Source organism: Tenrec ecaudatus, chromosome 16 (assembly GCF_050624435.1).
Source record: "Tenrec ecaudatus isolate mTenEca1 chromosome 16, mTenEca1.hap1, whole genome shotgun sequence".
Taxonomy (NCBI): domain Eukaryota; kingdom Metazoa; phylum Chordata; class Mammalia; order Afrosoricida; family Tenrecidae; genus Tenrec; species Tenrec ecaudatus.
The window spans coordinates 112,799,022-112,871,110 of record NC_134545.1 but is presented as its reverse complement, the minus strand read 5'-3'; the positions used below and the strand labels follow the sequence as shown (position 1 = coordinate 112,871,110).

Here is a 72,089-nt window from a genome sequence, read left to right as displayed (position 1 = left end):
TGTTGGTGTGGAAGACGCAGTCATGGCAGCACTTTGCTGTTAGTGGCGGGGAGGAAGCCGGTAATGTGTTGGACTTCCGAGCAGGAGGATCACGGAAGCAGAAGCCTTGTTCTCAGGGAGAGCTCGGCCAGAACAAGATAACAGGCCCGTGGCACCCTGGGAGAACACATCTACTGGAGTTCCTGCTTTCCATAGGAACACGTCAGACCACACAGTTTCTGTGCACACTGTGGGCGGTCACCACGGTGCTGGCTGGGGGGAGGGGGTGGGCTCTGCTTCTGTGGTGTAGGTTAGTGCTGACAGGAACATCTTCAACACAAGCCCCACGGGCTGGTGAAATGGAAAAGTGTGTGGTTTTCAGAAGAAAGATAGGAGGACCACCTCCAGCACTCTGGACCAGGTGGTGAGCCTGGTGCCCAAGCGTTGCTGCTGGATCCTGATACTGTGTGGGGACGTGGGAGCAGAAGACCCGCTGGACGTTCTGAGCTGGTGGCTTCTTGGCATGACTCATTGCCAAGCTCAGCAGGAGAGAGATCAAGCTCACGCTGCTCCTGTGAGCTTTTCCGTGACTGTGATGGGAGGGATGAGTGGGCTGAGGGGTTTGCTGGCTGGTGCTGATACGGAGGAGAAATGCAAGGAAGTCTAGGGGGGGCCCACCAGCCAGGAGAGACCGTCCCTCTGCTCCAGTCTCTTCTCTTCTTCCATCTGTTGTTCTCCATGGTTGGACATTGCTGAGGTATGTTAGAGTCTAGCACAGGTTTGCACTAAAACCAGGATGCCCCCAAACCCACTGCCATCAAGTTGATTCTGACTCATAGGGATCCTGTGTAAGGTTCCTGAAACTTTAAGCCTTTGGGGGAGCAGACAGCCTCATGATGCGCCCACAGAGTGGCTGGTGTATTTGAACCAATGGCCTGTGGTTAGCAGCTCAATGCCTAGTGAGTACATGTGGAAATGTGGGTGGAGCTAAGGCAGGAAGGAGGGCAGATACAGAGGGAGGGAACATAGGGGCACTGCAGCAGCAGGGTCACCCGCAGATAAGTGCCATCGCTTGCTGTGATTTTAGCTACAGGGACTTGGCTCACAGAAGCAAATGTTGGTGTGGTCTGACCCAGGGCTGCGCGGATGCTCAGTCCTCTGGGCCTCCTTATGGTCCTTTCTCTCCCCTATAAATCTGTTCAGGTTGGGGGCTGTGACTAAGACTGAGTGGTGGGAGTGGGGTATGTCTTTTGAGATCTTGGCATGTGTATGTGAGCGAGTGTGTGTGTTTCAGTCTGTGGGCTGTGGAGCCAAGGCTTGGTGAACAAGATCCTCCTAACTTTTAAGGAAAAGGAGACAGGAGAGTTTGGGGTCCACAAGTCGAGGAGCCCACGGTGTCTATTGCTTTCCACTCTACCTTCAGTCAACAGCTTTTCAGTCAGACTGCTGAGAGTGCAGGCTGGTCCTGGTTCTGTTGGAGAGACACATGAAGTACTGCTTTCCTGTTTTTATACAGTTATTCGTAATCATGTCCAGTCTCTGTGCGACTACCTGAAAACCGTCTGATGATTGCTTCTATGCTAAACCTCTGTCAGGGGAAGCCAGCCCCTAACACATCATTACAGGTCCGTTAGGCGCAATTGTACAGCGATAATAAGTAAAGATCATAGTAAAGTTATAGAAAGCATGAGAGATAGAAGTGAAGTATTGAAATAAATGGGAGTCAGTCACGTTTCATGGTACCATGCTCACCTAAACACCACTTGATGGTCCACGTGGAGAGAGAGAGAGAGAGATTTCATGCTAGCCCATGCTTTTTATCTTCTCTGAGGACATGGAAGCCCCCTAATTACAGGTGAGTACATATGTCACAGGAAGGGGCTGTCCTATAGGTAATACAGTAATGAGAGGGGGCTGGTCTAGGGACATACACGCAATAGGAAGGGGAGGGATTGGGATTATACATGTGACCAGATGGGCGGACACTCGATTCAAGATGGCGTCCTAACCTTGGTCATCCTTGGGCGGGTTTGACCTCTGGGGTCTCCTACAAGGAAACAGACAACTACTATCCTTATCAGAAGGGAGTGGGCCCTATTTGTTGTGGGATAAACAGTGGTGACTACTTGCTCTAGATGGTTGATAGCTCTCATAGAGAATAACCCCTGACCTACTTCTGATGACCTCAAAGTATAGTCATTCCCAAGCAGCTGTCTGGCATATATTTGGGGGAGACAGCATGGGAGAAATCCTTCTGTATCCCACAAACCTCCAACCTATGGGCCATGACACGGACTGGTAATGTAATATCTCTTCTCCCTGAGAGGCATTGGATTGTAGTCCAGGAGCATGTAGAGCCTCAAGTCCTCAGCCTTTGAAGGGCTGTTTCCATCCAACCTATTCACCTTCTAGTCACCCACCCACCATCCACCTGCTTTCCCATGCAGCCTCCTGTTCTATCAGTCAGTCACCTTTCGCCAATGCACCCACTCGTGCATGCATTCTTCCATTTTCCTCTCTCATCTTACCACTTACTCTGTTTCACCCACTCCCACTCCTGGATATCCCCTCATGACCATAGTTCACCCCACCCCTACCCTGCTCTTCTTCAATGTGGAGTTTCTGAATTCTGCCCCAGAAAACTTTTCTGGGACACAGTGCACAACAGAGGAGGCCAACTGGAAATCACCGGGAGAAGGACGATGTGGGTGATATCTGCAGACAAATCCTACAGGCAAATAAGCCCTTGCATGGAGAAAGCAGCCTCCTCGCTTCTTCTGTCAAGAGACACTTAGAATGACATCCACATGCCAGAGACGAAGCAGAACACTGCTCCCCCAAGCTGCTCGTGGGCCAGTGAAGTGAAGATGATGAGGACATGACAATTACCACCCAGAATGCAGTGGTAGCACATGTGTACAGCACACTCACAACCCATTCACACACTCAAGCTGCACACATCTGCAAATGCACACCCTAGCTCACATGTGCTCACACATGCAGTGCATTCATTTACTCAAATACTCGGACACACACAATACTCATACCTACATTTACACACACATATGTACTCAGACACACACACACATTCTCAGAGGCACATACACTTGTATTCATTTACATACACATTCAGAAGCACAAGCTCAGCCACAGATACCTACAGTAACACACCTCCTCATATGAAAAACACACACATGCACACATACACACACACACTTGCCCTGAAGCAAAGGCCAAGCTGGGTTTCTGGTACTTCTCTCAGGACACCCCCCCCACCTGTCAGTCATTACTAACTTTTAGCCCACTAACAAGCTTGTCTTGCCCACCTATCCCCTTACATGTCCAGCCAGCCCATAAAAATGGTGGTACCAGAACATGTAGAAGGCAAGCATCTTCTTGGAGCCACTTCTTCGAGTCTGGCTCTCCTGGAGCACCATGTAGTCTTGAATGGACTTTCAAGACGGTGTCCCTTGATCCAGGTTGCTCAACCTCAGAAACGCTCTTTAATTTGGAATGCTACATTTTCCACAAAGTCATCAGTTGTGGAGGTTATCCACATGATGAAATGTGAATTTAAAGAGTTTACTGAACTAAAGAAGACTCGAATATACAACACACACATGCATTATAGTCATTTCTACAGTGGAGATGGCATTCATTTTCTTTTCTTTTTTTTCTGTAAGGAATTGATAACCGTCTCTCAGATTCTCTTTCCAAGGGCTGTCTACCCTCTCTTGATAGCCCCAGCCCACTCTCCTAATGTGCCACTCAACCTCTCCTCACAGTGTTTCGCACAGAGCTGGTGCTGACCACAGTTTGCTCTTCCTGGCGCCAACCAGCTATTGCTGTGACATGTTGACAAAGGCACATTTGGCCTCCCTCTGTGGCTGCAGGACCACACATTAGCTCCTCCAAATGGCAGGCTCCAGGTCAAAGGAGCTTCACTCCGGAAAGGGCTCCACACGTGCAGGGTCAGAAACTCTGTGAGTCCTTGCATCACCCTCCCAGCAAGCAACGTGCTGCCACTTTTACATTCACAGCCTGCAGCAGCACCTTAGCAGCACTGATGCTGCCTAAGACTGGCTAATATGTAGGATATCACTTCCTTAATGTCTCCAATCATTTCCCTGATCCCCACACTCTGTCAGCAGGCCCTTTCTTTTTCCGAGTGCCTGGCCAACACAATCCACCTGCACTAAGCTCTGGAACTGGACATGACCCTGATGTAGTTCCTGTAGACTCAGTCTATGTCTCCAAGGAATCGCAGCTGTTCCAGAGCATTGAAGAAGGGGTTAGTTATAAAACAAAGCACACATGATGGGGCTTTGAGAGCAGCCATTGAACCTTAGGGCCCATCACTGGGCTCATTACGGAATAGTTGAGGCTGGTGATGGTCCAATGGTTAGATCGTTTATGTACCACCTTCTTCATTTTCACTTTACATGATCACCAAGTGTGTGTATTGCCAGTAGGTATTTATGCTCTACATTTATTAAATGCCAAAGTGGTTTCTAGGTGCCCTCTTAGCATTTTTCTAAATTCTTAATCCAATAGACAACCTTGTGATAAATTAAGACAAAATCGAAGTTGTCCAAAACTGCATTCCACTTGTATCAAGCATCAGTATCCATGGAAGCAGCTGTCAGAAAATCAAACAACGTACTTCATTGGACAAATTTGCTGCAAACAACCTCTTTGAAGTTTCAAAAAGTAACACATCGCTTTAATGACAACTGAGGTGCATCTGATCTGAACCATAGTCTCTTCCGTTGTTTTGCATTCATATGAAAGTTGGATCATCAGAGACAAAGACAGAGAAATTGAGGTGTTCAAACTGGAGCTTCATTATGAATATTGAATATGTTTGCACTATAAATGGACAGAGAATGAGCAGGTCATCTTAGGAGACTTATAGCCAGAGGGCTCCCTGAAAGTAAGAATGGGCAGGACTTTTAATAGCTTACTTTGGACACGCCATCAACCAGACACTAGAAAGGAACCAAAAAAAGCAAGGGACTCCCTCCAAGGATGGACTGATACAGCAGCCTCAGCGGCAGATGGGACACACCAATCTGAACCACGAAGATGGAGCAGGACAGGCTCCGCTCAGGCTGTTGCTCATAAAGTTGTCGTGTGCTAGAGGGCAACTAAACAGCAAGTCACAACACCGGACTCCTGATGATTTTAAATGGGAGACATCGTGTCTTCATTTATGTAGATTCTGCTTTCCAATATATATGGCACCAAATGAGTACATTTTGTGTTACAGTAACTTGGTCTTGTCAGCTTCTCTGAACCAGCTTCTCTTACCCTTAAATTATGCAATTACAGTTTCTCTGCTAAGAATGTGAAGACTTTCTTGAGAGCTGCCTTGACATCCTTGTTCCTGAGTGTGTAGATGAGAGGGTTCAGGGTGGGGCTCACTGTGGAGTAGAGCACGGCCATAATCTTGCCGGTCCCTGGGGAGTAGCTGGAGCCTGGGCTCAGGTAGGTGTAGATGACAGTGGAGTAGTACATGGTGACCACAGTGAGGTGAGAAGAGCAGGTAGAGAAGGCACGGCGCTTCCCCTCGGCTGTCCGAATCTTCAGGATGGTGGAGATGATGAAGCCATAGGACACCATGGTGAGCAGGAAGTTGAACACAGCAAAGAAGATGTCTGCCACGATGGTCATGATGTCGTTGACATACGTGGAAGAGCAGGACAGCAGCAGGAGGGGGGGTATCTCACAGAAGAAGTGGTGTATCACGTTGGGTCCACAGAAGGTGAGACTCAACATCAGGCAGGTGTTGACACCAGCACCAAGCACACTGATGCTCCACACAGCTCCAGCCAGCATCGCACACACCCGAGGGCTCATCAGGGTGCTGTAGTGCAGGGGCTGGCAGATGGCCACGTAGCGGTCATAGGCCATGGCAGTGAAGAGCAGCACCTCTGCGGCCACGGACCATGACAGGAAGAACATCTGGGTCATGCAGCCTTTGTAGGAGATGGTTCTCTTCCCTGCCACCAGGGTCTCCAGCAGCTTGGGCACCACAGTGCATGCACAGGCCACATCCAACACAGCCAAGTTGACCAGGAAGAAGTACATAGGGGTGTGGAGCCCAGAGCTGAAGATGATGGTGGTCACAAAGAGGGAGTTGCTACAGAGGGCCACTGAGTAGAGGGTGAGAAAGAGGCCAAAGAGAGAGGCCTGGAGCTGTGGAGTCTCTGAGAATCCCTGCAGAATGAATTCTGTCACCAGTGTCTGGTTACTCATGGCCTTCAGTTCGTCTGTTGAGACTCTTCCTTGCCCTCCAGCTGAGCTAAACAAGAGCGCATTCTGTCAATGGCCACTATGGGGAGGTCAAGATACTCGGTAGGTCAGATTCCCCCAAACTGAAAATACGTTCCTGTTCCATTAAACTCAACCGTCGCCATCAAAGAAGGTCCTCCAAAGAAACATGCAAGTGGACAGTAGGAGCACTCGTCCCTCCCTCCACCCCACTGCCAGGACTCCTCCCCGCCCCCACCCCAACCCGCACTGCCTTCCCCCTTGTCACTCTCATCACCACCCAGCAGGAGGCCTCCTGAGATCATACCATGTCTCACTCAAGTCTCTGGCGATGAAACATCTTTGCTTGAAACCCTGACCACTCACGTTCATCTCCAGCTCCTGACCACTCCTGTCCGACTCCACATCTGCGGGCTCTCCCTTGCTCAGAAGATGAGGCCCAGAGCCATGAGCAGCATGTGGTCCCACCTGCGTCAGTGCCCAGCCTGCTGCTTTCGCCGCTCCTTCACACTATATCTCAAAATGCCATCCTGTTCCCTGTGCCAGGAACAGGACTCTTCCCTGTTGGCCAGTCCCCTGGATGGCTGCCCTGGAGGGGTGTTCCTGCATATCAGCTAGCAGCAAGGTCATTGTACACAGCCAGCGGCTTGGGGCAGGGAGTGCTGGAGCGGAAGCAGGAAGGCAAAGTCGGGAGTAAGAGGGTATCAGGAGGCAGACCACAGAGGGTGGACAGCTGTGCGATGCAGTTGGTAAGGAAGCAGAGCAGAAAGGTAGGATGCCTCACCCCAGACTCTCACCCAAAGGGCCAGAGGCAACTGTGTTCTGGCAGCAGAAACAAGCTGAGGGTCAAGGGAAGTGGACAGAGGAAGGAGTAGAGCAGTGGGGACAGGGGTTTTCAAGAGCTCATGTGCTACTCATACTCCAGTGAATGGGCTGTCCTGGCGCGATGCTCCCAGCCAGGGCAGGTGTCAGGGCCCCAGGGCAGATGCTGGAGCATCTGAAGCTGCTCTCCTTCCTTTATGCCCATGCACAGGCATTCTTGCTGCCTTCAGAAGGGAGTGGGAGTCCCTGTGGCCTTTTTCGTGGTCTCTGAAAAATCTACCCCTTCAAATCCAGCTGTCCCCAAATAGAAGGGGGTTTCCACGTGCTCCTGCACAGCCTCTTGAGAGGGGCCCCCAATATAGGTTTGGAGTATCATCCAGGACCCTAATCGCAAAGTATTATATCAAGAATGAGCCCTGTACCCAACAAGTGATAAATCCCAACCTGCTCAGAAGGTCATTGAGCCACAGGCATCTCATGAGCACACAGCCACACACAGCAGTGGGCAGAGCTCCACGATGTCCTGTGAGGGGCATGGCATGGGACCTGCATGCAGCCACAGGACTGGCTCACACTCGTGCAGACACCGGGACATCTTACACAGTTGATAAACGGTTTCAGAGATGTCATTGCAACCTCATCAAACTATATCGCTGTGTTATCTCTACTGAGTGAACGAACCCATTTCTTAATGTTCCAAATTCAGATCATGTTGAACATTCAGCTCAAAGAGAGACTCATACGAATCAGCTGGTGCTATCTGTGGATTTGTGGGCGAGGCAGAAAGCAGAGCCCCCTGTGGGGGTTCCTGGTGTGTGTGTCCTCGTTGCTGCAGCCATAATGGACAGCCTCCCAGCAAATGTGCGCCCCTCATGAGGCCGCAGCAGGAGCAGTGAGAGCGCAGGAGAGCCCCCTGCATGAGCTCAGGACAGTGGCCCCAGCCCTTCAGTTCTTGACAACAACTAGGAGACCAACTTGTGGATGCTTTCCAGCAAGTGCGGAAGGAGTTGACATTCCTGACACAGTCAGCTACTTAGTCCTGTGTCATAGGAGCTCTGGGAAGTGCTGCTGACCATACTCTCTAGGCCATGAGACACAAGCTTTGCCTCCCTCAGCCTTATACTTTGTCATGGTCCAGCTTGGGCAGACAAGAAGAGCGAGATGTCCCCATCATACTCCTCAGTATGGACAGTGTTATGAAGAGCAGGCTGGTGGGCAGACGGGTCCACCCAGGACTTCAGGGCGGGGGGAGGGGGGTACACAACCCCAGCTCTGTACTCCTTCCTGACCCCAAGGTCTGGGCTGACCCTGAATGGTCACTGGGATGGTCAGCAGATTTGAAAAGATAGTGATCATTGAGGCCAATGCACTCTTTCAGATGTGTTCAAACATGGATCACCCCAGGTGTCCAGGACAGAACACACATCATGCCAGTGTCACAGCTATGGAGCAAGGACTCTGTGAATCTAAAGCCGCCTGGTACTGGGAGGTGTATGGTCATGACAGATACAGATAACAGGCCCTAACATGGTGACCACACCAAAGCCAAGGCCTTGAAGCCCATCCTGTCTCACTCCCCCAATATCAGAGGGGCATCAGATGTCACCTACCTCTGAGGACAGTGGTGCTGCTCTTGGCATTCCTGACCAGTATCCTGAAGTATGCCAGAGAACCTGCAAAGTAGAAAGGGTCAGGGCCACACAGCTCTGTATTTCCCACCTACTGCCCTCTACTCCGGGTGGGTGGGCTGCAGCCCAGGAGGCATGATCCAGGATCCAGCAAGGCCTCTATCCCCCTCTCCGTCTGGGCACCAGGTTTTCTGTGAACAGTGGGAACCATGAAAACTTACCCTCCAATCAGAACGTCTCAGTGAAATGTATAATATATGAGTGAGTGGTGTGTGTGTGTGTGTGTGTGTGTGTGTGTGTGTGTGTTTGAGAGAAAGAGAACTGCATTGGTAAGATTTCTATGAGATTTTTGCTTTCATTGAAGTATCATTCCTTTTGTATTTTAAGAAATAACTGTTTCCCTTAATAATATATATATGATTAAAAAAATCCCTCATGAACCCTTAATAATTTATATATGATTTAAAAAAAGAAATAACTGTTTTCTAGAATAAAAATAAATGTTTGTATGCATATCCCACCAAATAAAAATGATTTCACCAGCTAAGTCTTTAATTACCTCAGTTCATACTTCTTAAAACTGAGTCTTAGTTTGGGCTACACGAATTTTGTAAAATGACTCAGTCTCTTTAACATTATTGTGAGACAAAATTGGATCATTTTCAGTGATACCCAGCATCGTTTAACAACCCCCCAACCAGAAAAAAAAACCTACTGTCATCAATCAAAAAGTGGTGACCAAATGAAAACTTTCTTTGAAGTTTGAGTTTCCTTGTAGTTTCTGAATATGTTGCAGATGTGCCTCACACCTGTGACCATGAGCCACCTCTGGGGTGCCCAGGACACAAGCAGACATCCAGGATCCTAACAGGTGCTGGTCGGGGCTCTGTGTGGCTTCCAGAGCTGAGAGCTGCCTGGCTTTAAACTGAGATGATCTGCAGGGTGATGTAACCAAGTGACGGTGCCGACCCACTGGGATTCTGGTTCCTCATCCCACTACTTAGAAGACTCCAGAGGCTCCAGGGATGAGGAACTTGTCTGTGACCATTAGGATCCCCAGGGCCACCGAGGGAGAATGTTCCCCCGACATGGGTGAGGAGAAATAGCCTGTGGTCTCCACAGGCTTCCTCTTTGTGTGGCATTATATCCAGGAGTTGGAGGGCACAGGCAAGAAATGGTCTGCCTTCTCCTCGAAGTTCAGCACCTACTCTCCCTTGGTGCTTTTCAGACATCTATGTGCAACAATGACACTCTTCGGGGAAACTGAGCTGGAGCTTCTTGGAAATGACATACCTAGACCCCTCATTACATATGCAAAACCTGAGGCCATGAGAGAGAAGGAGACTCAAGTCACAGACCTTCCTATTTCACAGTGTGGTTGCAGCCAGCAGTCTGGTTTCCCAGCTCCTGGGGGGGGGGGGGGCAGATAGGGGAAGGCTGGTGAGTCCGAGGCAGGACAGGCATTGACTGGGGTGAAATGATAGAGGGGCAGCTGAGAGCAGATGAGAGAGAAAGGAAGCTGGGTACAGGGGGTCTTCAAAGCAATCCAACGAACCAATGCCAGTGCAGATAGTGGGCTGCTGATCCAGCCTGGGCATACAGAGTGCACCAAGGATTATTCCAAGCACTGTTTGTGTATCAGCACACTTCACTCTTGACCATACATCCCTGAAGTTGATGTGAAATGCAGATGCATTACAGAGAAAGGAGTCCCCTAAATGCTACAGAGAGTCACTTTAGAGGGAGGACAGGCTCCAGGGCACCCTCGATCCCTCCGCTCCCTTAGGTGATAATAGGACCCATGCTGTCAGCCATTCCCAGTGCCTCTCTACTGACTCCAGGGTCACATTCTCTCATCTCCACTGACCAGGCTCCTGTGTAGACATTCCCTCCTCCTGCAGCATCAAACACCTGCTTCCCATGTTGCTTGGTCCAGATCTGTTCTTCCCACCATGACCTGTGGCCTCGTGCACTCTATAACCCCCCCCCCTCTCTCTCTCTCACACACACACACACACACGCCATATGTTCCTTACTCCAGCCCAGATTTGGCTTTCCAATCCAGACCCCACCCTTCTCCTGCCTCCTGCGTGGTAATAACCAGCTCTGTACAACTGGGAATGACCTCAGGTCTGTCTTGGACTAAGCCCAGGGTTTAACTCTGGGCTCAACGTCAGCAGCTGTGAAACTGAAGCAAGAGGATAGTCAGATAGCACATGAAGGGCAAATCCAAGAATACTTGCAGAGAGGCTTAGCCAAGCCTAAGTGCATGGGAGAGGGGAGCAGAGTGAGCATTGGAGGTAGGGAAGGAAATGACACTCTCAACTTTGAGACAGAACATCATGTCATCCCTGAAGAGAAGTGACCCTCAAAGACTAAGAAGTGCTGGAACCATACACACCATCCCAAAGGTCCAAATGGCATCCAAATGTACAAATGGTGAACATTGAGGAGTATGGCACTGACCTGAGATGTTCTAAGTCCCTGTGGAGAGAACGTGTGATACCTTTGCCCTGGTCCCTCCCTCCTGAGCTGGGCAGCCCTGCCCTGGAGCTGCAGATACTGAGATGAAGCAGAGTCTCAAGGGCAGAATACTGAGATGGGGGAAATTACAGTGACTTCCCAGTGGGGACGATGGAAGACCCAGGCAGGGCCAAAGGCCAACGAGGTAATGAAGAGCCATGTGTGTCATTTGAGAAATTGCAACACGAGTTCAAAAGCCAGGGTGGGAGTGAAGGCTCCTCGGCTGGACAAAAGCTCCGCTTTGAAGAAAGCTTGGCTCAAGGACAGTAGATTGGAGGTAGCTCAGATAGTTGGTCCACTTCCTGAGGCTTTGTAGGAATCTTTAGATGAAGGCATGCCAGTGCTGACTTCTGTAAAATGAACACAGAGTGTTTGCACATTCTTCACCCTCTGGCTCGTGACTAGGAATACCCTGTAGAAGCAAGATTCCACAGAGGCGATGATGAGCAACCTCCAACATCCAGGAGAGTGACACTGTGCCCTTAACAAACGTGAGTGAACTCTGGGAGCAATGTCTGTTGATGCAGACATTATTTGAGGGGAAAAAATGTGGCTAATGATGGTTCCTTAAAGGGCTGTTATAAAGATTAAAATAAATAACGTGTGGAAACCTGCTATAGAAGTGATAGTCAAGAAGTCATGTACATTGGATTGGACAAATATGCTGCATAAGATCCCTTTAAAGTGTTAAAGGATGCCACTTTGAGGACTAGGATGCACCTGCCCCAAACTTGAGTATTTTCATTTACCACATATGCATGTGCAAATTGGACACGGACTAAGAAAGACCAAAGAATATTGAAATACCATGGGCTGCCAAAAAGACAAAAGAGATGTGTCTTGGAAAAAGTACAGTCAGAATGCTCCTTAGAAACAAGGATAGTAAGACTTTGTCTCATGTACTTTGGATATGTTATCAGGAAAGATTAGTTCCTGGAAAAGGACATGAAGCTTGATAAGAAAGGGGGAAAGAATACAATCTTGAAGCACAATGATGTTTGTGATAGGATTATATCTATTAAGGATATCCAATCAAATGTATACACCAACCACAAAAGCTCATGCTGAAGAAATGGAAGAATCTACCAAAATTTTCAGTGAGAAATTGATCAGACATGAAATAAAGGTGCCTTAATAATTATTGTGGATTATAATGCAAAAGTTAGAAACAAAGAGGAAGGAACAAAGGAAAGGAGGGAAGAGGATAGGAGTAGAGCCTCATAATCTTCATTTGCTGATGGGGCATGACTCGAGGTAGGGAGAAACAGCTGAGAAATAAAACAGACCCTTGATGAGATGGGATGGATTGCCACAGTGGCTGAAACAATGGGTTCAAAGAACATTTGTGAGGATGGTGCAAGGCAGGGAAGCATCTCATTCAGTTGTACATAGGGTCACTGAGTTTAAATGGACTCGATGTCACCTAACAACAATAAAAATTAGGCAAGGAACTAGTAACCAAACGTCAGAACCCCGGCAAGGTGTCGAGTCAGTTCCACTCATAGCACCCCCATGTATAACAGCACAAAATGCCAGCAGGTCCTGTGCCAGCCTCACAATTGCTATTTTTGGCCCATTGTTGCAGCCACTATATCAAAAATATCTTTCAAATACTGTGATGGCTTGTGAGTTGCTGTGGTGCTGAAAGCTATGTCACTGGTATTTCAAATGCCAGCAGGGTCACCCAAAGTGAGCAAGTTTCAGTGGTGCTTCCAGACAAAGAGCAGACCATGAAGTAGGGATTGGTTGCCCACTTAAGAAGAAGCAGCCACTGAAAGCCTTATGCATAGTGTTGAGTCATTGTCAGATAATTAAAGCCTAATGCATGTAAGCAGAACATTGTCAGCGGTAGTAACATAGAATGGGCCCTTTGGGTCAGAAGCACTTGAAATGATTCTTGGAAAGCAGTCTACTATGGTGATGTGACTAGAGTAAAGCCTATGGGAGTAGAGCTTTCAGGATCTTCATTTGCTGATGGGACATGACTCAGGTAGCGAGGAACAGCTGCAAAAAATCTAATAATCAGTTCTTATAATGTACAAAGTATAAACCTAGGAAAACTGGACATCATTAAAAATGAAATGCAATGAGACACTATGAGACATGATGCCCCTCAGGGACTAAGGGCGATACAGGGGACAGCACCGGAGACACAGTGTGGGAATTACACCTGACCTGATCCCACCACACTGAGGCAAAGCACTGGGGGAGTGCAGCAGAACAGCAAGGGAATGGAGTGGCAAGGTCCCCAGGGAATCCTGAAAGTGGACTTTGAGGCCAGGGCGTGATGCCCAAACAGACAGGACTGGAAAACACTCCTAAGGGCCAACAAACGATCCTTGAACTAAAAAGAAAAAAAAAAAGGAAAAGGAATGACTGCCAGGAAGATGGCGCCAAAGTAAAATACCCTACCTAGACCTCTATTCATGTGAATCAGAGAACAACTAATAAGGAGACCAAGTCTCAACACTGTGGAATTCGGCTCGAACTCCCCATTCCCATCCCCGCCCACGGAGAACACAGAGGAACTGCACTGAGGCCTCCCTTTCCCAGCGTCATTGTGGCTCCCTCCTCAGATCTGGCAAGAACTCCTCTCACCTATTGAAGCAGGCAAACTCGGGGAACTTAGAAGCCGGACTCAGATGCAGGGCACCGAGGGAGCGGTTAAGACTCCACACCCAGATTCTCATCCACAGAGAAGGCAGTGGAACAACACTGAGGTCCCGCTTTCCCCACACCATTGAAATTCCCTCTTGGGCTCTGGCTGACACTCCACCCACCTACGTAAGCAGGAAAACTCAGGGAACATAGAAGTGGGACATGGACCCAGGGCACTGAGGGAGAGATTTAGGCTTCCCATACAGATCCTCACCCAAGGGGAAATCAGTGCACCTGTGTTGAGATCCCCATTCCCCCAGCCTGCCCACTGCCTCTCTCACTGCTCACGACCAGACTGGAGTTGCTGATCTTGACCTGGGCCAGCAACTGGTCTATCTCCCTTAGTAGCCCCCTCTCCCTTTTCCTACTGCCACTTGGCCCATGAGCACTGTGTGAGATCAGCCTGTTCTGCACCATCCTCATCTGTTATCGTGCTTCCAGTACTGCCTGTGAGACACACATACTGCCCTCCAAATAGATAACTGTGGCTCTCTAGGGAGAGAATCCACCCCAGTGAGATAGAGAAGCAGCTTGAATACGCAGCATGGCTGGCTCCAAGTAATTCTTAGAATCATTCCTACTACCCTGTGAGAAAAATCACAGAGCTCATGGACTCTCAGAAAAATGGTGCTGAGCTCCACCAAAACACCACATAGACAACAACCCAAATCAGCAACCACTACAAGAAAGCAATAGAAACAAAATGCAAAGTCTGGGGAGGACCTGAACCTAGTGACATACATAGAAGAAGCAGACTTTGAACCGTCACAGAAAGAAATCTTCAGTATGCTGTTTAGAGTCGTATAGGTTATAAGAGAATCAATACAGAAAAAAGATGAAAAATAGAAGATAGAGTCAGTTACAGAAGGAAAACACAGGAGTTAAGGGGAAATGCAGCAGAAGTAAAGCAAACAGTAAAAGACATCACCCCCCAGGCTGGAAGAAGTAGAGAATCATATCAGTGACCTCAAAGGTAGCCAAGTAGAACTAAAAAAACATGAAAGATAATCAAAGAAGCTAAAGAAAATCTGAGGACAATGAATGATGTTATGATGAGAAACAATATTAGAATAATTGGATTACCAGAGCAAGACATAATGAAAAAAATCAACAGTCAAGATAGTGAGGATAGTGATTCCTGGAAGAAAACTTACCCAATTTAATGAAGGAGAATCATGTCTAACCATCCAGGAAGCAGAGAAGACACCAATTAGACTAAACCCCAAGAAGAACACACGAAGGCATCTATTAGTCTAATTATCAAACTTTGAGCAAAAAGGGGAAATCAGAAGAGTAACTAGAGAAAAAAACGCAGTTAACTATAAGAGTTATCAGATAAGAATATGCTCAGACTTATCAGCAGAAGCCATGAAAAAGAGGAAAGAATGGAATAGCATCTTCCAAAAGTTAAAGAACTAACTATGCTAACCCAAGAATCCTCTCTCCTGCCAAACTCTCCATCAAAATAGACAGAATTAAGGGTTTTCCCAGATCAGGAAAAATTTAGAGAATGTGTCAAAACCAAAAACCCCAGCACTACAAAAATTACTTTCCAACTCACTTTAATCATAAAACCAACTCCCACAGAGCACAAATATGTGACCACCTCATAGTGTACCTCAATCCAGAAGTCAAAGCACTGAAAACAATGCCCAAGGTGTCTGAACCAATGGTGAAAAGAAGGCAAGAATGGATCTCCACAGACATACATGATACACTGCTAAGGAGGGAGGGAGGAAAAGGTCTACCACAAAAGGTACAAGATGATAGTAAAGAATCCACAGATGGATGTAACAACGCTGAATGTCAATGGACTGAATCCCTCATCAAAAGACAAAGGCTAGCAGACTGGATTAGGAAACAGAATCCAGCCATCTGTTATCTGAAAGAGACACATTTCAAGCTCATGGACAAAATCAGGTTGAGGGTCAAAGGTTGGCGAAAGGTATATCAAGCTAACGACAATCTAAAATAAAGGAGGAGTCGCAATTCTGAACTCTGATAAAATTGACTTCAAGGTGCAGGACATAACAAGAGATAAGAATGAGCATTATATAATGCTTGAGAGATCAGTAGACCAAGAGTCAGTGAGTATAACAAACTTATATGCACCCACGAGACCTGTGAAATGTCGATCAAATCCTTCCAAAGATAAAAAGAAATCACAAGATAGACAATCATAGTAGAGGACTTCAATACACCACTCTCTGAGAAGGCTTGATCAGCAGGAAAGGAGCTCAACAAGTAGCTTACTCAACTAAACTCTACAATTAGACAACCCAACCTGATAGACATATTCAGAGCTCTCCACCCAACTGTAAAAAAAAAATCACATTCTTTTCAAATTCACATGGCACATATTCAAAGATAGACCACATGCTGAGACATAAGTCAAGTTTGAGCAAATTCAAATAGATAGTGGTCACTCAAACCTTCTCTGACCACTATGTCATAAAGCTGGAAATCAACAAAAGAAAGATTTTTTTTTAATAAGGGCAAATACTTGGAGGATGAATAACTTAATTCTTCAAAAGGAAAGGATATTGGTCCAAATTAAAAATTAAGTCAGAAAGTTTCTAGAAACCAATAAGAAGGAGACTACAACATACCAAAATCTATGGGATACAGCAAAGGCAGTTATCAGAGGATGCTTGATACTGAAAAATGTGCCTATAAAGAAGGAAGAGAGAATTGTGGTCAATACCCTCTCATAACAGAGTCAACAGAATAAGCCATCTAATAGCAAAAGAAAAGAAATTAGAAAAGTCAGGGCGGAAATAAATGAGTGGGAGAAAACAACTATAGAGAAAAATTAGCTCAGTAAAAGTTGGTTCTTTGAAAGGATTAACAGAATCAACAAACTGTTGGCAAATCTATCAAAAGATAGGAAGGAGCAGACATCAATATCCAGGTTGAGGGATGGAACAGAGGAAATTACAATGAATCCCAGCGAAATTTAAAAACTACTTAAAAAGTACTACAAAGGACTATACTCCAAGGAATATAACAGCTTGAAAGAAATGGACAAATAACTGGAAAAACAAGACCTCTCCAGATGATTTCATATAAACAGCAAGAACTTGAACAGACCCAGAGCAAAAGAAAAAATAGATGAAGTTATCAAGGAACTACGAACTAAACAAAGCCCTGTCCCAGATGGCTTCTCAGGAGGATTCTGCCAAGCATTCAGAGAAGAGCTGACATCAATGCTACACAAGCTCTTCCAGAACATAGAAAAGGATGGTAAACTCCCAAGCATATTTTATGAAGCTAGTATAACACTAATACCAAAGCTAGGCAAGGATCTGAAAAGAATGCAAAAATTACAGGCAGATAACTCTAATGAACACAAATGCAAAAATTCTTAACAAATCGTGGCCAATAGAATACAAAAATATATAAAAAGAATAACTCATCATGACCAAGTGGGATCCATACAAGTGATTCAGGGATGGTTGAACATTCAAATATCTATCAATATTATCCACCACACTGAGAAGAAAAGGGACAAGGACTACATGATGATATCAATAGATGCCAAAAAAGCATTCAACAACATTCAACACCCATTCCTAATTAAGACATTAAGGAAGATAGGACTGGAAGGAAATTACCTAGATATAATTAAAGCTATATATGAAAATCCAACAGCCAGAGTTGCACTGAATAGAGAAAAAGCTGAAAATATTCCAAATGAAAAAGGAAACCAGACAAGGAAGCCCCCACCTTTATTCAACCTCATCCTGGAGGTCCTAGCTAATAATATAAGGCAACAGAAGGATATCAAAGTTGTATGTCTGTGGAAAGAAGAAGTGAAATAATCGCTATTTGCAGATGAGATGATTTTATATATTGAACTCCAAAAGTGGCGCAGAAGGAGTGCTGGAATCAACAGAGGAACATGGTAGAGTGGCAGAATACAAGATCAACAAGCAGAAGTCAATTGGATTGCTATATACAATGGATCAGATTGCAGAAAAGGAGATCAAGAAGGTAGTATCTCTCACAATAGCCAAGCATAAGTGGAAATATCTAGGGATATACTTAACAAAAAAATCTGTACAAGGGAAACCACAGGACATTATTACAAGAAACTAAAAGGGACCTACACAAATGGAAAAATATCCCATGCTTATAGATCAGTACACTCAAAATTGTAAAGATGCCAATCCTACCAAAGGCACTATACAGGTTTAATGCAATCTGATACAAACAAAATACCAGCATTGTTTTTCAAATCAATGGGAAAACTGACTACCAGCTTCATATGGAAAGGGAAGAAACCCAGAATTGTCAAATAACTCCTCAAGAAGAATAAAGTGTGTGGTGTGTGTGTGTGTGTGTGTGTGTGTGTGTTTGAATTACCTGACTTTAAAACTTATTGTATAGCCACATTTGTCAAAAGAGCATAGGGCTGGTATAATGATAGATACACCAATGGATAAGAACAGAAAATCCAGAAATAAAAACAGCAGAATACATACAACTTATCTTTAATAAGGGCCCCCGAAAGATCAAATGAGAAACAGATGCCCTTTTTAACAAATGGTGTTGGAAAAACCAGAAATCAACCTGCAGAAGAATGAACCAAGACCCTTACCTCACCCCATACACAAGAACAGATTCAAGGTGAATCACAGACATCGAGGTAAAACCCCAAACTATAAAGATCAGCAGTGAAATAATTGGGACAAAGATAAGAACCTTAGTATAGGGAATACATGGGCTATCCACAACAATGAAGGATACACACCCAGAGGATGAGAAAATATTCATGTGGTACATACTAAAGATAAAACACTTGTGTGTACCAAAAGATCTCATCAAGAGAGTAGTAAGAGAGCCCACAGACTAGGAAAAGATATTTAGCAGTGACATATCAGACAAAGGTCTTATTACTAAAATCTACAGAACCCTGAAACCTTACGATAAGAAAAATTAAATTTCCCACTGAGGAGGTGGACAAAAACTTAAATAGAAGTTCGCAAAGTGGAAACCAGAATGACCAATATACATGAGAAACTATTCCTGCCCATTAGCCATCCAAAAAATGAAAATCAAAACAACCATGAAATACCACCTAACACCCACAAAGTAGCACAAATTAAAAAAAACAGAAAGCAGCAAATGTTGGAGGGTGTGGAGAGATAGGAACTCTCATTCACTGCTGGTGGTCTTGTAGACGCGTACAGTCACTGTGGAAAGTGATTTGGTGATACCTAAATAGATGGAAATCAACTTAGCTTCCAACCTAACAAATTCACTACTAGGTATATGTGTTAGTCTGGGTAGACTAGCCATGGACACACATATGTATAAGAAAGAGTTTTATATACAAGAGGAATTGAACATTGAGAAAGCATCCCAACCCAGTCCAGTCCAAGTCCATAAGTCCAATACTAGCCCATACGTCTGATATCAATCTATAACGTCCTCTTCAGATTCACGAAACACATGCAATGATGCCAAATGCAGGACAATCACAGGCCAGTGGGTAGAAAGTCTGGATGCAGTGGCGCTGTAAGCATCTCAGCACTGGCAGGGGTCTCTACGTGGCTTCTCCAGCTTCAGAGGTCTGGTTGCATCGGGGTAGGTCCATGTAGCTTCTCCTCAGGGATGTCTTGCTGGAAGTGAGCCTTGCCAGCTGAAGCAGGAAACTGGCTAAGGCAGCTGCACCCTGGTCCCACCATCAGAAAGCAAGAGAATTAGAAAGGCGAGGCTCACTGAGCCATTTATCTCTCCACCCTTCAATTAATCCCACATGTGTTTATCGGCCAGGTTGGCACAATAAACCTTAACTATCTCAGGAGGGTATTGGTTTATGTCTCCACCAGGGAGGCAGAGAGAGAGTAGACCTTATTCCAGTGCACATAACCTTGAGGGTGATGTTCCTGCTCAGAGCAGCTTGTTTACAGAATGGACTACAGGGCCCCTCAGCTCAAGGCTTGACATCCCCTCCATAGATGACAGTGCTAGAGGACAGCACTGAAGATACAGTTAGTATGGTTTATGACTCAATGTAAAAATGACCAAAATCCTCACAACTGGGCCAATAGGTAACATTATGATAAATGGAGAAAAGTTTAAAATTATCAATCAAGGGTTTCATCTTACTTAGATCCACAATCAATGCTCACAGAAGTAGCCATCAAAAAATCAAAGGACATGTTACATTGGGTAAATCTACTACACAAGATCTCTTTTAGAGTATTGAAGGAAAGGATGTTACTTTGAGGACTAAGATAAGCCTGCCCTAAGCCATGATATTTTCAGTTGCCTCATATGCATTGAAAGTTGCCCATTGAATGGGGAAAACCAATGAAAATGTAATGCATTTGAATTGTGGTGCTGGAGAAGAATATTGAAAGTATCATGGACTGCTAAAAAGCTATCCCCAGTCCACATCCCCAAGATGCCACTTAAACCTGCCTTTTGGCAGAACCACCAGGCTCCTCCCCCAACTCCCAGGCTTCTTTGCTTAGCCCTTTAGGATCTTCTCAAAACCTCAAACTTCTCCCCCAAGTCTTAGGCTCCTCCTTCCCTGTCCCCAAGCTTACCCTCCAAGGTCCCCAGACTCGGCCTTCCCAGCTCTGAGGACCCTCACCTTAACCCTAGGCAGCCCTGACCCCTTAGCTATGGGCAGTGGATCCAATCCCCCCACTGGCCTGAGAAATAGAAGCCCACACTCTGCAGCAGAGTTAGTGAAAATATGATTGTTTGAACCCTAGGAATGTAAGTAAGGCCACCCTTTGTGCCCCAGCAGGTCTCTAGTCCACCCTTGGAGACACCAGAGGTCATGATCTGACCCTGTGAGGTTGAGTCAGCTCTGCTTCTCATGTCTTGTGTGTTATTTTTCTGCATCCTGATTCCTAGATCACTTGGCCTCAGTTCCTCAGACCTCTTGGGCCAGCCTAGCCTTTGCTCTGCTCAGGCAAGAGTTAAGAAGCTCTTCAGCAATACTGACATGTGTCTGGAGGCACCCCTTTCTCCCAGGGAGGTTCCTGCCAGAAGGCATCTACCTCTTTTTCCCACTTTCCAGGTTGGCTCCCATGCCATCTCACATCTGCCTCCTGCTTCTTCCCCCCACATTTTCTCTGTGGCTGCTTCTTACCATTTGCGCTGTCTTCTGTGTTGCTGTTCTCCTCACTTGCTTCTGAGCCCTCATCAAAATTGTCCTTGATGTTCATGATTCCATCAACAGTCTCTTCAGGCCATTCTAGGCTTTTGTTGTTAGATGGCACTGGGTGACTCAGTGACCCTGTGTACTGTGGAACAAAGCACTGCCAGTTTCTGCACCACCCTCACAGCTGCTGCTACACTGGAGCCCATGGTTTCGGTCACTGTGCCAGCTCATGTCACTGAGGACCTCCTCACTGCTGCTGACCCTACACTTCAGCTGTCTGTAGGGTCTGGTCCTTTCTGACAACATGCACAACATACGGGAAAAGTCGCACATTCCAAAGATCATTCTTTTCTTGTCCTCTGGTAGTTGTGGTACTTTCAATAATCTTCGCCAACACCATGATTCAAATGCATCAGTTCTTCCCCAATCTTCTTTACTGACTGTCCAGCTTTGCATGCCTATGAGGCGATCAAAATGACCATGGTTTAGATCAGGTACCCCTTAGTCCTCAGAGTGACATCTTTGCTCTTAACGCTTTAAAGAAATACTATGCAGCAGATTTTTCTAATGCAATGCATCATTTAATTTTTGAATGCTTCATTGATTATGATTTCAAGTAAAATGAAATCCTTGACAACTTCACTTTTTTTCTCCATTTATTATGATGTTATTTGTTGGTCCTGTTGTGAGGGTTTTGTTTTCTTTATATTGAAGTGTGTGATGATTAAGGATTATGACAAACAAATACTCTAGCCAAGGATGGGGGTGGATCCCAACCTATCAATCAGTTCACAGCCTTAGGTGTGTGGCCTTTTGTAAAAGACAATACTGAGCACAGCCAATTTCTCTGGCTCTTCACCTTCTGCGAGAGCTAGATCCTGTGTGTGGTTCATTGATTTCCTGTTGTATCATCTGCCAATTCCAGGATCCTTCAGTGGGCTACTGAGATTGGATTCCTTTGGCTGACCTTGGATTAGTTTACCTCTGCATCTACCAGCCTGTGTCCCTCATTCCTGCTTTGTCATCCTGCTTCCTGTTCTTCAGCTACCACAACAGCATGAGTAAGGAGAAGCCTGACTTGCACTAGCCTGTACTTACGTACTTCTTGAACTGTGTGAGCCATTTCTCGATATCAATCTCCTGTTGACAAACATAAGCATCACCGGCTTTGCTTCTCTAAAGAACCCAGCCTAATGCAAGGTGAGATCCATACTGAAGGCTGAGATCAGTGATCTTTATGAGTAAGTACTCTAAGTTCTATTTGTTTCCGGCCAGCAAGGTTGTATCTTCTGCATTCTCAGAGGTTGCTGATAATCCTTCCTCCAATACTGCTGCCACATTCTTCTTCATATAATCTAATTTCTCAGATTATTTGTTCAGCATACAGATTGAGTAAGTACGGTGAAAGGATACAACCCTGACATGCACCTTTCCTGGTTTTAAACCATGCAGTATCCCCTTGTTCTGCTCAAAGTACTACCTCTTGGTCTATGTCCAAGTTGTGCGTGAGCACAATGATGTGTTCTGGAATGCCCATTCTTCATAAAATTATCCACAGTTTGTTATGCCTTTGCATAGTCAATAAAACACATGCATTTCTGCTATTCTCTGTTTTTAACCAAGATTCAACTGATATCAGCCATGATATTTCTCATTCCATGTCCTCTTCTGAATCCAGTTTTAATTTCTGATAGTTCTTTCTCAATATATTACTGAAACTGTCTTTGCATTATTTTCAGCCAAGTTTTCATTGCATGTGATAATCATGGCATTGTTTGACAATATCTGCACTCTATTGGTCACCTTCCTTTGGCATGGACACAAATCTCTTCCAGCTGGTTGGCCATACACTAGTGAGTGTTTCTAGTGATGCATCAGTGGTGTTTTGTTTTTCCCGATTGGCATTCCACCTGTTCTTCAGCACCAAACTCACTGCCATCAGGTTGAGTCTGACTCGTAGCAACCCTGCAGGGCAGGGTAGAACTGTCCCTGTGGGTTTCCCAGACTGTAACTCTTTACGGGAGTAGAAAGCCTTTTCTTTCACCCATGGGATGCTGGTGGTTTTGAACTGCTGACCTTGTGGCTAGCATCAAAACATGTAATCACTACGCCACCCAGACTCCCTCCACCCATTCCTAGAGCCTCATTTTTCACCAATGCCTTCAGTGCTGTTTGAACTTCATCCTTCTTGCTCATTTGCTGCCTCCTGAAATGGTTGGATATTGACCAAGTTTTTTGGTACCGTGACTGTGCATTTCTTCCTGTTTCTTCCATCCTGTTTTGATGATTCCTGATTTACTTAATATTTTGTCTGAGGAATTCTTCAGTATTGCACCTTGAAGCTTGAATTTTTCTCTTCAGTTCTTTCAACTTGAGAATTGTCCAAGTATTCTAACTCCACACCTTTGCATATTTCATTATAATGCTTTGTCTGCTTGAAAGACCCTTTGAAATTTTCTTGTCTATCTTCTATATCATCATTTTTCCAGTAATTTAACTGCTCTAGAGAGCCCTGGTGCTGTAGTGGTTACACATTGGACTGCTACTGCAAGGTCATCAGTTCAAAACCACCAGCCAGCTCCAAGGGAGAAAGATAGGGCTTTCTACTTCTGTAAACTGTCGCAGAGACTCACAGAGGCAGGTCTACCCTATCCTATGGGTCAGCATTGACTTGATGTCGGTGAGTCTGAGCTGCCCTAGATGCAAGAACAGGATTAAGAGTCTCTTCTAAAATCTACTTTGTTCTTTTCTTTCTTTCCTGTCCTTTTAGTGGTATTTTGCTTTCTTTGTGTAGGATGCTTCTCAATGTCATCCCACAACTCTCTGGGCTTCCATCATCAGTCTTCCATGTATCAAATCTACATTTGAGATGGTCTCTAAATTCAGGTGAGATATGCCCAAGAATATAGTTTGACTTTTGTGTGCTTGTTTTAATTTTCTTCAGCTTCAACTTGAACTTACCTATGAGTAACTGATGATTTGTATGGAAGTCCAGTGGTGTGATGGTTATACGTTGGGTTGCTGACCACAAGGTCAGTAGTTTGAAACCACCAGCAGCTCCATGGGAGAAAGATGAGGCTTTCTACTTCTGTAAAAAGTTATAATCTCAGAACCCACAGGGGAAGTTCTACCCTGTCCTACAGGGTCACTATGAATCGTAATCAACTCAATGGCAGTGAGTTTGGTGTGTGTCTTTTTGGGGTGTTGGAGGGGGGGGCATTGTTTGGTTGTTTTTTGGATTGGTGCTGAAGTCAGCCCTGGTCTTGTTCCAACTGATGCTATAGATCTTTCCTATGATCTCTTCTCACAGATGTAGTCAACTGGATTCCTGTGTGTTCTAGTCAGTAATGTTTATCTGTGTAGACATTATTTATGTTGTTGGAAAAATAATATTTGCAATGAATAAACTTGGTCCTGCAAATTTTTCTGATTATTCTTTGTCAATATACTGCAGAAACTGTTTTGTTTTAATTATCTTCAGCAAAGTTTTAATTGCATGTGATAGTCATGGTATTGTTTTGATTATGTATTCTATTGGGTTGCCTTTCTTTGGAATGAACACAAACGAAACTCTTTCAGCATCACACAACATGCAAGCTACCACAATTCAGTAAATTGGCAGACATGAGATGGACAAATGCCTAAAGTAGTTTTATTCTTATCTTAAAACAAGCAGACATCTAAATGAGATGCCAACTAAACACATAGAGAAGAAGCACACCACTCTGTATGATTTAAGGATTATAAATAATAAAATCCAACGTCAGAGGAGGTGATTGTATTAGAGCTTAAATTTGAGCACCCGGTTTGCAGAAGGCTTTGGATGACAGTGAAAGCCCAAACTCCATCTGTATAATCCCACAGGGATTAAGACGCTATTGAATTCCTTCAGACTATTGATCAAGCTATGTCCTCTGACAGAGTGCATCAGAAAGTGAATTAATGCAGATGTTTTTGGTTATATTTAACATCTGATCATTTGTTTACCCTTTTGGCCCTTTTAAATTTGTTCTGGTTTTTATTTTCTGCTTTCTTTTGGGAGGATTTTCTGTGTTTTCTTTTGTTATTATTGCTGGGGGTGATTATGAGGTATAATTTTCTTCACATGAAATCTAGAAGAGATGAATGGATAATGACAGGAACTACCACAGTAGTTTCCAAAAGGAAAGCTAATAACAGTACAAACCGTGAAAGAAAGAAAAAACATTCTAAAATTGATTGTGGTGATGACTGCACCACTCTCCTTAATATTCAAACCATTGAATTACATGGCATGTGAATTACATCAATATAACTTTTTAAAGGTAAAGTCGCTGTTACACCTGGACTTGGTAGTTCAGTGTTTAATCGCAAGTCTCCTCGGAGCTATTGTGTGGAGATGCCAAGATGCAAAAGAAAAGTCCAAAGCATCAGGGAAAGTGTTTGCTGGAAATTCTTATTTAAATCTGATATCTTAGTAAGAGGTCACAGTCTGTCCCTTAAGCTAAAGGAGGTCTGTTTGTTGGACAAACCTAACTAAGAAGCAACTGACCAAGAGGTCTGCTTATCTGTTGTGAAATATTGGTGATGCAGAACTCCAGAAAAAGGACCTTGCAGTGTTTTGTCAAGAAAAAGATGTCTTTTTTGGAGCAACGTCAAATTTTGTGGCTAGGGCAGCAGCCAACACTGGCTCTAGATTAAGTTTCTAGCTATCTTATGTAATCATGTCACAATATCTCAGATAGTCAAGAGCTGTATTAGCTGGTAGGTTATCAGAATTTTTTCTTAAATTATACTTTATTTTTAATGACTGATCTGTGATCACTTTGGAATTAAAATGTAAATTGTGATTAAGGATGATTGAACATTGAGAGGTCTACAAAGTACCTTTATGGAAGGATTCAATAAATTAGACATTCTCCTAAAAAATACATAAGGTAAAATCAACAAAAAGAGAAAAAAGCAACAAAGAAAGAAAGCAGCTTTCCTTGCAATGTCCAAAAGTTTAAACCAATGCCATCAATGTCCATCAACAGATAAAACTTGTGGTATAGCCTTAAATGGAACATTAATCAGAAATAAAAAGAAACAGACTATGGATACATGCAACATGAGCAAATCTCAAAAATACTGTGCAAAGTGAAAGTAGATGTGCCAGGCATGGGAGAATACATGCTTATATGACTTTGGTCATGTGAGGTTTTATCACGTGCAGAACTGATGTTGGGTAGAGACAACCAGAAGACTGCCATCCTTAGGAGGTGGGGGGTGGGGTTAACTAGGAAGAGGCAGGAGGGAACCTTATAAGATAATTGTCATGTTCTGTATCATTCTAGAGGCTTGAGTTACAGCTGAAAGTATTCAGCAAAACCTAGCAAATGTACAACCTTATTTATGTATTTCCTGGTTTGAAAATTTTACCTCAAGAGGAAAAAAAACACTGTTAACAAATGATGAGTCTTAGTCAACAATCTGCATGCTATTTGTGAAGTGTGCTGATCTTTGAACCTTGCTTTGAAAAGTTTAAAGTACCTGAAGATGACTAGATGAATGGATAGGTGATGGAGTAATAGGAAGACTGTAGCATTACCTACGTTAGTGGGAGCACAGTGGGAATGGGTGCACGGGCGTTCGCTGTAATCCTTCAGCTTTGTACTGACAGTGTAATATTGCGCTTTTTTAAACCTTGAATAATGGATGTAAAAATTACAGTTCTGGACACAGGGTAAAACCAATTTTGGTGGTCAAGAGTAAGAGAGGAATACGATGGCATCTTGGATAGGGGTTAAAGATGGAAGACACATTGGACACGGAGATGATCTGGTTTAATACCAAGGTCTGAAGATGATTTGGACACAGAGGCTTGGAAAGCATATCGGGGATTTTCCAGTAAGTGCAAGTCATATTTTCAGGCCCGCTAAGGAAATCCCTGGGAGGTCTCTAAGGCTCCCTAGCTGCGAGCTGTACCCCAGGGCCCAGGGCTCAGAAGGGAGGTTTGGACTCATTGTACATTTGGATATCATGGGCAAATATTAATGGTGAATGCAGCCAGGCACAGATGGAGTTACTGTGAGGTCAGAAGAGAAATGGGCTGAGGCCATTAACAACGCCAGGACAAGGAATGCTTGAATGTGGTGACGGGACACGGCTCCTGTGTTTCCTGGCTACACACCACAGGTGCTCAGTCGGAGACCCAGGTCTGGGTGAAGTCTACACAGCAGGACACAGAGAGGCCCACATGTTGGAGCGCACCAAGCAATGATTTTCAGGGTCCTGCTGCCCAAACCTAGATGCCCCCTGAAAGAAGTGGCATTGGCACCACCACCCCTACATACAACTTGCTGTTGGGTGTTGCTCACCCTCATTCCTGGCAGCCTGGGATGCAGTCTCGGGCCCAAGATTTGGTAGTTCCAGGTAGAACGGTGGACAGCCCCCAAGGAGGAGGCTCCTCATCTATCAAACTATCCCACTGGTCACCATTTTGCTCCTTGCTCACATCTGACCCTCAAAGTCACATTTTGAAATGAACCGAATCCACAGTGAGACAGCTCTCACTTGGAGGAGGGGGCCACCTTCCAGAGGGCGGCTTTCACATCCTTGTTGCGCAGCGTGTAGATGAGGGGATTCAGAGCAGGGCTGATGGCAGTATACAGCACGGCCACCACCTTGCCGTTCTCCATGGATGTGCCAGAGCCCGGGAGGACGTAAGTGTAGATGACGGTGGAGTAGTACAGGATGACCACCAGCAGGTGCGAGGAGCAGGTGGAGAAGGCACGGCGCTTGCCCACAGCTGAGCGGATGCGCAGCACGCTGGCCACAATGCAGCCATAGGAGGCCAGGGTGAGCAGGAAGTTGACCACACCAAAGTAGACATCTGCGATGACGATCATGACACTGTTAAGGGCCGTGGGGCTGCAGGACAGCAGCAGCAGCGTGGGGATCTCACACAAGAAGTGCTGGATGCGGTTGGGGCCACAGAAGGTCAGTCGGGCCATGAGGCCTGTGTGCACGGAAGTGCTGATGGCACTGACCATCCACACTGTCGTGGCCAGCAATGCGCACAAAGGCCAGCTCATCATGGTGCCATAGTGCAGTGGCCGACAGATGGCCACATAGCGGTCAAAAGCCATGGCTGTGAGCAGGAGAAGCTCAGCCCCCAGGAACCAGGTCAGGAAGAACAGCTGGGCCAGGCAGCCGCGATAGGAGATGGTGTTGGCACGAGCCACCAGGCCCTGCAGCAGCTTGGGGAGCACAGTGGAGGTGCAGGCGATGTCCAGAATGGCCAGATTGACCAGGAAAAAGTACATGGGAGTGTGCAGGACTGAACTCAGGCTGACAGCTGCCACGATGAGGCTGTTTCCCACCAGGGCGACCAGGTAGAGGAGGAGGAAAAGGCTGGAGAGGAGGCCCTGGAGCCGAGGGTCTTCTGAGAAGCCTTCCAGGCTGAACTCCAGCACCGCCGTCTGGTTGCCTGCTGCCATTTGGATAAGTGGCTCAGGGTCCCTGGGAAGAGGGGGACACAACACAGTGGTGACAGGGTCCTGGGAGGTGGCCCTGCTCACACCCACCAGGGCTTGTTGGCAGCTTGGCTAAGAAAGCATGCAGCTTGGTTACCAGTGTGTTCCTGTGTCCTCACCCCGGACCCTCCCAGGTGACCCTACCTAGCCTTGCCTACCCACTTGTGGTCAGCAGATCTATTCCCGCCAGCACACACAGGCTGCAGGATCCACCAGCACCAACTTACCCCTGCAGTCATTGCAGGATCTCCCCCTTGGAGCTTGGGGCTTACAGGGCAGGTTGTAGTGCCAAGGGGCACAGTGTCCACCGGGTGCGAATGTGGTGAGTAAAGACGTGCCTCCGACACAGAGCAGTTCAGAAGAGAGGACAAACTCTGGCCTTGCTGGTGCATAATCCCCTGGCCCTTCTCTGGGCCGTCATGACCCCCAGGGCAGCAGAAGAGAGCCTTGGAACAGGAGAGATCTGCATCTGAAGGACCCACTGGACCCCAGCCAGGAGCCCCAAAGACCTTCTGAGTGCCGCGGCACCTCCTCTAGATCCCTGAGACCAAGGTCTACCCACCTGGGAGCCCTGCTGCCTGGCACTGCCAGCCTCCTGCACCAGATTCGCAGAGACCAGGTGCAGGTCCCTGCTGAGTCAGCAGCCTCCCACCCCCAGTAGAGACTCCGACCTGCTTTGGCGCTTGCCCGCCTCCTGCCGCCCTCTTACCAGGGAGTCATCTGCATAGCCAGGTCAGGGTGCTCAGCAGGCATGTGGAGAATGCCAGCTCATCAGCTGCAAGCTGAAATAGCAAACTCCAGGAGCAAGGCACTTTCAGGGGCATTCTTTACACACAAAATTAGGTCACAAAAGCAAACCAGTCTTCTCAGAAATACCAAAAGCAAACTTAGGGCAGCTAGACCAAAAAGGCAGCCAGGAGTGTCATCCCAGCACCGTCAGTCTGAACATGATGCCACCCTTCATGGAGGGTCCAGACTCCTCCCTCAGTGGGAACGGGGCAGGTACCCTAGGTCTGCCACCTGTGACTTGCTGCTGGTGGCTCTTTGTTAGCTCTGGACTCTCCACTGTTGGCCATCCCTGGCTCTTCCAGGAGCCACCTGGGCACCCTTGAGAGCAATTACCCCACCTGGAGGTAGGGGCCCCAAGGGGTCCAGTCCCGAGCTGACTATGCTCAGTAGGTCAGGGCACGATGTTCATGGTTGGGGATGGGACTCCCTGGCCTGCCACTGTCCCCTGGGGTGAGAAGAAACTGTGTGCCCCTAGGGGCAGGCCTAGCAGCTAAGCTGACAGATCCTTGGGGAGCAGGTCTTTTCGCGGAGTCAGGCGAGATCCTGTGTACAGCCAGCCCCACGGGAAAGGTGGCTCTCTGTTTGAAGTGGCTGTAGTGTTTAGAACCCTGGTGGTGAGGGGACTAAGAGGTGGGCTGCTCCTCTGAGAACCCCCTGAACAAGGACCAGGGCTCTGAAAGCTTCGCCCACATGCAGAGCGCACTGGACAGTGGAGTATAGCAAAGGTTGCACCCGGTCAGGTGACACCCTTTTCCACCCATTTAAAAATTGTTCTAGCTTTAAACACTGGCTGTTTTCTCTTCCATTGAGGGTTTTCCCTGTTTTATTTTGTTATTGTTGTTAGCTTTTCTGTTTCTTTGTTGTTGTTTTGTATGTTTCCAGTATATGAAGTACAGATAGGTGAATCTAAAGAGACAGTAACTGAATTAATGATTTATTGGGGGTGTGGCAAGGGAGGTTGGGGAAAATGGGGAGCCAATAACAAGGATTACAAGAAAGAAGAAAATAATCTAAAATTGATTGTAGCAATGATTGTACAACAACTCTTCTTGACATGATTGAACTATTGAATTGTAAGATATGTGGCTCATGCCCCAATAACCCTGATTCATAAAAGCAACTAGTCAGCAAGCATCTCTGTCACACAATTCCATGGCCCACGACAGTAACTGCCATGTACCCCGAATGGCCTCCACTGCCCTACAAGCTAGCTAATGACACTGTGGCTGAGCACCTGGCACATGTCCAGAGTTGTCCAAGGGCTGTGAGGGTGCTCAGACAGCGAGCCAGTCTCTTCCCTTCAAGGTTCAGAGTCACAAGGCATGTGGAGTCTGTAGGGCAGCTCAGCACAAGCTTGATTTAGCTCAATGGAATTAAGGTCTATCTGGGCTGACTCTGGTCTCACCTGCAGGAACTGGAAGTGCAATTGAACTGTGGTCCAGGAAGCACATCTCTTACAGTGATAGTAAAAGTCAGGGAGGCAACTTAGGGAAGGATTGTGAACCAGGGGTTGCAAGAAACATGGAGGTTTGGGCAGCTCCAGGTACCCTCAAGCAGTGACCTTGGAGAGTCTCTTGGTGCGGCTATGTTTGGGGGCATGGAGGGGTCAGGAGAGTGGGGAGGATGCACAGGGGCTGGTGTGGTGACTGCACTCACATGGGAGCCAGAGCAGGAGGCAATGGGGACTGTTCTCCCACTATAGTCGGGTGGTGTCCTCAGAAGTGTCCCTCTGACTGAGCCCTCAGAGGCAGCGCCGGTGCCAATCCAGCTCACCACGAATCTGACTCTGCTTCTCTGGCCCCGCACTTTACTAGACATGATGTCCTTCTCGAGGGACTGACTTCTCCTGGCAATGTATTCAAAGTATGTAAGACTACGTCTTGCCTCCTTGCCTCCAAGGAGCACTCTGGCTGTACTTCTTCCAAGACAGATTGGTTTGTCTTTTTAGCAGTCCCAGGTAATTTCCGTATTCTTCTCCAGCACCACAATTCAAAGGCATCTATCCTTCTCCGGTCTTCCTGATTCAATATCCAACGTTCACATTCATAGGAGGCAAATAAAAATATCATGGGTCAGTCTGGTGCTGGAAGCTAACAGAGACACCTCATCAAAGAAAATTTGCAAACTGTACATGAGCATGTGAGAAGATACTTAGCATGATAGGACAGTAGGGAATTACAAATTAAAACAATGAGATACCAGTGCACACTGACCTGTCCTCCTCATCATCATCATGTCAAGTCAGATGCCTGGGCACCTTGTGTGTGCAGAGGAGGATGCTCTGTGGGGTTTGCAAAGCCTCTTGGAAGCAGAGGCACCCCTTGGCGGGTTCCAGTCACCACTTCTCTGCTAGCCGTCCAGTACAGAGCCATTGGCACCTCCCAGAGACACCACTCAACAATCTGAGTGGCTAAAATCCAAAGCATGGATCCCACCAAATGCTGAGCAGGGGCCCGGAGCACAGGCACCCTCGCTCCATGCGGAAATGCACAGCGGTAGTGCCCCTCCAGATGGCAGTTTTCTAGTGTTTTCATAATGTAAACATGTAAGGCTTACCAGCTCTTCTAGTTATCATGCTTCTAGGTGTTTACTCAAAGCATTGGAACACTCATGGCCATACAAAAGCAACAAAGGTTGGTCCAGCTTTATTTCTATTGCCCACAGTGGAAGCAAACAGGGAGCCCTTCAGGAGGTAAACCGACTGCAGGACAAACATGCAATGGAATATTATTCAGCAATGAAACAGGAAGACCAGCTCACTAGGAAAAGGAATGAAAGCACCTTACATTCATAGTTTAAGTCCAGCAGTTACATGGCCTTCAGTTACATGGACAGCCTTCAGTTACATGGACAGCCTTCAGTTACATGGACAGCCTTCAGTTACATGGACAGCCTTCAGTTACATGGACTTCAGTTACATGGCCTTCAGTTACATGGACTTCAGTTACATGGACTTCAGTTACATGGACTTCAGTTACATGGACTTCAGTTACATGGAAAGCCTTCAGTTACATGGAAAGCCTTCAGTTACATGGACTTCAGTTACATGGAAAGCCTTCAGTTACATGGACTTCAGTTACATGGAAAGCCTTCAGTTACATGGAAAGCCTTCAGTTACATGGACTCTGACTACACCACAGTCCGGATAAACAAAACCAAAAAAGGGAGCCTCCGATCAGGGATGTGTTGGGTAGAGAACCTCAGGGTATTGTTAGGGCAGTGGAACTGCTCTGCGTGCCACTGCCATGCTAGACTCATGACATGTGCACTTGTCAAAACCCAGAGGACTTGAGCCCAAGTGTCAATTGTGAACTTCAGATAACAGCAATTTATCCATATCTTGTTAATAGCAAAATCAATTGACAAAAATGTGCTACATGAATGCAGGGAAACGTGTGTGTGTGTGTGTGTGTGTGTGTGTGTGTGTTAGACACAACCTCTTCTTCCTGCTCAATTTCTCTGAGGATCCCATAATCCATTTGCAGGGTCCCCACTTGGATGAAAGCTCTGGTACATCCCGTATGATCATCGTCCAGGGAGGTGCACAGCCTTGCTACCTCCCATGCAGAGCATGGTCAAGGGAACGGTGACTGGTTCAAATGTAACTCCTTAGCATTTGATCTCCCTTTTGATCGATTTTTAATTAGTTGCAATGTTTCCTTTTTATGCTTCCTTTTCTATTGAGATTGTGCTTTATTTGATCTGCTTTTGTTTTGTACATTTCCTGCATATGGAATGCAGGACAGGCAGATCTGTAGAGAGAGTCACTGGGTCGGTCAGTGCCAAGGGGCCTGGCAGAGGGGCTTGGGGTAAATGCCGAGAGAACAACAAAGAGCACAAGAAGAACATTTTCTGAAGCAGATTGTGATGATTGCACAACTCTTCTAAATGTGACTGAACTACGAATTGTATGATGTGCGAATGATCTGCCAGTAAAACTATTAAGAATAAAAGCCACCCTGATGGTGCCCGGCTATCAAAAGAGATAGTGACTGGGGTCTTAAAGGCTTGAAGATAAACAAGCGGCCATCTAGCTCAGAAGCAACAAAGTCCACATGGAAGAACACACCAGCCTGAGTGAGCGAGTGGTCCCAAAGGGATCAGTTACCAGACATCAAAGAACAAAAAATCATATCATTGACTGCACACCTCCATGATAGGATCGCTGAAGACAAATGGGTGCATAAGCAAATGTGGTGAAGAAAGCTGATGGTGCCCGGCTATCAAAAGAGATAGTGTCTGGGGTCTTAAAGGCTTGAAGGTGAACAAGCGGCCATCTAGCTCAGAAGCAAATAAGCCCACATGGAAGAAGCACACCGGCCAGTGCGATCACGAGGTGCCCAAGGGACCAGGTATAAGGCATCATGCAAAAAAATAAAAAGATATAAGTGTGTGTAAAAAAAAAAAGCCACCCTGGTGGCTCCAACAGTTAAGCACTGAGCTTCTCCCTGTTTGCATCTAGGCAGCTGCTTCCAGGAGAAAGACTTGTCACTCCCTGAGAGGTGGCTCTGCTCCGACTGGGGTTTGCTGCCACTGAGTTGGCTCTGCCCACCTCTCCCCCCCCCACCCCACCCCCCTTTCCCCCCAAGCTCCTGGGACAGGTCTTCACTGTCTTCACGGGGCCAGGCCACCAGGCCTTCCTCCATAGGACTGCTGGTAACACAACCAACACCAAGGACCCTCCTGTGGGATGGGTCCACTATGCCAAGTGGGGTCTTTACCAGGGCACCTACCCACCAAGGCTAATTAAATTTTGAAAAATAAATTAAAAATTCTCTTCCTGAGAACAAAAATTTTTAATGAGACAAAAACACTACCGCCTCCTGGGAGCTTCCTGCCAGCACTGAGCTCATGGTCGGAGGGGGGGGGGCGGGAAGGGGAGGCAGGGGGAGGCTGCTGCATCCTGTACTTCATCCCAGCCTGAGCTGCAGCGCAGAGGAAGCTGGGCCCCCACCTGCAATTTAACAGAGACCACAGTGAGTCCTCCAAGAGCCCTGGGAACCACCGTGGCCACATCCTCTGGTTGTCCCTGCAAGAGAAGAGTGCTCCCAAGCAGCAGGTGCAGCCGCTGCCCATGCAGTCCCTCAGCCCTGCTCCGGGGCATCTCTGCAGCTCCCTGGGGACAGACCGGGCCTTCAGGGACATGAGGACCCCTGCTCACAGCTGCAGAAAGGGCCCAAAGAGAACCCCTGGAGCCAGCCTGAGCTGCAGGTGCCTCCAAGCAGGGAGAGGGCTCCGAGAAGCCGGGCTGTGGGAGCGGCGGGAGGAGCGGGAGGACACACCAGGGAGACACTCAGGGCCTCAGATGTAGGTGCTGCCAGGCCCAGGGGCCTCCGTGTAGGCAGAGTAGAGCAGAAAGAGCACTAGCGTGGCCAGGGCGGAGAGGTGCACACCCGTGAGGCTCACGGGCTCCTCCTCCGCACTGCTGCCCGCCACCTCCTCAGCGTTGTTGTACTCTTCCTCCTCCTCCTCTTCCTCCTCTGCGTCCTCGTACTCCTCCTCCAGCACCCACTCCCCAAAGCTCCTGGGCTCCGAGTCTTGATCCTCCAGGGAGATGGCACTGAGGTCTTCATAGAAGCCCTCTGAGGGGAGCGCCCCAGTCATTCTGGAACCTGCGGAGTCACACCACACCCTTCTAGAAAACACTTCCTTCCTGGTCCTGGCTCACCCACTCCCCTGATACCCGGTGGGTCCATGGCGGTTATGGAGCAGGGACCCTGGGTGAAACACCTTCTGGGTTCAGGGCAGTGACACCCAGGCCCTTTTCACTGGTGTTACCAGACACATGCGGCCCCATCCCCACCCCCTGCCTCCTCATGGCAGGCTCTGTGTGAGTGGCTCCAGCCCACCTACCCCTGCAGGCTGCTCGACTTCGGCACCACTGACTCCCCAGGACCAGGGAGACAATGACCAGGAGGGTGCCCAGGGTGACGCAGAGAGACCAGGGCTCCACCTGGGGGGCAGCTGGAGGGACTGAGAGAGGACCTGTGGGGGACAGGGAGGGGCTGGGCATTGTGACCTGGCCTAGATGACCCCAACCTCTCTCAGAAAGATGCTGCTCATCTAAGGTCACCATCCTGAGGACACCAGAGTGGAGGCCTCAGGTGGGCAGCCAGGTGAGAGAACGCTGGTGTGATCGCCCAGAGGGACAGCTCAGGGTGAGTCAGGAGTGGGGAACCTTGGGGGGACGGGACTCAGGGGGAGCACCAGGTTGGCCAGGAAGTTGAGCGCAGCTGGTGGAGCCAGGTGAGCAGGCCCAGGTGGGAGGACCCCCATGGGAGGATACAATTGGACAGGTCCAAGTAGGACAGTCCAGATAGAAAGCCCAGTTTGAAGCCCAGGTAGATGGCCCTCATTGTCACTACCAAGCTTGGCTGTTCTCTGGAGACAGCCCACAGTGCCCAAGAGGACCCAGTGTCTGAGGCCAGTGAGCCATCACCAGGGAAAGGCCCTGGGAGCAGTGGTGGTCAAATCTGATGTCCCCTGGTCCCTGATTCTGAACCCAGTTGAGGGGTTTAGTCAGAGAAGTGCGCGTGGCCATCATTCACATCCCGGCACAATGTACTCGTCCTGCCTGTCTGCAAAGAGGTCAGGGTGTAGCTCGGCCTCTGGAAGCCCCTATGTACCCGGATGCAGCTGGGGCAGGGAACCCTGAGCTGGGGTCAGCGAATGAGAGCCCCTACCTGAGCGGAGTGCCAGCACTGTGGTTTGGGTCTCACCAGCAGGGAGAAATGAGGGGAGCAGGTGAGAGGGAGCCGGACAGAGCACCGGGACTCTTCCTCACCCCTCTCCCCTGCTGTGCCTCTCAGACTGGGCTCATGAGCCACCCCAAGAACAAGACCCAGACAAGGCCCCGACAGCCAAGTCCCGAGCCCTGCCCTGGTCCAACCACCCCAGCTCCGGTGCGGAAAGCAGTTCCCAGCCCGCTCAGTCCGCTCCACTCACCCAGGCACCATACTCCTGCATCCTCCTTGTGCGAGCAGTCTCCATGGTCCCAGAGCACTGAGGGGCAGTCCCACAAGGACCCCTCTTCACCCCTGCAGCCAACCTCATCCAGCCACACCGGCCCCAAGCCAGGTCTGAAGGCTGCCCCCCCAAGGGGGGGCGCTCACTGCCTGGCTGCACCCCAGCTTGCAGCACACCACGTCTGCGTCTGCCAAGTCCCAAGCATCGTCGCACACGATGCCCCAGGCGCCAGCGTACCAGAGCTCCACTCGGCCTGAGCAGTGGTCCTTGCCACCCAGTGGCCCTCTGGGAACACAGGGGCTGGCTCAGGAGATGGCAGGAAAGGCATATGCAAGACAGAGGTGGCCAGGACACACACCTGTACAGGCCTGTGTGACCGAGCACGAGCAGTTGGGGGTCTCCCCAGGGACCTGCACAGCTGCTCCTGCTGCTGCTCCTGTGGAGGAAGTGGGCCTTGGTGTGCATTTGCAAGATGACCTAAAACTGCCCAAGTGTCTTCATCTGTATTTCTATGCCCCTTCCCTTCCTACCAAGCACAGTACAAATGCGCCACACCACACACCCTTCAGGAGTGGTTTCCTTGGGCTGCTAACCCCAGGCCAGCAGTTTCAAATCACCAGCCAGTCCAAGAAATGAGGTGAGGCTCTCTACTCCCCTAAAGAGTTACCTTCTGGGAAACCCACAGAAACAGTTCTGCCCTGTCCTACAGGGTCACCCGGAGTCGGCGTTTGTCGTGATTTTTTGGAGGGGAAAGAATAGGCTACTGTCAGCCAAGAGATGATCCCATAATCACACACGCACACACCACACATACATATATACACCATACACAGAGTGAGACACACAAACTCACATATACACACACACACCACGTATGTCCCGCAGTGGGAGCTCTAGAGACCCACAAACTGTCTCTGGTGACTGGGGGACAAGTCCCTAAGGGATGACCTCAGAGGCATCTTTGCACCTACCCAGTGGTCTTGTGTTACTCAGAGATCTGGGTCAAGATTCAGCCATCTTGGGGATGGCGGCAGGGAGAGGTGGGGACTGCTCAGCTCAGTGCCTTTGCCCATCATGTCCCATGAAGATGCCACCCCAAGAAACCAGCTGCCCACTGATCTCAGCAACAGACGTGCCAGGCACCCAAGCTCACCCGGTCCTGTCCACAACCCTCCCTGCCCTACCCCCCATGCAGCCCACTCACCAACACAGGCTTCCTCTGTGCTGGAGCAGGAATGCGAGTCCCAGGGGCACAGCCACAAGGACGCATCCTGCCTTTCCCAGCACTGCACCGAGGCCACCCACAGGGGCCCCTGGGAGCGCCCAGTCCCTGTCCTGGTCTGGAGCTGCCCGTGGGACCCACAGCCCAGCTGCGCGCACAGGAGCCCCAGAAAGGCTGCGCTCAGGGTCTGGCACACGCCCCCGCGCACCCCCCAAGGTTCCATTGTAGAAGACTTCCTGGCGCCAGGCGCAGGGCCCGCTGCGGTTCTGCAGCCGCAGATCCGTGAAGCCTGCAGGCAGAGAGGGGTCAGCAAGGCCTGCACCGAGGTCTGGAAGGAGGGCAGCTGGGAAAGGAGGGCAAGGGGACGCACACCTGAGCAGATGGCGCTAGCGTCCTCCTTGTGGTCGCAGTCGTGCAGGCCCCAGCCTCCGGATGGACACTGAGACAACGCCCCCTCCGCACCCCCGCAGCCCAGCTCATCCAGCCAGATACGCCCAGCACCTGGCCTGAAATGGGCAGAGCCCGGGGCCTGCAGGGCTTGGCCGCAGCCCAGCTGTCTGCAGACCACTGTGAGCGTCGCGCAGGTACCAGCGGTCATCACACACCGTGCCCCAGGCGCCGCCTTGGAGCACCTCCACGCGGCCAGCGCAGCGCCCCGGCCCGTCTGCCAGGCGCACCCAGAGGCTCCCTGCGGAAAGGCCAGGTCAGGTGGCCGCCGCCCCGCGAGGCCGGCTGAGGAGAGCTGGCCCTATTCACCGGAGCAGACGACGCCGGCGTCACTGGAGCCCCCCTCGGGCACCCTCGCAGACGCAGACAGGTTGCAGTGCGCCAGGCGGGTCTCCGTGCCTAGACAACGCACGCGGCTCACCACCACCGGCCTGGCCCCACCGCCCGCTACCGAGCTGGTATAGGCGCGCTCGGCCGCGCCGCACTGAAGCTGACGGCACGCGACGCGGGAGCCCTGTAGGTCCCAGGTGCCGTCCAGCACGCGGCCCCAGAGCCCATCCCGCGACATCTCCAGGCGCCCGTCACAGAGGCTCTGCCCTTCCCTCAGCCTCAGGGCGTCGGAGAGACCTGGACACGGAGGAGGAGCGGGGAGGAGGGGGCCCCTTGGATGCCCCCGCATCTTCCTCTGCCTTTCCGCCCTTCCTTCTCCTCGGCCACCTCAGTGGCTCACTGATCTCCTTGTCTCCAAAAAGAATCTTTCTGTTCACTTGTGACTACACTCTGCGCTGCCTCAGGTGACTTTGTCCTCCCCTTGCACCGGCCCCTGAGCCTCACCACAGCTGCCCCGCTGCCGGTCAGATGACTGCGTGCCTCACCCACCTGAGCAGCGTTTCCCAGGGCACAAGCGGGTGCTCCGAAGGTACTTGCCCGACAGCTCCCGAGATGGGCTTCTGTTCCCACACAGTGAAACGCATCTCGCCAGATGGAACTTTCCCCTCCGCCAAAGTAGCCGCCTGTGTGTATGGCCACCACGTTGCCACAGTTGAGCTGATGGCACAGCACGCTGGCGTCGGCTAAGTCCCAGTGGGCAGCGCAGAGAGGTGCCCAGACGCCCTGCTCATGGAGCTCCACGCGTCCAGTGCAGCTGCTTCTGCCATTGGCCAGCCGGAATCCTGATGACCCAAGGCAAGTCAGAGAGCCATGAGGCTTTGGGAAACTACCAACCTGACCCCTCAACAGCTGCACAGCGGAAACGGTCAGCATCAGTCTTCTCCAAATGAGGGCCAAGGCCAAACAATTCCAAGAAAACATAGTGGGGGAAGGCCACAGCCGAGTAGCGATTGCGCTGCGGACACTTTGCAGAAGTTTCTCTGAACAGTCAACGTGCAGGCTGAAAGGAAGCGTGATCTGTTTCTCTTGACCTGCTCTAGCCTGGTTTCATTCTAGCAGACCGCTCAACTAATGGAGCAGAGTTCAATGACCACCCACAGCCAGTCTTTAAAACCTGGTTTACAAAAGCTATTCTACTCAAAGAACTGAATCAAGACATGATAATATCATTGGAAAAAAGACAAAGACTATGAGAAAATCTAGACACCAGAAAAGCCAGTTGTCATGTACACACAATCTTCAATAAGAGTAACAGTCAATTTCTAATCAACTCCATGGAAACTACAGGCAGTACCACGTGTAGAGTACTGGGGGGCGGGCATTGCCACCCATGAATTCTATATCTAGAAAAATTAGCCTTCAAAACTGAGTGAGAAATTACACCATTATCAGAGAAATAAAAAGTGATCATTTGGACACCAATCTTTTCTCTTTTTTTTTTTTGCCTCTTCCTTTATTTTTTTAAAACATTTTATTAGGGGCTCATACAACTCTTATCACAATCCATACATATACATACATCAATTGTATAAAGCACATCTGCACATTCCCTGCCCCAATCATTCTCAAAGCATTTGCTCTCCACTTAAGCCCTTTGCACCAGGTCCTCTTTTTTTCCCCTCCCTCCCCGCTCCCCCCTCCCTCATGTGCCCTTGGTAATTTATACATTGCTATTTTGTCATATCTTGCCCTATCCAGAATCTCCCTTCCCCCCTTCTCTGCCATCCATCTCCCAGGGAGGAGGTCACATATGGATCCTTGTAATCAGTTCCCCCTTTCCAACCCACTCACCCTCCACTCTCCCAGCATCGCCCCTCACACCCTTGGGTCCTGAAGGTATCATCCACCCTGGATTCCCTGTGCCTCCAGCCCCCATATGCACCAGTGTACAACCTCTGCCCTATCCAGTCCTGCAAGGTAGAATTCGGATCATGGTAGTTGGGGGGAGGAAGCATCCAGGATCTGGGGGAAAGCTGTGTTCTTCATCAGTACTACCTCGCACCCTGACTGACCCATCTCCTCTCATAGAGGGGATCTCCAGTGGCCGACACTTGGGCCTTGGGTCTCCACTCTGCACTTCCCCCTTCATTCAATATGGTATACACACACACACACACACACATACATACACACACATATACATATCTATTTTTTTATCTTGCATGATGCCTTATACCTGGTTGGACACCAATCTTAAGAGAAAGGCTCCACAGAGCCCGTCAGGCTGAACCCCAAGCACTGACAGGACTCAGAGCCACATGAGAAACAACCGTGCAGGTAACTGAATAGCAAACAGAAGAGCTACCATTATCGTAATGGTTGTTTGTATTTTCTCTTTTTGATACATTATTTAAAAGACAAATCTATAAAACCGTAGTTGTCAACCGATGTGAAGAAGCACATATTGTAATGAATGACAATATCTGCACAAGCAGGAAAATGGAACAGTATACATACAAAGGGTTTTTAAAAATAATTTTATTAGTGCTTCACCCACATGTCATGCAATCAATAATTCGATCCTATTAAAAAGTTATCAGTTGATTCTAAAACATTTTCTTCTTCCTTGGACTCATTGTTATTCCTGTAATTTTTTTCTAATTGTGAGAAAAATATACAAAACAGGATGTTCTCCAATTCCACAATGTCTACATGTATAATTCAGTGTCATTGATTAGACCAAACAGGGTTTTTAAAAACTATATTGACAACTAGATGGTCATAAAATGCAAATGTTAATTGTACTCTCCAGGATAACCACTAAAATTTTTTTTAAACTTTCAAAAATTTGAAAATGAGAAGAAAATGGCCAAGAAACCAAAACAGTACACAAGAAAGAAAACAAACCCAAAAGTATGCAGTGCTGGAGAACTGACACAAAGATATAAGACTTGTAGAAGGGACAGGAAAATGCCTGAGATAAGTCCAAGCTTATTAGTAATGACTGTTTTTTTTAATGAGATTATCTCTTTAACCAAAGGCAGACCATGACAGAATTTATTTTTAATGTAACAATTACATATTGCCTACAATAAGCTCCCTTTCTTTTTAAACATATTTTATTGTGCATTGGGTGAGGATTTGCGGAGTCAATCAGTGTTCTATTCAATAATTCATACACAGCTTGTCTCATGTCATTCATTGTAGTGTGACACCACCTCCCACACTTCCTCTCTGTGTTTCCCATTGTCATTCCTCCTCCTATCCTAAGCCTTCTGAACTTTGTCCTTAGGTAAATATTGCCTCTTCTGCTCTCGAATGCTTAATTTTTCTTTTTTAATATTAAAATTTCAATTTATTTTTCTTCATTTTTTGCCTCTCCTCTTTTTGTCTCTTTCTTTCTTTCTTTTGGGAATCATATTATTGGGGGCTTATACAACCCTTCTCACAATCCATACATACATCAATTGTATAAAGCACATTTGTACATTTGTTACCCTCATCATCCTCAAAACATTTGCTCTCAACTTAAGCCCCTGGCATCAGCTCTTCATTTTCCTCCTCCCTCTCCGCTCCCCCCTCCCTCATGAACCCTTGATAATTTATAAATTATTATTTTGTCATATCTTACACTGTCCAACGTCTCCCTTCACCCACTTTTCTGTTGTCCATCCCTAGGGAGGAGGTTATACGTAGATTCTTGTAATCAGTTCCCCCTTTCCACCCCACCCTCTCTCCACCCTCCAGGTATCGCCACTCTCACCACTGGTCCTGAAGGGATCATCTGCCCTGGATTCCCTGTTTCCAGTTCCTATCTGTACCAGTGTACATCCTCTGGCCTAGCCAGATTTGTAAGATAGGATTGGGATCATGATAGTGGGGGGTGGGGGTGGGGGCAGGGAGAAAGCATTTAGGAACTGGGAAAAGTTGTATGTTTCATAGTTGCTACACTGCATCCTGACTGGCTCATCTCCTACCGGTGACCCTTCCCTAAGGGGATGTCCAGTTGCCTACAGATGGACTTTGGGTCCCCACTCCGCACTCTCCCTCATTCACAATGATATGATGTTTTGTTCTTTGATGCCTGATACCTCATCCCTTCAACGCCTCATGATCATGCAGGCTGGTGTGCTCCTTCCATGTGGGCTTTGTTGCTTCTGAGCTAGATGGCTGCTTGTTTACCTTCAAGCCTTCAAGACCCCAGACACTATAACTTTTGATAGCTGGGCACCTTCAGCTTTCTTCACCACATTTGCTTATGCACCCGTTTGTCTTCAGTAATTGTGTCGGGAAGGTGAGCATCATAGAATACCAGTTTAATAGAACGAAGCATTTTTGCATTGAGGGAGTACTTGAGTGGAGGCCCAGTGTCCATCTGCTACCTTAATACTATACCTATAAATATATGCACATAAATCTATTTCCCCATCCTCATATATAAATATATTTACATATGTACGTGCCTTTATTTAGACCTCTATAAATGGCCTTTGCCTCCCAGTTTTTTCCTCTTTTTCCTTTTACTTTCCACTTGTCCCACTATCAAGGTCAGCCTTCTTTGGGGTTTCAGTAATTGCTCTCTGTTACATTACCTTTGGTCACTCCCTACCAGGACTCATAAAGAATGGTTAATTATTCTAAGATGTTATTATTTCTCCCTTTTTTCAAGGAGCCCTCATGGTTTAGTGAGTTACGTACTGGACTGTTGACCGCATGACCCGCAGTTCAAACGCACCACTGGCTCCGTGAAAGACAGACGAGGCTTTCTGCTTCCTTCAAGATTTTCAGGCTCATAAACCCCAAGGGATAGTTCCACTCCATCCTTCTACATGTATAATTCAGTGGGACCATTATGGGGCCACTATGAATCAGAATCAACTAGACGGCAGTGAGTTTGTTGGTTTGTGGTTGATTGGCTGAAAATGGAGTCAAATGAGTGAGTTTATTTAAAGACCTGAAGGGTGAATAAAGGCACGGTCTTTGGAGTTCCACTAGTCTCTGCCTTATCAGTAAGCTGGTCTTCTGGTATGGTTTTTAGTTTGTTCGACATTTTTTTTCCCACTCCATCCAGGACCTTCTAGGTTAGGGTGATTCCTTTCAGAGCAGTTGGTTGGTAGTGGCAGCCAGGCACCATCTAATTCTTCTGGTAAGACTCATGAAGACTGATGGTCATGTGGCCAATTTGTCCATAGCACTAACTGACAAGGTCACTTTAGGTCATAAGACATGAATCCACTGAAAGTGGAAGAATGGAAAAAGATATACATGAAAATGTCAATTAAAAGAGAGTTAGAGTGATGACTTAAATCAGACAAAATAAACTTTAAGTCAAAATTTGTTTACATGAGCAATAGGACATTATATATCACTAAAAGTGTGCGCACACGCGTGTGTGTGTGTGTGTAAAACAGAGTTCCAAAACCCAAAAGCAAAAACTGACAAAATTGAAGGGAGAAATAAACAATCCGACAATAATGGCTGGAGACCAATTATGAGGGAAGAATAATATCCTTCCAGAATTGCTACCTTGTTTCCCAAAAGTCAGGCCAAAGTTGTGTCATTCCTCAACTGAAATGTACCTAATCTCGGGTCTTCAAAAATTACAGAATTTCTGGCATTGTATACACCTTCTTCTAATGTGACAGCTTTGCTTGGATAAATTCTATATAATTAAAGGTTGTGCCTTGATAAGAGGTGAAATAATAGCTATAGACATCAATATCTTACTTTCAATAATGGATACAACTAGACAGAAGATCAGTACGGAAACAAAGGACTTGAACAAAAGTATAAGCCAACCAGAAGCAACAGATACATAGAGAACACTCCACCCACAAATACTAAAGAGCTTTTAAATAAATCATGCAGAGTTGAAGGTTACAAAATCAACACATAAAGTCAATTTTGTATGTGTACACTAGTAATGAATCTGATAAATTAAGATAACCTCCATTTAATATAGCCCAGGAAAGACTAAAGAAAACTTAGATACATGCAATGGCATCCTATGTTCATAAACTGAAAGACACCATGCTACACAAAGTTATCCTAAGAAATCCATATAAAAACCCATTGCCCTTTGGTTCTGGAAAGATCAATCACCAAATTCACACTAATTTGAAAGGGACCCTGAAAAACCAAAACTTTCTTGTACATAGTTGGAGGACACACATTTTCCATATTTCAAAACATACTACAAAGCCACAGTAAGCAAAACAACGTGGCACTAGCATAGACATGACTAGCTTTTGACAAGGGTGTCAAGACCACTAACTGGACAAAGAATAGTCTCTCCAACAAGTGGTGATGAAACTAGCTCCTACCTGTAAAACACTTAAGATGAGCCCTTCCCTCACACCATCTACAAAAACAAACCCAAAAGTCTTAGTGAAAGAGCTACAATTATAACACTTAGAAGAGAATGTAAACCTAAATATCTATGTCTTTGGGTTGGACAATAGTCTCTTACATATGATTCTTTAAAAAAACATTGAAGACGAGGAAATAGATCAATTAAATTTCATTAGAGTGAGAAATTTTGTGCATCAAGAAACACCATCAAGAAGAGTGAAATGAAAACCCACAACAAGAAATGTTTGCCAATTATTTATCTGAGGAGAATCTAGTATCCTGAAAATATAAAGAACTCTGATAATTAAACAACCAGAGACAAACAAGTCAGATCCAAAATGGACAAAAGCCTTGAATAGACATTTCCCGCACAAAATATGCAAACAGCCATCAAGCATATATCAAGCATATGATATGCTCAAGACATATGTAACTTGGAGAGGTAAACCAGAACAGAAGTGAGCTATGTTCTTTTATAGGTATCATTTTAAAGATGAAAATGTGTTAGCAAGATGCTGCAGAGATTGGAGGCCTCCCTGGGGCATTGCTGAGGGGCTCTGGTGGTGGAGGGGCTGCAGTTGGACTGCTAACTGCAAGGTCAACAGTTTGAAACCAGCCGATGCTCGGCAAGAAAAAGACAGGGCTTTCTACTCCCAGTAGGAATTACATCCCAACAACTCACGGAGGAAGTTCTACCATGCCGGTAGGCTCCCGACGATGGTAGAGGGTTTGGATTTTTCACATACATTGCTAATGGAAATATAAAATGATGCAGCCTCTGTGGAAAGCAGTTTGGTGCTTCTCCAAAGTCAAGCCTAGAATCATCAGGTGACCCAGCAAGCCACCATAGGAAGAGGAGAGAAATGAAAGAAAACCCACACAACATTGACTGTTGCAGGATCGATAGCAGCCAAATAGTGAAAACAACCCAAAGGCCTACCGAGGACGGGGTGGATGAACAGACGTGGGGCAACCACGCAGCAGGTGACGCGCTGACACGTGCTCTGACAAGAAGGAGCCTGCCTGGAATCACTGTGAAGAAGCCAGACACAAAGGGCCCATTTACATCATTCCTGGTCAGCGCCATGCTGAAAGCAGCCGCACCTAGAGAGGCAGCGACTGGAAAGAGAATGATGTGGAGGCAAGAGGAGAGAACCAGGGAAGTGGAGAGTCCTGCTGGGGGGGACAGAGTGTGGAGAACGGAATGAGATCAAGGTAGAGGTTGCAGAGCACTGTGTGGGTACTCTGCGTGGCTGAATTGTACAACAGCAAGAGGCAGCGTGACCTAATGCTCCCAGCCGTGGCACTGTGCCAGGGAATAGGGGTCACTCCACAAAAGACCAAAAATGAAGGTAGGGTAGGTTGCCCCCATGAATCAGGTGTGCCTGGGGGAGTGTCCACACCTGATTCAGGTCCCTAACCTGGTCCAGGGATGCCGGTGATGGGAAGAGACATGATCCTGAGCTGTCCACACCCCTACAGAACAGAACAGAATCTACCTCACAGTACCGCGTCCCCAGCCACCCTACCCTGACCCGCACACTCCCTGCCCTGGGGATATGGAATCCTGATGACTTATTTTCTCCTGAGCATCTGAGCCCAGCATCACGGCTGTGGTCACAGGCTTCCAGGCGACCAGCCCCCCAAGGGCAGTGGAACAGCAGGGTTTCTTTGCCCACACAATGGAAGGCCTCAGTCCACACAGGCCAGGTGCCAGGGCCGAAGTGTGCACCCCGGAGTGTGGAGACAGCTGAGCCACACTGCAGCTCCCTGCAGACGACGTGGGCCATGGGCAGGTCCAGGTCAGTGTCACAGACAGTGCCCCAGGTCAGCCCTCGCTGCACCTCCAGGCGTCCAGCACAGGGATGCTCTCCGCCCATTAGCCGGGCCTCCGTGTGCCCTGAGAACAGACATTGCTCTGGGCAACACCCAAGAGACAACGGACTCTAGAGACCCCATGGGCCAAGTTTGGTGACCTTGGAGGTGCTGGGGACCCTGGGGCACGCCCTATTGGTGGAGGGAAATACAGAGAAGGACCGCTTGGGGGCCAGAGACAGAAGCCTGGAGAGCAAGGGAGAAGGAAGTGCGATAAGCATGGGCAGAACAGGTGCAGGCGGCCAGCCAGCCCCAGTGCAGCACAGCTGAGAACTCCAGGACTGGGGCTACCAGCTCCCCTGGGCCTGGTAGAACTCTGACCCAGACTCCCAACTTCTGAGAGCCTGGTCAGGGAGTCTAGCCTGGCAGGTAGGGGCCGAAACCCCCTTACCTGCCCCCACCCAACACACACCCTACCTGAGCAACTAATCACCGCTACACACTGGCACCTGCAATCCTGCAGTGGCCCCCAAGCCCCCAGGTCACCCTCGAGGATCGAGGACTCATTGCCCCAGCAGTGGATACCCAGCATCCAGGGAGGGCCCATCTCTGAGGGTCTCAGCACATAGGTGGAGGCAAAGGACACCTTGCCGCAACCCAGCTGTCTGCAGGCCACGGACGCCTCCACCAGACCACATTGAACACCGCACACAGGTCCATACTCCCCGCTCGAATGAACTTCCACTACACCCTCGCAGTGGTTTCTGCCTCCCAGAAGAATCAGGGATCTCTTGTCAGCAGGGTCTTCTGGGTAAGAACACAGAGCAGATATGAGGGTCAAAGATGTTGGGGGATTCCAGTCCTAAGAAGGGAGGACTTGGGAGCTAAGCCCCTCTTGGAATACAGACCCCCTTCCTTTATCTCAAACCCCCTCTCATCATCCCCATTCTGAGACACCAATTACTTTACTGGAAGGGAAAGTTAGCAAAGCCGCAAATAAATCAGGTGACCCTCTGTCCTGCTGTGATCCTCTGCTTCTACCCTCTACGCTCTCCTCTTGGTTACAGGACCCTGGACACCTACAGGGGTGTTGACCCCAAGGTTCTACCCTGGCTGCAAACACTGACCTGCAGGAAGGGTCCAGGAGGCAAGGAGAAGGGGCCACAAGCGCTGCAGGCATGAAACCATGGCTGATCACATTGGCAGCAGCCACGTCCCAGCAACCTGCGGTAGTGCTGTGTGCGCTCACACACATCAGGGTCTCAGGTAGGCGGTACACCAGTGAACCAATTGGCGCTCTGCACACTGAGCCCCAGTTCCCAGCAGAAAGAGAGCTTTCTGCAGAGCTGGGGCTAGAAGGATGGCAGGCAGAGAGGTGTGCACTCAGTTGCCTGGGGAAGAGCCGAGGGCCCTGCAGGAAGCACACAGCATTTGGCATTTGTCGCATTCACAAAACAGGCAGTGTTGGAAACATAGGATCACTCTGAGCTCAAGTGTACCATAAACAGACACCCTGACCTATGACCCTGATCTGTCCTTTGGAAGTGAGTCCTGTGCAAACCCCTCTCTGGGTGAGACGCTGGAGGGTGAACAATGTACACACAGCAGAAGACAGAACAGAGTTTGGGACTTCCTCCTAAAGTCTTTGGGGGGTGTCGAACAACCCTTTCACAGGGGTTGCCCAATTCATAATAGTAGCAAAATTACAGTTAGGAAGTAGCAACAAAAATAATTTTATGGTTGTGGGGGGTCACCTCAACATGAGAAACTGTATTAAAGGGCTGCAGCATTAGGAAGGTTCAGAACCACTGTCCTAAAGAGAAGACGGAAGAACCCAGTGGGGAAGCTTAAACAGAAAACACTTGCCTATGGACACCAAAGGGTTCACCCAAATATTGGAATAAAGAGCCCATGGGCAGGGAAATGTTGGCAACTGCACACCAGACCAGGGTCTAATCTCCAATATCTGTAAAAATGTCAGCACCTCAACACGGAAAATCTGATCTAAAAATGGGCAGAGGACACGAACAAACAGTTCCCCGAAAAGACATCCAGGGAGCCAACAAACATATGAAGAAATGCTCACAACTGCCAGCCACAGGAGAGGTGTCAATCGAAACATTGATAAGATGCCACTGAAATTGACAGCAAAAATAAAAAACCAGAAGATGGCAAATGCTGACGGTATGGTGAGGTCCTCATCACTGCTGGTGGGACGGTGGGCAGGACTTCCACTGTGGTAAGTGGTATGGTGCTTCCTCAAACTGGGACTGGAAATCCCATATGACCCAGCAAGCCCTCTGCTCACTATACACACTAAAGGAACAAGGAGCGCAGCATCAGCAGATATAAGCACGCCCATGCTCATCACAGTGCAGTTCACAATAGCAGATAGAAGGAGGGATCCGAGGAACTGTGGCACACACACACACAACAGAAGGTCATTGTTATTTTCAAGGCTCGTCCTTGATTTCAAGGGAGAGACAGAACTAGTTATTGGGAGGTTCGATTGCATGTTTAAATTGTTCAAGACAAAAATGACTATCTGAAATGTATATCCTCACGTAATTCACAGTAAGGTTATTTTAAAAGGTCAAATGATTAGCTAAATAAATGAAGGAACCACTCTCCAACAGAGCACTGGTCAGCCTCTAAAGGTATGACATGAATGCCAATCCACAGCTGAGAGTTCAGGAGAAACAGATAGCAAAGGGGAGTGTCCCTGGGGCACCTTTGCCAGAAGCGGCTCTCACCTGTGCCAGTGAACGTCCTCCGGGACTTGCTCCACGGTGGGAAAGAGCTCCTTTGCGGGAGATAGAGTGAGAGACAGTTTTTCATTTTCTTCTACATTGTGTGGACCTCCTAATTGTTCTGAAATTAATTCTGAAGTACATTATTTTTGCAAGCAGAGTAATTTCTGTAACCCCCAAAGATGCACCAGGATCAACTACATAATTCTTGTGATACAGTGTGCGAATTGCACCTGACCTGATCCCACCACACCGAGGCAAAGCACTGGGGGAGTGCAGCGGGACAGCAAGGGACTGGAGCCGCAAGATCCCCAGGGAATGCTGAAAGTGGACTTTGGGGCCAGGGCGTGGTGCCCCAACAGACTGGACTGGAAAACACTCCTAAAGGCCAACAAATGATCCTTGAACTAATTACAAGCTTTTCTTTCTTGATGTGTTTTGTTTTGTTCTTTGTCAGTGGTTTGTTGTGTTGTTTCATTGTATACTGTTGCTTTGATTTCCTCTGTCTTGTTTTTGTGCATGTTATTATCTCCACAGGTCTGTCTAAATAAGACAGGCTGTATGAACTATCTGGAGTAAAAACAACGGGACTGACAGTTCCAGGGGGACTTGGGATAGGGGTAGGTGGGAGGTAAGGAAGTGGTGTTAACAAACCCGGGGACAAGGGAACAACATGGGATCCAAATTGGTGGTGAGGGGGGAGTGGCAGGCCTGGTAGGAAATGATCAAGGGTAAAGTTACGTAAAGAAGAGGTATAGCTGTAACCCAGGCGGGGACGGAGCATGATAGTGGGGCAGGAGGAAAGTCAAGGGAAATAGAGGAAAGAGCTGGGAGGCAAAGGGCATTTATAGAAGTCTAGACAAAGACATGTACATGCAAATATATATATATATGAGGATGGGAAAATAGATCTATGTGTCTATATTTATAGGTTTAGTATTAAGGTGTCAGAAGGACCCTGAGCCTCTAGTCAAGCACTCCCTCAATGCATGAATACTTTCTTCTATTAAATTGGCACTCTATGATGCTCACCCTCCCGACACAAATGCTGAAGCCAAAGCGGGTGAGCAAGTAAATGTGAAGAAAGCTGATGGTGCCCGGCTATCAAAAGAGATAGTGTCTGGGGTCTTAAAGGCTTGAAGATAAACAAGCGTCCATCTAGCTCAGAAGCAACAAAGTCCACATGGAAGAACACGCCAGCCTGTGTGATCACGTGGTTCCGAAGGGATCAGTTATCAGGCATCAAAAAACAAAAAATCATATCATTGGGTGCACATCTCCATGATACAATCACCGAGGACAAACGGGTGCATAAGCAAATGTGGCAAAGAAAGCTGATGGTGCCCAGCTAGCAAAAGAAATAGTGTCTGGGGTCTTAAAGACTTGAAGGTGAACAAGCGGCCATCTAGCTCAGAAGCAACAAAGCCCACATGGAAGAAGCACATCAGCCTGTGCGATCACAAGGAGCCAAAGGTATCAGGTATAAGGCATCATCAAAAAAAAATCTTACCATAGTGAATGAAGGGGGAAGTGCAGAGTGGAGACCCAACGCCCATTTGTTGGCCACTGGAGATCCCCTCACAGAGGGGCCTAGGGGAGGAGATGAGTCAGTCAGGGTGGGATGTAGCACGGATGAAGAACACAGCTTTCCCCCAGATCCTGGATGCTTCCTCCCCGCCACTACCATGATCCGAACTCTACCTTGCAAGTCTGGATAAAGCAGAGGTTGTACACTGGTGCAGATAGGAACTGGAGGCACAGGGAATCCAGGGTGGATGATACCTTCAGGACCAGGGATGTGAGGGGCAATACTGGGAGAGTAGAGGGTGAGTGGGTTTGAAAAGAGGAACTGATTACAAGGATCCACATGTGGCCTCCTCCCTGGGGGACAGACAACAGAAAAGGGGGTGAAGGGAGACGCTGGATAGGGCAAGATATGACAAAATAATAATCTATAAACTATCAAGGGCTCATGAGGGAGGGAGGGGGAAAAACAGGAAGTGGGGAGGGAGGGGGAAAAAACAGGACCTGATGCAAAGGGCTTAAGTGGAGAGCAAATGCATTCAAAATGATGAGGGCAAAGAATGTACAGATGTGCTTTATACAACTGATGTATGTATATGTATGGATTGTGATAAGAGTTGTATGAGCCCCTAATAAAATATTTTAAAAAATAATTCTTGTGATATGGTAGAAAATGAAAGTGTGGGTCTTTTGATAGAAAATTATTAAGACTTTAAGTTGTTGATAGCAGAGCATTCAACCAAGTGGAGGCAATGATGCTGGCCCTGGTCGTAGCTGGCGCAATGTTACAGAGTGAAAGGTCTGGGCCGTCATTCCACCAAGGAGACCTGACGAGTACTCCCCACACACTCGCAGTTCTCCTGCCTGTGCTCATGGAATGCGTGGCCAGCTCCAAACCACTGAGATCCTCTCTCCTGTACTCAACATACCAGATGCCTAAAGAATCCACTCCAAATCATCCTGATGAGATTGAAAGGCATTTGGCAAAACCTCTCAAGCCCCCGTGAAAGAGAGATTCTAGCCACTCACACTTGAGGGTGAGTGTAGGAAGGCTTAGAACAAACCAAGGACGAAAGGGATAAAGTCTTGCATTCGGGAGGGCAGGGGGTCAGGGACACAACCCTGTAGCCAAGGAGAGGGTATGGGCGTGGCCAGAGGGTCAGGGAAGGCTGAGAGATTGATATAGAACATTCTTCCTCATCTGAGCCCACAGGACCCAAGCCTTCCAGCATCCCCACCTTGTTCTCCCCAAGTCCCGAGCACTCACTGTCACATCCATGAAAAATGCCACTGGAAACTTCTGGGAAGATGACACCCACGTGGAATCACCTGCTCTGTGCTCCCATTGCTAGACCATAAAGTCAAAAGATAAGGAGGCCAATGTTGGGAAAACAGGTACTAGAACTAAAATCCCAGTGGCCTAGGGTTTATGGTGCAGGCCTCTCCTTACAGTGTTCACCCACGGGGTGATGTGAGAGCTCGCTATGGAGCTTTAACTTCACCACACTTGCCCACAAACTTCCCCAGCTTCCACCAGATGGGTGTCCACCTCCACTCATCTTCGCCCTAGATCTAAGACCCACCGGTGTGCTATGGTTTACCTAAACAGACTGCTGCACAAGAGTGGGTCATAATCCCATGTCCCATGGAAAGCTTCCAAAATCTAGCCCCTAGAGCTCATCCCAGTGCACCCATTCTCAGGCCTTAGTGTCAGCCACCCTACCTGTCCCTCACCCTGTAGTGTCAGCCACCCTACCTGTCCCTCACCCCAGTTCCATGCACACATGATGTAATAAAAGATAAGTAAACATAAATTTACTACAATCAGAGAGCAGCAAAGTCTGCCTATTGGAAGTCCCTGGGTCATTTTCCTGCAGCGTAATGCAGATCCCTGAAACACAGCTTAAAGAGCCTTGAGGGAGTGAGTCAACAAGGCAGCCTAGAGCAAGAATAGTGGAGAATGTGGGCCCAGTGAGCCCCAGACCTCTTGGACAATCTAATCCCCCTTCCCTGGGGGACAGTGAAGCACAGCCCTCAATTCCCAGACACCCTACAAGCCCTTTAAAAAACTTAATAAATGGGACCACTCTGGGGCTTTCCTTTGTTTGTACCTTTAACTCCCATGGATTGCAACCATCATACACCTGGTTTATTATCAAAGTTTTAGCACAGCAAAGCAGGGGAAAACCACCAGATTTTACAAGCAGCAGCTTCTGTAAGAAGCAGGCTTTGCAGGTTGGACACCAGAGACTGCTCATAACCCAAATATATAGCAAGTCAGTAAACCAAGGCTTTCATAAAAGTCACTGGACCACTGAGTAGGCCATTACTATACTCTGCCCTAAGCTACCTAGGTAGGTAGCAGAAATAGACTCCATTCTCCCATCCCTACTTGGCCACCCCAACCATCCAAAAAGAGAAAACCCCATCCCCCCTGATCTTATTCACCAGAGGTACATTTTCCAAAGAAAATTAACTCAAACCACAAGAATACAGCTCTCACAGCCTAAGCAAACACCAAAAGCATCACCCTAACCTGAATCTCAACCCCACTCTGACACCTTAAAAGATCACAAGGTAGTAAAAAACTTACCACTGAACACTATACCCAACAGTGCAAGAGACCTCTGATCCAAGCAGTCCTATTGCACGTACCACCACCCCTCCCCAAGGACAAGGGTTGGAACCCAGTGGCTCTTTGTCCAGGCATTATTGTTTCTCTGTGTTCTAGCACTCCCATGCTCCACCCACCACCCAACAACCCCATTCTTTACAAAGCTGTACACTAGTCTTAAAAGTCATCCTCAACCAGGACTTACCCTTTTGTGGGTATACATAAGAAGACAGGGAAATAGACAGATAGGTAGGTAGGTAATAGATAGATGACAGAATAGAATAAGATAGAAAGATGATAGATGATAGATGATAGATAGATAGATAGATAGATAGATAGATAGATAGATAGATAGATAGATAGATAGATAGATGATAGATAGATAGAATGTTATTATTTGTGTTCCAAAATGACTATTTACTTTCTGGTCCCTCAATATACCCTCTAACCAGAAGCTAGCAGCCACAATAGAGACTAAGCTCCTGGAGATAGCTTAGGGCCAAAACAAACACATTAACAACTATCCTGCATCTTGCATTAGTATTTTTTTCCCACTCATATTCTTAAAACTTTAGTCTTTTGCCCTCTCCTTTAACTTTCCTTTCTTTAATCTAAAGACCTGAAGTTTTACATTAAAATGCTATCGGCCTATCCTTTCATCTCACCCTTCTTATATTCTAACCTGTGTTGTCCTCCCCTCATAAAATCAAAAGCTGACAGTAACTCTACATTTTTTAAAATTCCTTTTGTCTAACAAAATATTAGTACTCATTCTTCAGCACTATAAGCAGGCCCTTTTTGGACTTAGGATCCCTTCCTTTAACCTACAAAATAACATGACCCAATCTCTCCCACTTTTTATCTCACATATTGTTCATTTCACTCCAACCCCGCACAAAACATTTCCTTCCCCACTCTCTGAACACTCCACTAATACCTACCCAATACCACACACAGATACTTAACACAAACTGTCCATCACCCCTCTACTGCACCACCTAACAGAGTTAACCACTCCCACAGAACACCACCTACCTAACAGCCCTAATAGTGACACCAAGGTGCCAAGGAAACAACAGGCAATATTGGTACACACAAAAACAAGAGAAACAGGAACAAGAAAAAGAATTTAAACTAAAGATGATGGCACTCATGCGATAGCTGAAGGAAGAGCTGAGAGAAAAAGTGAAGCAACAAAAAAGCTCATAACCTCACTCCATGCTGTAGAAGAAAAACTCAAAACAGAAACACCAAATAAAACACTACAACAGCAGAATTGAATAACACTACAGAATCCACACAGAGAATAGCCCAAGAGCTCCTGCAAAAAACCCAATGTCTAAACAAGGAAATGACATTTATTCAGGAAGCCCAAATAAACCCAACCAGGAAAGATTCCAAAAGGAAAAACCCCAGCATAGTGTAGTATAGATGTCAAACATAACGACAATGAAAGATTCTAAAAGCAGCCAGAGGGGTGGGGGGAGATCAATTACATACAAATGGTCAGCAATTAGAATAACCTCAGATTTCCTGACAGAAATCATGCAAGCAAGAAGACAATGGAGTGATGTATACAGAGAACTGGATGAAAAGAATTGTCAACCTACAATCCTATATCTAACAAAGTAATCAATCAAAGATGATGGAGAAATAAAAGTATTCCAAGACAAGGAGAAACGAAAAGAATTCACAAAAACAAGACCAGCACTACAAAGCAGTACTCAATGAAGTACTGTGGCCAAAAATCCAACAACAGCACACAAGCCTGAAACCAACATAGAAGACAACCCCTCACAAAAACCAATACACACAGACCAACACCCAAAGCAAGGAGATAGCACAAGAAGAACCAAGACGCTAAATGCAACACACATACAAACACACAATACACGCATATATAAAGCAAAATGGTAGTTACAACATATACATATCAATAATTTCACTGGATGTTAATGGGCTGAATGCACAAGTAAAGAGACAGAGTAGCAGAATGGAAAGAGAACAAAACCATCAATATACTGTCTACATGAAACACACCTCACAAACAAAGACATGAACAGATTAAAAATCAGAGACTGGACAAAAGCATAGCATGCCAACAGCAACCAAAAGAAAGCAGGGGTAACAATATTAATCTCCAAGAAGATAAACTTCAAAGCAAGCGACATAATAAGGGATAGGAATGATCACTACATAATGATAAAGGGAGCCCATAGCGATACTAAACACACATGCACCCAGTGATGGACCCTCAAAATATGCCAATCAGATCCTTACAGAAATGAAAAAGGGCTCTCCTTGCAGCAGCATTACATGAGAGGAGTACTTGCTGTGGCCACCCAAGCGTCATGGCAGGACAGGAATTTCAAAACCTTTTTCCCCTCTTTGACCGAGTATTGGTGGAAAGGAGTGCCGCTGAAACTGTGACCAAAGGAGGCATTATGCTTCCAGAAAAATCTCAAGGAAGAGTCCTGCAAGCAACAGTCATAGCTGTTGGGTCCGGATCAAAAGAAAAGAGTGAGGATATTGAACCAGTTAATGGGAGAGTTGGAGATAAAGTTCTTCTCCATGAATATGGCAGCACCAAAGTGGTCCTGGATGATACGGATTATCCCTTATTTTGAGATAGCGATTTTCTCAGGAAGGATGTGGACTAGAGGAACCACTATTGAAATGGCATCATGTGAAGCTGCCCATTCCACTGAAGTTCTGAAACATCTCATCATGCAAATAATCTCCATGTCTCTCTTTTATAATAAACTCATGACATGCAGTGTCACTAAAAAATGAAAAGGGATATATAGTATAGGCAATGATACCAGGAGACTTTAATACACCACTCTCAAGGAAAGAAAGAATGTCAAGAAAAAACTCAACAAACACAATCAATAAAAATGACCTCATAAACACAGACAAAATGCTTCGCCAAACAGAACAATATACGTTCTTCTCCAACACACATGGAACATTCTCATAAGTATACCACATACTAGGCCACAAACCATGCATCAACAAATTCAAAAATATTGAGAACTTACAAGCAGTCTTTGCAGATCACAAAGCCATAAAATTAGAAATCAACAATAAAATTAGCAGAAACACAAAGACAGATACATAATACTCAAAACATAATACTCAAAAACAACTGCGTATAAAGCTAATGAGAACATTTTAAAATTCCTTAAAACGAATGAGAATGATAACACAGCATATCAAATTTTGGGTACACAGTGAAAGTAGTAATCAGAGGTCAACTTACAGCTTTCAACACACATACAAAAAGAGGAAAGTGCTAAAATAGAAACACTAACGCAAAACCTTCAAGAACTGGAACAAGAACAACACAATCCCTTCAATAAAGTAAGGAAAGAGATCATAAGAATCAAAGAGAAATAAGCTATTTGGATAACAAAACAAGAAAACAGTGGAAAAATCAACAAGACAAGAAGCTGGTTCTTTGAAAAGATTAACAAAACAGACCACTGGCAAACATAACAATGGAAGAAAAAAAGAAAAGATGCAAATACACAAACTATAAAGTGAAGTTACCACAGAACCAAGTGAAATAAAAATAATAACACACTACTATGAAAAAATATACTCAAACTAATTCAGCAATCTAGAAGAAATGGACAGATACAGGTCATTAAGAAACTACCAGCCAAAAAGAGTCCAGGACCAGATGGTTTCACAGGGGAATTCTACCAAATATTCAAAGATGATCTGACAGCAATACTACAGAAACCCTTCCAGAATGTAGAACAAGACAACAAATTTCCAAACTCATGATACAAAGCCAGTGTAACACTGATCCCCAAACCAGGCAAAGGCCCCACAAAGACTAAGCATTATTGACCAATAACCCTCATGAACATAGACGCTGAAATCCTCAACAAAATCCTGGCCAATAGAACACAGCAGCATATCAAACAAATAATTCACTACACCCTAGTAGAATTCATTCCAGGTATGCAGGAATGGTTCAATATTTGAAAAACAATCAATGTAACCCTCCACATAAACAAAGTAAGAAATAAAAACCATATGATCATATCAATAGATGCAGAAAGGGCATTTGAAAATATTCAAGGCCCATTTCTTTTCAAAACACTCAACAAATAGGAATAGAAGGTAAATTCCTCAATATAATAAAATATGAGAAACCAACAACCAACATCATACCCAAAGGAGAAAGACTAGAAAAATTCCCACTGAAATCAGGAACGAGACAAGCCATCAGACAACAAAAAGAAATCAGGGGGGTACAAGTAGGTAAAGAAGTGAAACTCTCCCCACTCACAGATGATATGATCATATATATAGAAAATCCAAAGCTCTCCATAAAATGTCGGCTGAAAATGATCAAGGAATTTGACAAGGTAGCAGGATAAAAAGTTAATAGCCAGAAACAAATCAGGTTCCTGTATGCCAGCAAAGAGAACTATGAAAAGGGCATTAAGAAAGCAATACCATTTACAGTAAACACACAAAAGATGAAATAATTAGGAACAAACTTAACTAAAGAAACTAATGGAAAAAAAAGGAAACGAATGAACTCTACAGAAGAAAATTACAGAAGATTACTACAAGAAACTAAAAAGAACCTATATAAATGGAAGATCTCATGCTCATGGATAAGCAGACTTCATATCATGAAGATAAAAATACAATCTAAAATAATCTATAGATACAATGCAATTCCAATTCAAACATCAAATAAATTACTTAAAGAAATGGAAAAAACTAATTACCAATTTTATATGGCAGACAAAAGAAGAAGGATAAGCAAAGAGCTTCTTAAAAAGAAGAACCAAGCAGGAGTCCCAGATCTGCCCAACCTAAAAGTCTACTACATTAACTAACATCGTCAAAACAGCCTGTTACTGGTACTAGAGATACATGGACCAATGCATCAGAACAGAAAACCCAAACATAAATGCGTCAGCCTATGGACATCTAATCTTTGACAAAGGACCTAGAAATATCCAATGGGAGAAAGACAGCCTCTTCAATTGTTGGACAAACTGGATTTCCATATACACAAGAAACATTCCCTATACACAAGAAACACATTTCCCTATAAACAAGAAATATTCCATATACACAAAAATGAACACAAAATGAATTAAAGACCTAAATATAAAGCTCCCCCACCCCCCAAAGCTCTCAGGATCATCAATGAGAATGCTGGGGAAAACTTAAGTACCCTATTGCAGGGCTTACATAGTGCATTGTATACTATCAAGTACAAGGGAGGAGGCACATTCAGTAGAGGACAAGACAGAAGATTAGGATATGCTGAAATTACCTTTACTTATGCACATCAAAAGACTTCATCAAGAGGGTGAAAAGAGAGCCCACACATTGGGGGGGGGAAGTTTTACCAATAATATATCGGAAGAAGGACTAATTACAAAAATTTACAGAACTCTACAACAACTCAATAAGAAAATAACAAGAAACACAATTAAGAAATGGGGAAAGACATATAGACAGTTCACCAAAAATTAAGTACAAATGGCTAACAAATTTATGGCAGGGGAAGGAATGTTCATGATCATTAGCCACCAGAGGGATGCAAATTAAAACCATATTGAGATACCACTTTACATCTACAAAGCTATCCCAAATTAAAATAAAATAAACAACAAATGCTGGAGAGGATGTGGAGAGATTGGAACTTGTATACACTGCTGGTAGACTTGTAAATACATCCAGCCACTGTGGAAAACTATATGGCAATACTTAAATCAACTGGAAACTGAAAGTCCATATGATCCAGCAATACCACTATTAAGCATATACCCTAAAGAAATTAGAGACACTACACAAGTGGGGGTGTGCTCTCCCTGGTTCACAGCCATGCCAGTTCACAATAGTGAGAAACTGGAAGCCTCCAAGATGCCCAACAATAGGAGAATGGATACAGAAATAGGGTGCATGCACAATGGAATACTATGCATCCCTAAATAAAGCAATGAAACATTGCATGACAGAAAGGACCTAGAAACCATTATGCTGAGTGAAGTAAGTCAATCACAAAGGAACAAGTATTGCATGAGTGCACTAGTATAAGAAACGCCAACTTAACAAATCTCAGGAACCAACTCCTGAACAAAAGGAGAGAAGGTTACCTACCGGCCATGAACCAGACATCACCTCTTTTTGTGCACTTCACAAGAGCCAAATCAATGGGACAAATCAATGGGTCCCTAACAGGAATGGAAGAAGCTTTCCTGAAGCAAGCCAAGACTGAGAGGGGACCACCTACACTGTGGAGTAGGTGCTAGTAGTTCTGTTGGTGAGTATGTGGGTGATTGAGGAGAACTAACTACGCAGCGGGAAGGGAAGCTAAACAATAAATGTAGGGAACCTAGGGGGACAACGGGCTTGATTTTCGGTACCTGGGTAGACACTATGACCTCGTTTCTGCCCAACCTTTGGTGAACCACACCATAGAGTAAGCACCAGGATGATCACAGAAGCTGACCTTGCAGGCAGCACAGCAGGATGCTGGAGCTACACCAGAAGGACTTCATTAACATAGAGGCTCCACTGAATGACCTGAACCCTACCTCAAAGCCGCCTGCAGCCTTGGACTAAGGGCTGGGGTACTTGGATGGGAGAGGAAGCAGAGAGTGGCCACCCCAGGATTGTGGAAGTGGCATCATTGGACCTTGGGGGGAACCCTCGGCTTGGTGGGTGTCCAGTGGAAGGATCACCATAAATGTAGCACCTCAGTGCCTAGCCTGCAGTGACTTGACAGGTTGGGATCCATTGAACAGGGACCCTACACTTGGATCAGTTGTCCCAAGAAGGCCCCCACTGGCATACTTTGGGTCAACAGAGCCCGGTCGAATGAGAGATGGAACTGTGTGGGACAAAAACTCACAGGTTGCTGGTCAAGGTGAAACTGCACTCACAGAGACTCCTCCTACAGACTGTGTTTGGAGTGCTGGGTCATTGGGAAAATTGATGATCACAACAAAGCAATAGACATATACCCCAGAGGGGTGATTGACAATGCTGTATTTTTTTTTTTTTTGCTTATATGAGTTTAGCTTTCCTGTTTGTAGCTTGGTGTTTCATGATTTTGTTTTTGTCCTTTTTTTATTTTCTTTTTGGGTGTGTGTGTTCTCTTTGGTTGCTGATGGGCTTATGGCTGCTATTGATGCAGTTGATAATGTGGGCTTGTGAATTTGCCATATTATGACCGCCAAAGTAAAAACCTGAGATGTGTGAACTCCATGGACAAGCATATGAAGTCTGGGCCCTGCTTAACTCTAACCCCAAGTCAAGAACACTTAGTTCTGATAACATGCTCCTGCTCAATACTCACCTTCATGAAAGGATCACTTCATGAAAGATAAGGATGCTACAGCAAAGTGTGGTGAACAAAGTAGATGGTGTCTGGCTATCAATCATACTATTGTCTTAAAGGCTTGTATTCAAACAAGAAGTCATCTAAGTGAGGAGTCACCTAAGTATGGGAAACAGAAAGATTTCTCCCAAGTTGTCTCCCCCAAATATATGTTAGACTTAAGACACTGCTTGCAACTAATGATAAATGATTGTCAAGTTACCTCCCCGAAGGCAGTCAGTTGCCAGACAACAGGTAGGCCCTGCTCCCTGCTGTTAAGGACAATAGGCTACTTCTCCCCAAAGGCTCAGGACCATCAGCTTGGTCCTGTAGGTGGGGTTTACACCCTATTGATAATGGTTTCTCTGGAGATTCAGAGAATAGGTCACACCGGCTCAGTGACATTCAAAGTTAGGCTGCCATCCTGAATCTAGGGTACACCCATATTTTCACATGGATATCCCCAATCCCTCCGCTTCCTATTGCGTGTATATTCCTAGATTGCCCCCCCCCCCCTCATTGCTGTATAACCTATAGTGCAACCTCTTCCTGTGACGTATGTCTTTACCTGAAATTAGTGGTCATGCACTTCCGCACAAGGTATATAAGCCTGGGTTAGCAATAAAGAGCTCTCTCTCAGGCTTCCCTCCTCTTGGCCTCTGGTCAGTTCCCCCTGTCCCCTTCCTTCCTCACTCCCCTGTTCCCTTTCCCTTGTCCTACTTCCCTTCCCTCTCTCTCCACATGGACCACCAAGAGAGGCTGACGTGAGCATTACTATCATGGAATGTGTCTGACTCAATTATTTCTCTCTTCTATCTCTCATGCTCTTTATTACCTCATTATAATCTTTGCTTATTATTGCTGTACAATTGCACCTACTGGACCCATACTGATGTGTTAAGGCAGGCACCCTGACACCTAAGTCCATATGGAGGACAAAGGATCAGAACTAAATTATGAACACCCAGTTTATAGAAGGCTATGGAGGACAGTGTGAGCCTAAAATCCATCTGCAGAGTATCCAGTTAGGCTGAGCAGCTGACAGACCCACTCTAGCACAGGCAACAGTCTGGCTACCAGGCAGAAACCACTGTAATCTTGAACATGCTGAATCAAACTCAATGTTTGGCCAGATGACCTCCCTACAGACCCAACCTGAGTTGATTCTGGAGTTGATTCTGGGTGCAAGTGTCTCTTACTTGTACCATGACAGAAATTTCTTCCCTGGCTTTTGGAATGTTGATGAGGGTCTTTTCTTTCTTACTCATTATTTGTATTATAGTCTTTATGTATTAAGCACTTTATTCTGAACTGCGATTTTATTTTTTCTGTTGAGTTTTCCAGTTTGTGGCCCACAGGATGAATGGATGCATAGTGATAATAACTAATACATAAAGTTGATAGGGGATTCAGGGTGTAAAGTGGGTGATAGGAAGGGAAAGAGGATTTCAGGAATGGGAAATGAAGATGAGTGGGTGGAGGGAGTACTAGAACTGACTGTGATTTCATAATTCGTTTTAGAGGTGATTTAACCATGGGGGTTGAGGAATGTTCTAAAATTGATATGGTAATGATTGTACAATTCTCCTTGATATGATTGAACAAATTGAACTGTTGAAGTGTATCCTATGTAAATCATATGCCAATAAAAATGTTTAAAAGAAAGAAAAATGCTACTCATGGCCAGCCCTGCTCACAACCAAAGTGGATATTGGAGATTCACATGGGAAAGGATCTTCCTTGCCACTGTCACCCAGGGCCTCCCTGGATAATATGGAAAATAGGGAAACAAGAAAAGAGAGCCAGTGCAAACCATAGACTGAGAGAACTATATTTGCTATATAGTCTTTGTGTTTGTTTTGTCCCAACTCAGTCTTTTTATTTAACATTTTTATAGACCTATAATACACATATCATACAATTTGGGGAGTGGGGTGTCCTTGACTGTAACTCTTTTAAAAATTTTAATAAATCATTTTATTGGGTGCTCTTACAGCTCTTATAACAATCCATACATCAATTATGTCAAGCATATTTGTACATTTGTTACCATCATCATTTCCAAAAGATTTTCTTTCTACTTGATCCCTTGGTAACAGCTCCTCACTTTTCCCCTTCCTCCTTCACCCTCCGATTGTCATGGTTTAAACAAAAGCATTGTGTGATCATCACCACCATTGGTTTTAGAGCATTTTCTTGTTCTCATTATTATTAGTTCCCCATTTCCCCTTAAGTTTCCCTGACATAACCCCAAAAAAGTATTTGTCCAACCTCTATAGAATTATCTATCCTGGAACTTATATAAAGAAAAATATTAAAACACCACACACACAACAAAACCAGGGAAAGTTTCAATCAACAAGAAAGCAGCAAATAATACAAACTTGAACAAATTTTAAATGGGCCCAAACTTTGGGCCTCCCTTAACACAAAAACACTTTGTTCTGATATCCTGGTATTCTTTGATACTCACCTTCTTGACAGGATCACTGAAGACAAAATGGATATACATAAGCAAATGGGGTGAAGAGAGTGGATGGTGCCCCTCTATCCTCAATTGCTTCAAGTACTCCCCTTGTGGAGCTTTTGGAATTCTTCATATATAAAATCATGTCATCTGTGAATAATGATATTTCACCTCTTTCTTCCCCCAGGCAAATACCTTTGATGTTTTTTCTTTGCTGTATGTTGTTAGCTATGCTTAATAAGAGTGGGAACAAGGGGCTTCCATGTCTGGTCCTTTTTCAGTGGGATTTTCATCTTTTCTCCATTGACTATAACATTGGCTGTTGGTTTTTAATATGTAGCTTGTATTCTATTGAGGAATTTTCCTTCCATTCCTAGCTTCTTGAGTGTCTTAAAGAGGAATTGGTGTTGGATGTTGTTGCATGCTTTTTCCTTATCTATCGATATTATGTGGTTCTTATCATTTTTCTTGTCAATGTGGCGAATAATACTAATGGCCTTTCTTATGTTGAACTATCGCTGCATCCCTAATATGAATTGCACTTGGTCATGATGAATTATTTGTTTTATATAATTTTATATTCTATTGGCCAATATTTTGTTAAAGATTTCTACTTTCATGTTCACTCGAGATATTGGTCTATAGTTCAAGAGTCTTGTGGGATCCTTGCCCGGTTTGGGTATCAGAGTTATACCAACTTCATAAAAAGAGTTTGGAGGGTTGCCATCTTTTTCTATGTTCTGGAAGAGTTTGTGTAGGGTTGGTGTTAGTTCTATACTGAATGCTTGGTAGAATTCTCCTTTAAAGCCTTCTGGCCCAGGGGATTTATTTGTTGGTAATCCCTTGATAACCTTGTCTATTTCTTCTACTGCTATGGGTCTGTTGAAATTCTTGACACTCATTTGGGATAGTCTAGGAAGGGATTGTTTTTCCAAGTATTTGTCCATGTCTTCCAAGATGTTGAATTCGTTGGAATAAAGACCCCATTAGTGTAATTATCCTTTTGATTTCGTTAGTGTCTGTTGTAATGTCTCCTTATTCATCCCTCATCCTTACTGTTGAAATTTGTTCCTTCCTTTCTTTGGTTAGGTTTGCCAGCGGTCTCTCGAATCAGTTAATCCTTCCAAAGAACCAACTTATAGCAGCATTAATTTTTTCCATAGTTTTCTTGTTTTCTCTCTCATGAATCTCAGCCCTGGTTTATTTTGTTTCTTTTGCTATTAGTAGGATTGTCCTGTTGATGCTGCTCTAATTGCTGTAAGTTTTGTGTCAGCATATAAATCTTAAGTCTCTTCCTTTCTCATGGGTGTGTGTATTGCTATCAAACTTCCTCTAATAACTGCCTTTGCTGTGTCCCAAAGATTTAGGTATGTTGCATTTTCATTCTCATTGGTTTCTAGAAACATCCTAATTTCATTTCTGATATGAGCCAGTACCCATTCCTTTTGCAATAGAGAGTTATCCATCCTCCAATTGTTTGTCCTTGTTTTCTTAATTGTCCTTTTGCTGATTTCCAGCCTAATACATAGTGGTCAGAGAGCTAAGTCTGTATGTGCTTGAATTTACACAGATTCGACTTGTGTCCCAGCATGTGGTCTATTTTCGAGTATGTGCTATGTGGACTCGAAAAGAATTGACATTTTTTTGCATTTGGATAGAGATTTCTGAAAATACCTATCAGGTCAAGTCATCTAATCAATGTTTAGATCTGTAGCCTCTTTATTAAGCTTCTTTCCCTGTGATCTATCTTTCTCAGAGAGTGGTGTATTAAAGTCACCTACTACAATTGTTGAGCCTGTAATTTCTTTTTTCATCCTTTGGAGTGTTTGATGAATTTCACAGGTCTCTCATTTGGGTGCGTATATATTTATTATGCTCACTAGTTCTTGGTCTACTTTTCCCTCGAGCATTATATAGTGCCCCTCCTTATCTTTTGTTATGCTTTGTACCTTGAGATCAATTTTGTGCGAGATTAGGATTGCAAATCCTGCTCTTTTTTTGAATTGCCATTTGCTTGGTATATTTTTCTCCAGCCTTTGATTCTCAGTCTATTTTTGTTTGTAATCTTGAGATGTGTCTCCTGTAGGCAGCAGATTGATGGCTTGTGTTTCCTAAGCCAGTCTGCTAGCCTCTGCCTTTTAATGACTGAGTTCAGTCCATTGATATTCAGGGTTACTACATCCATCTGTGGACTCTTTAATATCATCTTGTACCTTTTGTGTTGGGTGATTTCCTACCTCCCTTTCTTTTCAGTGTTTTGTGTGTGCACATGTATGTGTGCATGTGTGTTTCATTCTTGCCTTCTTTCCACTCTTGAACTAATGCTATCTTGAGGATTGTTTTCTCTTTGTTGCCCTTTGGGTAGGATTGTTCTAAGTGGTGGTCTCTTATTTGTGCTCGGTGAGTGATGTTCTTCTGCCAATACTGAGGTGGCAGGGATCCTTTGTAGGGTTGGGTTTCTTTTAACGTATTCTTTGAGTTTTTCTTTGCCTGGGAAGACTCTTACTTCTTCCTCTGTCTTGATAATTTGGCTGAATAGCGTATTCTTAAGTTTGTGTTATTTTCTTTCAGTTTTTGGAATATGTTACTCCACTCTCTCCTCTTCTTCACAGTGTCTGCTGATAGGTGTGAGCATATTCTTATTTGGGTACCTTTATAGGTGACTGCTTGCTTTTTCCCTAGCAGCTCTCGTGATTTTTTTTTCCTTTTCCTCAAAGATGGATAGTTTAACTATTACATGCCTTGGTAACTTCTTCTTGTGATACAATCTAGCTGGTGTTCTTTCAGCCTCCTGAATAGTTGTTTTAGAGGATTATGGCACCATTATACAGAGAGACATAGAGCACTGAGCTCTCTCTTTAGGAGACTCATAAGAATGCTTCTTCAAACTACCTTCTGCTAATTGCATTTTGGGGTTGGCCTACCACTTTATCTCCCTGTGGTTTCCCTCTTTCCCTAGCCAACCAGTATACTGTTATTTGTAGGACAAGTTGGATTGTCCTCTCAGGGGGCACTGGATGTGTGGTTATGGACCCATGAGGATGGTGCTGCACTGGATGATATCACAAGAAGATGTGGTTGTGTGGCCCATGGTGGCTTGGATGCATCAGAGGGTGTTCCAGGGTGGCTGCTGTAATTAGAGTGCTGTGTAAGGGCAGGTGGCTGTGCCTGATTTTGTGTAGAGCACTGCGGATAGTGGGTGGAATTTCCTTAGTCTGCTAGATCACTGCATATGTGGTGCAGAGGTTCCCGCAGCAGCATGGATCGCTGGAGAGTATTGTTGGAGCTGCCTTAGGCTGTGTGAGACATGAAAGCAGTCAGGAGGAAGTTCCCCAACCACGTGTGACTGTGGAGGATGGGCAGGAGCTCCCCCAGCCAAATGGAGCACCATGGAAGGTGGGCAGAGGTTCCCCAAAGTATGTGGGGTTGGGACTTCCCCTAGGCATTAGTTCCCCTGAGGTGGAAGGTGGGCAGGATTTCTCCAAGTGCGTGTTACTCTAAAGAGGACAAAGCTCTCCAAGGTGGGTGGAGGGCAGGTGTAATTGCCCTAACCAAAGGGGAGTGGCCTGGAGGACTGAAGTGGCATACGAGAGGAAAATGGGGGGTGGGGGGCTGAACCCGCTGAGACTGTGGGGAGAGATATGAGAAATAAAAGTAACAATATAGCTGAGCCCAGATTGCCTGGCCTTGGGGCTAGAGGAGTCTGAAACCATGCCCCAAGGCAGTAGCAAGCTGTGGCTGTGTTGAGATAAAGCTCTTAGGCTAAAGGAGCTGGGATCTGGCCAATACTGTGGCAGGGCTAAGGTTAAACCTTAGCTGGCCTCCACAGTAGTAAGTCAAAAACCCACAGCTCCTCAAAATCTAGTGTATCTGTGACTAATCTTTCTTTTCTTTATGATGCTCCCCCACCACCACCGTGTCCCTGATAGTGTGTAATTTCCCTCTAAGTGACTCTCCTGTGCTGATTTCTGCAGATTCCCTCTGATGTGTGTTACTCAGTCACCATCTTGCCGGAAGTCCTGTTATATTTTTTCATGTCTTACACTGACCAGTCTCCCTTCACCCACTTATCTGTGTTTCATCCCCCATGGAGGTGGCTATATAGATCATTGTGATAGGTCCCCCTTTCTCCCCTCACCTTCCCCTTGCCCTCCTGGCCTCACTATCTCATTATTGGTCCCGAGGGGTTTATCTGTCCTGAATTCCATTTCCAGCTCTTATCTGTACCCATGTACATGCTCTGGTCTAGCCAGATTTGTAAGGTAGAATTGGGATCATGATATTGGGGGGCGGGGAGGGGAGGTGGGTAAGCATTAAAGAACTAGAGGAAAGTTGTATGTTTCATCAGTGCTATACTGAACCCTAACTGGCTAGTCTCTGTGACCCTTTTGTAAAGGGATGTGCAATTGTCTAAAGATGGGTTTTGGGTCTCCACTCTGCACTCCTCCTCATTCACATTGATATGATTTTTTGTTCTGGGTCTTTGATGCCTGACACCTGATCCTATCAACACCTCATGATCTCACAGGCTGATGTGCTTCCTCCAAGTGACTTTGTTGTTTCTCTGCTAGATGGCCACTTGTTGACCTTCAGACCTTTAAGACCCCAGACACTATATCTTTTGATAGCTGAGCACCATCAGCTTTCTTCACCACATTTGCTATGCACCTTTTGCCTTCAGCTATAGCTACATAATTCATTTTAAATACTTGGATCACACAGGCTGGCATGCTTCTTTCATGTGGGCTTAGCTGACACCACTGAGATGTCAGACCCCAGATGCTATTATTTCTGATAGCCAGGCACCATCTGGTTTCTTCACCATACTTTACAATAGCACCCATATCTTCAGTGGTCCTTTCATGAGGACAAATTTAGAGTTGTACCATGTCATAAGAACTAATTTTTCTTAGAGTAGAGCCACAATTGAGTGTGAGCTCAAAATCCATATATCTATGGCTTATATATGTCCCTGGTCTATTTCAGAGACTTTTATCATTTTATTTAGGAATATTATAGTTCTATTATATGGAGAATGACAAATTGAGGAGAAACATGGACACAATCATCCAAAAGAGAATTTCAAGATCTGTCCTAAAGGTAAGCCATTAGGAAGTTTGATAACTTGTTTAAATTGTTGAATATAAAAACCGTGATCTGAAATGAAAACACTCATTTAAGTCATAATAAAATTTTTTAATCTATCCTAAAATACCACTTAGTCACATAAGGAATACCAGCTAATATGAATATTATTCAAGTTCACAAACCAACCACTAATGCCAAAGATGAAGATATTGAAACTTCTTACCAATTGATGCAATATATGGTTAATGTAATCAAGCATGAAATCAAGATGCATTCAACATTACTATTGATTGAAATAGGAAAGTTGGAAATAAAGAAGGGAAGATATTTAGAAAATATGGCCATAGTGAAAAGACACTGGAGATTACATGACAGAATTGTGCACGATCAATAACTCATATATTATAAATGTTGTATACAGTGACTATACATGTGACCTCACCGATTGGACATGGGAATAAAATTACGACATGTGTGGAAAGAGATTGTGGCAGTTCAATATCCTCAGAACAAGAACAGAAGCTGGCTGTGAAAGAGACTATGTAAGTTCAAATTGAAAGTAAAGAAAATTAAATGTAAGTTCAAATTGAAAGTAAAGAAAATTAAAATAGGCCCATAAGCCAAAGAACAACCTTTTGAGTATATCCACCTAGAGTCCAGAATACATCTCAATGAGTTGATGCATTGAAAACTAACCAGGGGAGTTGTGGGATGACATCATTTACAAAGAAACAAAAAGGTTATTTAAAAGACAGGAGAATCAAGCAAGTGAAAGTAGAAATACTGGGCAGCCCAGCAATCCCTCTACTTGGTATATGCCCCAAAGAAACAACAAACAAAATACAAACAGAAATATGCACACCCGTGCTTATCTCGACGCTATACATAATAGCACAAAGATGGAAACAAGCCAAATGTCCAGCTTGGAGGAAGGATAGCTAAATTGTGGTGCATGTATGCAATACAATAGTGTGCATCTCCAAAACCGGTGAAACTGTCAAGCACCTCGTGGCATGGACAAATCTGGAAGACCCTCACTAACTCACTGCCAGCAAGTCATTTCCGTCTCCTAGCCACCCTGCAGGACAGAGTAGAACGACTTCCGTGGGTATCTGAGACTCTAACTCTTTTTAAGGGTAGAAAGCCTTTATCACATGCAGGGGGCTAGTGGCTTCAAAGAGCTGACCTTGCACTCAGCAGCCTGACAAGTAACCACGACATTACCAGTGCTCAGCAAAGTCAGCTACTCTCATAAAGACAAGCACCGCATGAGACCACTAATTATAAAAGAAATAAAAATTATTTCACACCAAAATAAGCAGACTTTGAAAGCTACAGGAAGGCTGAAAGTTGTCGGGGAGGGAAAGAGGAAATTGAGGGAGGTAAGAAAAAAATAAAGGCCAAGGGGGTTAGGGGCGGGGTTAAGACTTTCTGGGATGCTGTCAGTGTTCTGCTTCCTCATCAGAGTGGTGGTGTTTACTCTCTGAAAATGAAGTGAGCTACACAACTGTATTTTACAGGTATTCCCTGGTTCTGTCCCTGTCCTGCATCCAATTTCACCCTACCCTCACCCTCAGTGTCATGCCACCTCTGCCCTGCTGCACGTTTAGTGCCCAGCACCTACCCCCTCCACAGCCCCAGTTGCCCTCAAGCCTTCTGCCAGCCCTCTGTTTGTCTTACCTCACAGGCAGACCTAGGACCAGCCTTCTCTCTGATCTCTGGCTTCAAACAAGCTCATCAGGGTGCCATCAGAAGACCAGGGGACACCTCAGTCATGCTAGGTGGCTGTGAGACCCTGACAAGGAGGACTGACCAGCCATAGAAAAAGAGGAGTAGGGAAGGCAGGAAAGAGACCACGGGGTTCCCTGGTGAATGCATGAGAAGGAGTCCAGAGAGTTTAATAAGCTCTTTTAATAATCTCTCCAGCAGCCTTGCAGGCCTCCTCTTCTGAAATGGTCCTTGACCTGAGCTCACCATCACTGTGCACTGGGTAGCGCTGCACGTGGTTCTCCATCCCCACCTGAATGGTGGCCCCAGGATGTGAGGAGACACGCTGGTGGTTTCAGAAGAAAGACATAAGGGGACTGGTTATGGGTTGGATTATTTCCCTAAGAGCTATGTGGGAGATCTCTCTCAGCCCACTGTTCCTCAAAGTGTGGCCACCTATATATATCATATTAAATGAAGGGGGAAGTGCAGAGTGGAGACCCAAGGCCCAAGTGTCGACCAATGGAGATCCCCTCATAGAGGGGTTTAGGAGAGGAGATGGGTTAATTAGGGTGTGAGGTAGTATCGATGAAGAACACAGCTTTCCCCCGGATCCTGGATGCTTCCTCCCCCCAACTACCATGATCCGAATTCTACCTTGCAGGGCTGGATAGGACAGAGGCTGTACACTGGTGCATATGAGGGTTGGAGGTACAGGGAATTCAGGGTGGATGATACCTTCAGGACCAAGGGTGTGAGGGACGATGCTGGGAGAGTGGAGGGTGAGTGGGTTGGAAAGGGGGAACTGATTACAAGGATCCACATGTGACCTCTTCCCTGGGAGAGGGACAGCAGAGAAGGGGGGAAGGGAGACTCCGGATAGGGCAAGATATGACAAAACAACGATGTATAAATTACCAAGGGCATATGAGGGAGGGGGGAATGGGGAGGGAGGAGGGGAAAAAAAAGAGGACCTGATGCAAGGGGCTTAAGTGGAGAGCAAATGCCTTGAGAATGATTGGGGCAGGGAATGTATGGATGTGCTTTATACAATTGATGTATGTATATGTATGGATTGTGGTAAGAGTTGTATGAGTCCCTAATAAAATGTAAAAGAAGGAAAGAGAAAAAATGATTAGGGCAAAGACTGTACAGATGTGCTTTATACAATTGATGTATGTATATATATGAACTGTGAAAAGAATTGTTTGAGCCCCAATAAATTGTTAAAATTAAAAAAAAAAAAGTGTGGCCACCTGTGGAAAGTGTGGCTCTTTGGTTATAGGAATTAGTTTGTACTGAGTAAAGTTCAGTCCGACTCACAGTGAGTGTGTAAGAGAGAACAGAAGCTCTCTTTGTGGGTTTCCCAGGCTCCAAAGCTCTACAGTAGAAGACAGCCTGGCCCTTCTCCTGCTGGAGGGCCTGTGTGATTAGCGGCCCAGCACAGCCCACTGAGCCACGAGGGCTCCTACCCTGAAGTTGAGTGGATCCAAATCTATTCCCTACTGAGTGCTCTCTCAGAAATGGAAACCAGAAGCCAAGAAACACACAGCACTGCCCAAGGATGGGAAGACACAAGCAGGTGCATCTGCAGGCAGAGGAAGGCCAACCATTGCAGTTGTTGCTGGACGCCTAAGAAGACCAGGTGGGACTCTGCCCCAGCTGTGCCCAGCAGTCTATGTCCTAAACTGTCTTCAGTAAGTTGTAGTCATATTCTTGTTGTGGCGGTACCAGGAGGTTAACACAAGGACCCTCTACTGGTCCTCAGCGCCCCTGGGCTCCTGTCACCTTGTCTCTCAAAGTCCCCGAGGGGTGAGGACCATCACATGCACTGAATCACCAAGAGAATGCAATCCCATCCACCCGTCCCTCTACATGGGTCATCCCTTAGCTTCTCCATCCCTGCTCAGGGTCAACCCTGCAGATCCTTGGGGGCAGGCTGGACCTTCAGGGACACAAGGACCCCTGCTCACAGCTGCAGAAAGGGCCCAAAGAGAACCCCTGGAGCCAGCCTGAGCTGCAGGTGCCTCCAAGCAGGGAGAGGGCTCCGAGAAGCCGGGCTGTGGGAGCGGCAGGAGGGACACACCAGGGAGGTGCTCAGGGCCTCAGATGTAGGCGCTGCCTGGCCCAGGGGCCTCCGCGTAGGCAGAGTAG

General features: G+C 46.1%; 3 protein-coding genes across 3 annotated transcripts; all 3 read right to left on the bottom strand.

Moving 5' to 3' along the window:
• Positions 1-5,304: 5,304 nt before the first annotated feature.
• Positions 5,305-6,237, bottom strand: LOC142428713 (olfactory receptor 13A1-like). The gene has a single exon (XM_075533498.1). It carries the CDS (start codon positions 6,235-6,237, stop codon positions 5,305-5,307), a length of 933 nt encoding a protein of 310 aa, XP_075389613.1.
• A 21,299-nt stretch (positions 6,238-27,536) lies between these two features.
• On the bottom strand, positions 27,537-28,466 carry LOC142428712 (olfactory receptor 13A1-like). The gene has a single exon (XM_075533497.1). The coding sequence runs from the start codon at positions 28,464-28,466 to the stop codon at positions 27,537-27,539; it is 930 nt and encodes a 309-aa protein (XP_075389612.1).
• Positions 28,467-34,592: 6,126 nt separating this feature from the next.
• Positions 34,593-70,242, bottom strand: SCART1 (scavenger receptor family member expressed on T cells 1). Its single transcript, XM_075533495.1, is given in 12 exon segments — positions 34,593-34,873; positions 35,145-35,244; positions 36,404-36,542; positions 37,563-37,693; positions 37,695-37,768; positions 37,852-38,047; positions 38,049-38,167; positions 38,236-38,565; positions 38,805-39,097; positions 46,186-46,507; positions 47,008-47,229; positions 70,203-70,242. Coding segments are annotated over 12 exon segments (2,247 nt in total).
• Positions 70,243-72,089: the final 1,847 nt, after the last annotated feature.

What these genes read in the sequence shown, in the direction of transcription:
- LOC142428713 (XM_075533498.1), bottom strand. Translation starts at nt 6,237, where the DNA reads ATGAGTAACCAGACACTGGTGACAGAATTCATTCTGCAGGGATTCTCA.
- LOC142428712 (XM_075533497.1), bottom strand. Translation starts at nt 28,466, where the DNA reads ATGGCAGCAGGCAACCAGACGGCGGTGCTGGAGTTCAGCCTGGAAGGC.